This window comes from Delphinus delphis, chromosome 5, assembly GCF_949987515.2.
Source record: "Delphinus delphis chromosome 5, mDelDel1.2, whole genome shotgun sequence".
Lineage (NCBI taxonomy): Eukaryota > Metazoa > Chordata > Mammalia > Artiodactyla > Delphinidae > Delphinus > Delphinus delphis.
Genome location: NC_082687.1, coordinates 33,613,672 through 33,685,760, shown reverse-complemented (window position 1 = coordinate 33,685,760; position 72,089 = coordinate 33,613,672). Strand labels below are relative to the sequence as shown.

The 72,089-nt window shown below is 36.9% G+C and overlaps 3 protein-coding genes across 4 annotated transcripts; 2 read left to right on the top strand and 1 right to left on the bottom strand.

Annotated features, from left to right (window-relative positions):
* The first annotated feature begins 8,951 nt into the window (after positions 1 to 8,951).
* On the top strand, positions 8,952 to 16,837 carry FGA (fibrinogen alpha chain). Its single transcript, XM_060012176.1, has 6 exons — positions 8,952 to 9,084; positions 10,975 to 11,100; positions 11,903 to 12,086; positions 13,181 to 13,326; positions 13,914 to 15,174; positions 15,923 to 16,837. The coding sequence occupies exons 1-6, from the start codon at positions 9,031 to 9,033 to the stop codon at positions 16,630 to 16,632; spliced, it is 2,481 nt and encodes an 826-aa protein (XP_059868159.1). The 5' UTR covers positions 8,952 to 9,030; the 3' UTR covers positions 16,633 to 16,837.
* A 22,791-nt stretch (positions 16,838 to 39,628) lies between these two features.
* FGB (fibrinogen beta chain) lies at positions 39,629 to 47,296 on the bottom strand. Its single transcript, XM_060012175.1, has 8 exons — positions 47,162 to 47,296; positions 44,332 to 44,523; positions 43,669 to 43,852; positions 42,500 to 42,727; positions 41,853 to 41,966; positions 41,390 to 41,515; positions 40,896 to 41,181; positions 39,629 to 40,288 (listed from the first exon to the last, which is right to left on the bottom strand). The coding sequence occupies exons 1-8, from the start codon at positions 47,264 to 47,266 to the stop codon at positions 40,057 to 40,059; spliced, it is 1,467 nt and encodes a 488-aa protein (XP_059868158.1). The 5' UTR covers positions 47,267 to 47,296; the 3' UTR covers positions 39,629 to 40,056.
* Positions 47,297 to 54,803: 7,507 nt separating this feature from the next.
* On the top strand, positions 54,804 to 71,346 carry PLRG1 (pleiotropic regulator 1). Of its 2 annotated transcripts, XM_060012174.1 has the most exons (16): positions 54,817 to 54,917; positions 56,310 to 56,416; positions 56,710 to 56,781; positions 57,449 to 57,591; positions 58,290 to 58,343; positions 59,205 to 59,298; positions 59,514 to 59,595; positions 61,023 to 61,124; positions 61,868 to 61,960; positions 64,015 to 64,164; positions 64,254 to 64,355; positions 64,853 to 64,955; positions 65,678 to 65,786; positions 66,801 to 66,940; positions 67,419 to 67,612; positions 68,186 to 71,346. In XM_060012174.1, the coding sequence occupies exons 4-16, from the start codon at positions 57,462 to 57,464 to the stop codon at positions 68,243 to 68,245; spliced, it is 1,413 nt and encodes a 470-aa protein (XP_059868157.1). In that variant the 5' UTR covers positions 54,817 to 54,917; positions 56,310 to 56,416; positions 56,710 to 56,781; positions 57,449 to 57,461; the 3' UTR covers positions 68,246 to 71,346. The 2 variants fall into 2 exon arrangements, with proteins under 2 accessions (XP_059868155.1, XP_059868157.1); XM_060012172.1 differs by lacking the exon at positions 56,710 to 56,781 and having other exon boundaries at positions 54,804 to 54,917; positions 68,186 to 71,343.
* The last annotated feature ends 743 nt before the right edge of the window (positions 71,347 to 72,089 follow it).

Sequence of the window (72,089 nt, the reverse complement as noted above, 5' to 3'; positions counted from 1 at the left end):
GCATTATTTGTATGTATTTGTTTTCCCCAATCGATTTATAAAATTTAATAAAAATACTAAACAAAATAAATATAAACAAGTCCAAAAGTTTCTTATTTTTCCCATGATCACTTTTCCAATGCTTCTTCTGAAATATCATTATGACATTCTTTCATAAACATTTTGGAGGCCCCTGTTTTTGAGTGTCCAGAGTACATATATGGTCTGCATGCTGGGTAATTCAGGATTGATTAGTGGGAAGGGGCTTCTAACTTTCTCCTTCAATACCTCTGCATTGTTTGATTTGTTATAATGAGTACGTTGTTAGTTTTGTAGTTAATTTAAAACCCAATTAGGTAGAGATAAAAAGGTGAATTTCAAATTTTTACTTCTTTAGTTATTAATATTCAATGGTGAACATTGAAGGGTTGTAGCTTAAGAAATGAAGCAAGATATGTACTTCCACACTCAATTGGATCATGTCTCCACAAATAAAATAGAAATGAAAGGATTATCTTGACAAATCAACTTTTAAAAATTTACTTTTAAGTGAAACAAAGAGTTTGGAGCCTCCTAGCGACAGATTACTTTTCGGCACAGCTCAAATCACAGATAACTAATACCCAACCCTTCCCTTCACTTCCTGGGCACGCAAAACTCAGGTCACTGCAAAATAGGACGGCTAAGTACAAAACAGATGTGCATGGTCACACACTTTGAAAAACCCACAGAAGAAAGTTTCCAAAAATAAGGGTACTGGTACAGATGCACCTATACTATGACTTCAGGTCATGAACTACAGGGCAGAGTTCTTTAATCAGCAGACAGGAACAGTCATTTATTGGACAACATCAAGATTTTTAAATATACCTCTGAAGTGCTATAGCTTTTTTTCAATTCTTTGTTATGTTTAGTAGTTTGGTTTTAAAGATCATGTTTCAGATTTGTGGGTAGGCTGAAAGTGAGTGGGAAGTGAAAACATGTAAGTATAGACAGCATATCTGAGAACTTACAAGGTCTAAAGTTCTTAACTCTGAAGAGTATAAACTAAGCCAAGTTATACATAGTAGGTATCTTTGTAGATATAAATTCAGGTGATTGGAGTGAAAAACAAAATACACATTTAACCCTGGGGAAAATTAATCTACTGAAGATTTCTCATCAGTTTGATGTAGCTCAAAAAGAATGGGGAAAAAAAGAGTTAAAGATAGTAAGATGGGTTAAAGTAGATGGAAAATACCAAGTTGATGATAAAGAGACCAAGAGTGTGGGAAAAACTGTTTCATATACCTTTCCCGTGTGTGTGTGTGTGTGTGTGTGTGTGTGTGTGAGTGTGTGTCCCCCAGAGACAGAAGTTAAATTAGTCATACTTCTGGCACACCATTCACATCCATATGTGCTGGGCCACTCTGATTCTTCCCTTTAATCCCTTAATAATCAACCATTGTAATAGATTTGATGCATGTTTATTTGTACATATTCTTATAAATCATGGGTTGTTTGTGCTATGTATTTTTAAATTATATAAATGGCATCGTGCATCAGTATTTCTCAGAATGCTGATCCACAAATTTTTTGTTAGTCAGCATTATAAGTAAAAAAATTGAGAATTAACAGGTAGAAACATTTTTCCTATATTGTGTATGTGATGATTGTATTTATTCAAATGTAATTATATGTCTTTGGAATCTAATAATAAAAAAATTGGCCTATATTTTTTCTTTTTTACATTTTATTTTACTAGAAATTATTTTTATTGCATTTTATAAGCTAATAGGTCTGTGACTGATTAGAAATTTAATAAAACTGGTCGTTTAGAACAAACACTTTGAGAAACACTACTAAGGTCTTCATTGTATTTATTACTTTTTCCATTCAGCACCATTAAGATCTACCCACAATCTGAGTATTTTGTAACTTCCTGTGATCTCCTTTTGAACTGAAGACTTAAAAAGTGAATATAATTTGGTTCCAAAGCTTGTGCTTTTTAAAACTGTATTTTTAATTAACATCTAAGTTCATTTCATTATGGTCAAAGAACATAATTTTGATGATATTGATTCTTGAGAGACAGTTCAAAAATTACTTTGGGACATAGGAATTATCAGAGAATTAATTGGCCCCATAAAATATACATAAATCATAACCACTCTCCAATAATGATCTGCATCCAATAAGAGTATTAATATATTTTTTTCCTTTAAGAAGGAAAATGAACTAAAGGTAGATAGTGATTGGCCTTGTAAACATGAGCTTTGGCCCAAATGGCCTTGTAGCCATGGCCCGTTATGAGCATCGATAATAGGTTTGACCACTGACTTGTAGAACACACCTTTGTTGCAGGTTTGAAAGCCTTTTGGGAAGGCTAGCTGGTGAAATTTCAAGCTCTTGTTCATCTCAGTTTCATTGGGAAATATTTGAAAGTCCAAATGGATAAATTCAGGTCATGACAGTTAATCAGATCTTCAATTGGCTCAAAACTGTCTTTTCCAAATCCCAAATCCAGTATTCTTGACCCTCTCTCCCATTTCCCAGATCTTCACCCAGGTTTGCTTCTGCTGTTAACTTAAAAGCATGAAGTAACCTGAGGTAGATGGGAATCCTTCCTAAATAAATCTGAATGTTGACTCTCCCTAAATAAACAGAGTAGGGCAGATTCCATTCTGTGATGAAAGTGGCCTCAGGGACAAATAGGTAAAGTGTGACTTTTAGAAAAAAAATCATCTAACATTTAAGAGACCTTGGACTGGAAATGTTTTCCTTCCTAAATCGCTCTTTTTATATCACAAAGCTGTGGGAAGGGTCAAATGAGATTACATGTGAAATTTCTCCAGAGACAAAAACAAAACTGAATTGTTTTTTGCTGTTAAGATTGGTATTGCTGCATGAGATTTGAATCTAATGTCAGTTAAGTTGGGAAACATCATTTTAAAACTTTAATTTTTGGCTTTTATATTTTAATAAATTTTAAATTTCAGAATACATTTTAATTTGCAGAAAAGAAGATACAGAGAGTTCCCTACCCCTGTCACCCAGTTTCTCTAATGTTAACATCTGACATTACCATGGCTCATTTGTCAAAACTTAAGAAACCAACCCCAGTAGTCACTCTTTTCTAACTTCCATGCTTTATACAGATTTCATCAGTTTTTGCACTAATGTCCTTTTTCTGTTCCAGGATCCCATCCAGGATACATTACATTTAGTTGTCATATTTCCTTAGTCAGCTTTGGTAAAAATTTCTTAGTCTTTCCCTGTTGTTCATGAACTTGACTGTTTAGAGTATATTCTGGTGGACTGGTCAAGTATGTGTAAAATGTCCCTCACTTTGGGTTTCTGCTCTGTTATGCTCAATAACTTTTTGTTGAATTTTATCTAAGCAAAATTTTACCAAAATGCCTTCTTTAAATTGCCTTGGTTTTACTATAGAATGGTCTGTTAAAAATAGGTTTCAAGAAGAATCACAGAGAATTAAATGGATCTTGATAATTAAATTACCCCATAATTTTCATATAATTCCTTGCTGTGGAAAGTCTAAATACCTCACAGATACTATTTCCCCAGATCTCAATGCATCCCTATTTAAATAAATACCAACTGATAGATCATGTTTGCTAACCTTTAATAGAAGAACCGCAATGAAATCGGCAGTGTGCCAAATTAAATGGATTTAAGCTGTATGATGGTGGAATGGATTCATGTTGTTGATATTAATACATCACTTGATTATTCATCTGCATAATGGTTTTACATTTCAAAAAAGGATTTATACTTTAATACACATTCAACAAAGAATTTGATAATTCCAGTAAAATTTAGTAAAGCACATAAGTAAAATTGATCTATCTTGAAAAATGAATTATTTAATTGATAATGCAGTTAAAAAACAAAGGAAGTAAAGCGGTGGCAAAAACTCAGGGACGTCACCTTCACCTCTCTTTCTCTCATACACACTCATCACACATACATACATACATCACACACACACATAAAGACTTAGTGGAAACTTGATTAAAAGTGCTTAAGTAGGGGCTTCCCTGGTGGCGCAGTGGTTGAGAGTCTGCCTGTCGATGCAGGGGACACGGGTTCGTGCCCAGGTCCGGAAAGATCCCACGTGCTGCGGAGCTGCTGGGCCCGTGAGCCATGGCCGCTGAGCCTGCGCGTCCGGAGCCTGTGCTCCGCAACGGGAGAGGCCACAACAGTGAGAGGCCCGCGTACCGCAAAAAAAAAAAAAAAAAGTGCTTAAGTAAAAGACCATGAAAATCATGCATAAAAACAAAATAGAGGATGATCATTCTATTGTTGGAACATTACAGAATTTAATTCCAAAAATGTTAAAAAATTATTCAATTAAAAGGCTACTCGTCCTGGAACAGTTTAATTACAAGAAATAAAGTAGATTTCTTTCCTGAATAAAGAGATTAAAGAGAAATGCAGTGTGATAGAATCAGGAACCATCAAGAAAAACTCTTTTATTCCTTCCTCATTTTCATAAGTGTAGTTCAGAATTATTTCTGTGTATTTAAGGAAATTCCCAACTTCTTTCTACAGCTATAACTTCCAGGAAAACCATCTGCAGTCAGAGTACTGATGAGTTCTGAAAGTAAAAGTCCCATTAGTTCCTCTCAGATCAATCATCATACTATCCCATTCACCTTTCACAGTAAGCAGATTGGTTAAAAACAAATTTCTGTAATACTCTTGAAATGCAGGAGACAAGGAGAGAAAATAATATACACAAAGCTAAGGAGCCTTGCCAGTGTTTTCCAGTAAATCCTTTATAGATCTGTCACTGCTGTCCAAACTTGAGGCAGAGGCCCTGAAAGAGTAGTATACGTGCCAGAACCTCCTATATATTTATAATTCAGGCATTTCAAAATTTAGAAATTAATTCTGGTACTTTCCAGTTGTACACTTAATATTATTTTAACAAAATATTTCCTGTCAAGGTACCATTATCTTCTTGTTATTAGGAGAATAATAAATTTATAGATTCATACAGATTTTTATGCTAAAAGACTTACAATTAGTATTTTTTCAAAAGCATCTTTCATTGTTAGGCTTGAATTAAATCTGATAATTTAAGGAACATTTTACACAAAATGTGACAGAAAACAATGCAGAAACAATATTTCAGCCTCTACTCTGTGCTCTAAAAGTACTTTGAACTTACCTCATGGAATTTTGTTCATTGTTTTATATCAGATTAAACCATATGAAATTGCAGACATTCATCATTTTGATCTACAAAAATGGCAATTTTATATGGTTTAACTTCTTAGCTGCACATGTATTTATTTGCTCCCCAATTGTAAGCAACTTGAATGTACAAGTCTATACATTATTTGCCTTTCTATCTCAAGAACACGGCATGCAAGACTGACAAATAGTAGACATACAATAAATGTTTGTTATAGTCAAATGAATGAATAAGTGAACTGTCCTCAGAATTCAGTACATTTAAAATAAATTGGTAAAGAAAGGGATGTTCTTTTACTTTCCTGGGATGTAGCTCCCCAGAAGGACAAATACCCCATTCAAAAGAAAGCTGAGGATTGTTTTATTTTATTTTGTTTTGCATGTATTTTATTGTTTTTGGTTTTTTTTTTTTTTTTTTGCGGTATGTGGGCCTCTCACTGTTGTGGCCTCTCCCGTTGCGGAGCTCAGGCTCCGGGCGCGCAGGCTCAGCGGCCATGGCTCACGGGCCCAGCCGTTCCGCGGCATGTGGGATCCTCCCGGACCGGGGCACGAACCCGTGTCCCCTGCATCGGCAGGCGGACTCTCAACCACTGCGCCACCAGGGAAGCCCTATTTTGCTTGTATTTTAAAGTTATGCTTACACAGTGGCAAATATTTAAATGACTGGATCTGTATTTTACTCTCATGTATAAGTGTTGGTGTGCAGATACAGTTTAAAAGTGAAACCTAATTACAGCTATACAATTTCTATTCTTTTTACATACATTATACATCATACAAATAAAATCTATTCCAGTGCTGCCTGATGTGATGGCATAACAAATATGTGAATCCCTGAGTTTAAATACTTATAATTTGTGAGAAATTATATTAATTTCAAAGGATAAATGAATGAAACATTCCTCTCATTAGAGCTAAGGAAAATAGGATATAGTCATCTGTGGGAAAAATGCAATACACAGTGGTTTTGGTCTAAGAAACTGGAAATTTCTTAATTTTTTCCCACTTTTACACTTGTAAAGTTATCCTTATTGTCACATGCTTTTAAACAATGATACTCCTATATATTGTACAACACAGGAATATAGCCAATATTTTATAATAAGTGTAAATGAACTATAATCTTTAAAAATTGTGAATCACTATGTTGTATACCTGAAACTTATATAATATTGTTCATCAACTATACCTCAATAAAAAAATGATATTCCTTGCATTATTTGTTGCCTATTCACCTGCATGGCTTTCTGTCTAAACAAAACCTACTTCTCCATAGCTGATAATAAGGCTTGCTTGTGATGTAAAGAGCCCAGCCTGGTGCTCATTCCTGCAGTGCCGGGCCCAAAGAGAGCCCCAAAGGTGCCTGGTTAGGGAATTGTGGCACTGGAGAGATAACATAGGAACTTTTTATTTAGGGACATTGGAACATTCTAGGAGCCATTTCTGGAGCTTGTAATGTGTATGTCGAACATGTTACATAGTGTCACATTTTATGTAATCCTCACAACACTTCAAGATAAATATTGTCATCTCTACACTGCAAGATAATTATTGTCATCTCCATCTTACAGACAAACAAGCTGGTTCAGAGAATTTTATTTGTCCATGTCAGTCAGCTGGTATGCAGATCTCACTCTCTAGAAAGCCCACTGTCCTTCCACCACACTGGGCTGCCACTGTTACAGCCTTCCATCACTCCAACAAATACTTACTGGTACTTACCCTATGCCTGGCATTGTACTAGACAGTGTGCCTCGGCTTCAGGAAACTTAGTGTGGAAGAGACAAAAAATAAACAAATAACTTTCCCATATATACTGTCCAGTAGTGATAAAGTAAAATGAGTGAAAACCAACTCAGGTTGGGTGGTCAAAGGAAGCATTTCTGAAGAGGTGCTATCTGAGCAGAGCCCTGGATGAAGTAAGGGAGTGAGACACGCAGATACTTGAAGGAGCCATGGAACAGCAAGGATGGTGCCACAGGTGGTACCTTGGAAAAGCCCAGACATGGCACCAGAGTGCTGGCATTCAGTCACACTGGTTTCTGTTAACTTACTTTCAATCAGATTATGTCCAGCCAAGTCAACTGAAACTCACCAGATTACTGTCTGGGAACTTCTTCCATATACCATGTTTACCCCTAAGAAAGGCACTTCTTGTGGGCAGAGGAAAACATCTGGGGAAGTCAGTCTCGGATCCTATACATTCCTGGCATTTCGCTAGTTCAACCACTGTGGACAAGTGTAACCCAGCTTTCCATGGAGTCATTGCCCTTCATAACCTGGATAAGACTCTAGGGTTCTCTCTGAGCCCTGAAGCTGCTTCAAAAAAGCCACATCAGAGGTGAGCTTGATCAGACAAAGATCCTTCCATGGAGCAAGCAGTGTAGGAGGGTGCTGCCTTGTACCAGGGCTCTCACCCATTTACAGCAAGCTTCACATGCCCGCAGAGCCTGAGACAGGGCTCAATTTCACAACAGTGGAACCCGCTCATGCTTTCTTGCTCAATGAAGCCCCACACCTTTTGGGGAGAATATAAAGACCATTAAAACATGTCAGTTCTCAAGTTTATGATCTAGTGGAAGAGATGGACAATGTTCCTGCAGTAATAAATGTCATGAGTGGTACATGGTCTAAGGAAATATGAAAGAACAAGAGATTGCTTTCAATTGGAGACATGAAATCAGGTACTATGTAAAGTGTCCAACAAAGTCCCCAGCACTTAGTAAACACTCGATAAATTTTGGCTGTTATACTATGATCAGGATTGGCTTCACATAGGAAAGCAACATTTGAGACAAGGTAGGATTGGCAGTCATATTACAGGATGCCCAGTTAAATATGCATTTCAGATAAACAACAGCAACACATTTTTAGTATGAATACGTCTGAATATTGCATGGGACAAACTGACACTAAAATATATTTGCTGTTTATCTGACGTTCAAATTTAACTAGGCATCCTGGTTTTTTATTTGCTAAATCTGACAACTCTTAGACAAGAAAATTTGATATGGAGATGAAAATCGGGGAAAATAAATTAGCATGTCCAAAGGTACAGAAACTGGAAAGAAATAATAATTGTTATTGGAGAACATAAAGTGCCATGAAAATACTATTTCCTTCCAGTTTCTGTACCTTTGGATATGTGGCAATCTGAGGGCTTTACAAGGATTAACTCATTTATTCTTCATAAAAACATGTGTGATAGGTTATTACTATCCCCACTTTAAAAATGAGGAATCTGGGGTATAAAGAAGTAAAGTAATTTGTCCAAAAGCGGAGCTGGGAAATGGTGTAGCTGGAAGTATGAACCTAGAATGGTTGGCTCCAGGGGCTGCTTGTTTTAACCATTCTGGATAGAGGAAGCTTATCGAAGGCCTTCAGGATCAGCTCATCACCACAGTCAGTCAAAAGTCAGATCAACCAACCATAATTCCTGCATAAAGTGAAATCTCAGTTGTTAGATCTCTGCTGGTGGGCTACAGCTAGCCTGCCTCCACCACCCTCTATATTCTTTCAAGTACTCGAGTAGAGATAGGTCCTCCCATGTTCCCCTTTGCATTCCCAAAGTCACCCTGTTCCTGGAATGTGGGATCTTCCACGAACTGGGCTACCTTTGCAACAGCTTATCTGAAGCAAACAAGCTTAGGGAATTGAGCAAGAACTTCTGGGACACCAACTTTACAGAAGGAGCAAGGGATGCAGGGTGCATGTTGACTGTGTCAACGGGACAAAGATAATGATTAATCAGACCTCCTGCAGACTTAAATGGGATGGAAACTCGGCGTGGAGGCTGTCCTCCTTTCTTTCAGCTGGAGTGCTCCTCTTGAGCCAGCCCCACCCACGGCAGAGATGGATTCTGTGAGGGTCCTCTTCCTGGTCCTGAGTGTGATGGGCGCAGTTCAGGTATGGCCTTCTTTATTTCCTCTTCTCTTTCTCTCTGGTGTTTATTCCACAAAGAGCTTGCAGGTCTGAGTCAGCCATGTGTACGTCCTCACACACTGTTAGCTTTATAAGCTGTAGCCAGTGGAGGCAAGTCCCTAGATGGGCTTGACACCTCAAGAATACAGGGTAATATCACCCTCAGAGGGAGACTTAGTGGGACCAAAGTGTAAAAATTCACAGGGGAATCTTCGACACCTATAGCTTGGTCTTACATTGGATTTTTTCAAAGAGAAGAAATTTTTGCCATCTTTGTTGCTGTAAAGCCTTGGGATTGCTAGTTAACAGAACAGATCATTCTTATGATAAGAGTTTTTAACCTAGTTATTATTTTATTGCTATTTGTCCATAATAAGCAGAACAGTGGTTTAATGTAGCTTTTCTGAAAGGTTGTTTTTGTGTTTCTTTAAGACAAATAAAAAGCAAATTAGTTATTTTTGAAAACATATTACATAGCAAAATTGGAAGAGATTAATTGATAGGCAATACGTTTTTTGGAGGCAATTGTATTCTTTTAAGATAATTACAAATATTGCAATAATTCCTAAAGTTTGACTCCAGAGACCTATGCAAAAGAAGAGAAACTTCATTCAACAAGATTTTTCAACTTCTATCTTATAAAAACATGGTAAATATGTTCCAAAATCTCAGTTACTTCCAGACTGTGAATTATTCTGTTTTATTTCTTTTCCTTTATTGCTCATAAACCCTAATACCAGAGCAGAAGAAACTAAAGAGTGTTTCTAACATAATTTTCTCCCTTATACAAATAATAAGTAAACATTTTTATGGGAAACAAGACTAACATCATTTGTTAAGGTTATACTTTGCATAATGCATGTTTCATTTATTTCTCCCTTATTGGTATAAATATTTAATTTTTGCCTGTTTTTACACTTTTTCCAATGTATGTTTGAATTTATGATTTTATTTCTTAGATGAAAAGATTGTACTTGTTCACTTAAATAAGTTGTTCTTGATTGCTTGAGTTAATATTACTATTATTGGGGTATTTTTTTGAATGAGACAGAAAATGTTAACTAATTATAAGAATAAACTACTGAGATTGATAGTCATAAAAATCCTTGTAACTTGGTGGTACAAAATAAAAATAGCTAAAACCTAAAACCAAGATTGATTTCTTAGGATATAACATCTTGTTGGAAGAATATCTATATATCCTATTTCACGTGATCACAACAGAAATTTTTCTCTAAAATCTGTATTTCTAATTATAAGGTGTTCCAAAAAAAGTATCTTTCATGGACCTTTTTATATTTTTTTGCTCTCAGTGTTCTTTTTTTCATTTCAAATAAAAATAAATTATTATGTGAGTAACCCAAAAAAAGCATTTCTAAGTCTGAATTGGCTACATTTGTGTCCTTGTATATACTTGCTCAAATTATAGACCCATAAGGTCATTGTGGTAGATACTTGAAGGAGAGACAGACCTTAAGCTAAGATGGTGTAGGTTTTTTCCTACTAAAACAGGAGTTAGAGGAGAAAGAACTGAGTTTTTCCATTATTTTTCTATCTCCAGACATGAATGAAAATGTAAAGGCAGTGTTTAACTAAGCTTGTTGATTCAAATAATTTTCCTTTTATAATGGATCCTTTAAAGCTCCTAACATTTATTAAATGCTTGTTTAGTGTAGAACACAGTTGAGATTTGTACACTCAACTCCTTTAACCTCACAATTCCACGAAATAGGCATTAGGATTTTCATTCCAAATATAAGAAACCTGAAACTTGCAGAGCCCCTTGGATCCCTTGCTTGGGATTTACAGGCATGCCAGCATCTCCTCCTTATCTGCTTAAAGACCTCTCTTTTGTGTGTTTATGAATCCTTAAAGGCGGCAGATCCCAGTGAAGGTGAATTTCTCGCTGAAGGAGGAGCTGTGCGTGGCCCAAGGCTCGTGGAAAAACAGCAGTCTGCCTGCAAAGAGTCGGATTGGCCCTTCTGCTCTGATGAAGACTGGGTGAGCCGTGGGCACAGGGAGTGGAGCAGGACGGTCCTTTGCTGTGCTGCTGGCAGCTCACACAGGCTGACACTTTAGGTCACAAAAAACTTGTCCAGTGGGAAATAATCTAATAGCTCCTTACATATCAAATTAAAGAAGACAGATGGAAAGGAACTTAGTCCTGAGAGCACTGTTTATATTACCTCTGAGACTCTGGGTCATTGGTGGGATTAACAGATTGGATTTTAGTTGTACGTTCAGGCAAATACTAGGAACCTGAGTATTACGACCTCTGGGTTTCATGGGTTCTAATTTATGGTTAAGTGGACCCCCATTCCAGAATTTCTTTAAGATCTCTGACTAGCCCTCTTAAACTACGTTTAGGTCAAGAGATGATCTGAAGAGACTGGGGAGGGGAGCAGTGGGGGCTCATAGAAACCTTGAAATTTATACTGGATCAGAGGGATAGACTCTTTTATTAATTTTATTTTTTAAAATTTTATTTTAAAGTATAGTTGATTTACAATGTGTTAATTTCTAGTGTATAGCAAAGTGACTCAGTTATATATATATATATATATATATATATATATATATATTCTTTTTCATATCCTTTTCCATTACGGTTTATCCCAGGATATTGAATGTAGTTCCCTGGGCTATACAGTAGGACCCTGCTGTTTATCCATCCTACATATACTAGTTTGCATCTGCTAATCCCAAACTCCCAATCCTCCCCCCGACCCTCACTCCTGCTTGGCACCCATATGTCTGTTTCCAAGAGATAGACTCTTAATGTAATTTTTCCTCTTCATTCCAGAACTACAAATGCCCTTCTGGCTGCAGGATGAAAGGATTGATTGATGAAGTCAATCAAGATTTTACAAACAGAATAAATAAACTAAAAAATTCACTATTTGATTATCAGAAGAACAATAAGGACTCTAACACATTGACCAGGAACATAATCGATATTTTGAGAGGGGATTTTGCCAATTCTAAGAGTAAGTATTACAGTTAGTGCTTTGACTTTATAGCACACAACCAAAACAACAAAAATCAGAAGTAGATATGATGTCTCCTTATTACAACTGTGATTTTATTCCAAAGTACTTTATGCAGAAAAATATACCTTTATGATATCCCGGAATTTTAAGGAAGGGGCTTGTTTTTGTTATTTATATCATGTAAAGGAGATTGGTTTAGAATTGCTTTAAGGTCACAAAGTAAGTCAGCATTTTGGACCAAAGACTAGAATTTAAGTGTGTTCTTTTTTAAGAGTATACATGGAAAATAAGATGAGCCCAAACTTTTGAGTAGATACTTCTGTTTCTGTCTAACAAAGGAGGAAACTGAGAGGTCAGGGGACTTTCTCAAAGGCCAAAGGCACAAAGCTATCATGTGGTGGGGCTGGGAGTGCAACCCACAGACTCCACCTAGCTTATTATGAAGTGTTTTGCTTTGTTTTGTTTTGTTTAATTTAAAATATAGAGCCATGTTGTCTCTTTCTCATAGGTCTAGGACTAAGTTTCATTAGGACTAGGAAACTCTGGACTCACTCTGGACATGGGCAGTGAGTTTAGTAAGGCCTCAGCTCCTGAAACCTTGCCTTGACTCTTCATATCCTTGGGAGGCACATGGCTAATTTAAAGTTGATGGTGCAAGAGCAACTGGCAAGTGCATGATCTTGTTGACCTAAAAAAAGCTTAGGAACAATTTCAAATCTATAACTGTGAAGAAAACCTTTTCAGTAAGAAAATCCAAGAATATATTCACGTCCCTTGATTAAGGATATAATGAAATAATTGGAATGTAATCAAACTGATTATTTTATCTCAATTATGCCTTTAAAATTTCAGAGTTCTTGTCTTCTGCATTTATTTGGATTACTAATAAGGCATCTTAAGTGATATCCATGGATGACTGAAGGATATTGTCCAAATATCAAACGCCTAATAGATTTAGAAATCCCAAATTAAATGTCCAAACTATTATAGAAGTAAAATGGGGAATATCCATAAGCAAATTTCCTTCTTTTGCTGGCTATTACAAGCAAATCACTCAGCAGCTACTTCAGTACCCATATTTGCTATTTCAGACAATGAAAATACATTTAGCCAAGTGTCAGAAGATCTGAGAAGCAGAATTGAGATCCTGAAGCGCAAAGTTATAGAACAAGTACAGCATATCCACCTTCTGCAGAAAAATGTCAGGGATCAGCTGATAGATATGAAACGGCTGGAGGTGAGTAATTATGTGGCTCTGACCCCAGATTTCTTTGTTTTTGAATAGCAGGGAAAGGAAGGCAATAGTCATTCATTAAATGCCTACTCTATGTAAAGCAATGTGTTATAGCCATCATCTACCTACAAAGTAAGTATTATTTTCCCCACTCTACAGATGAAGAAAAAAATCTCAGTGCTAGTAAGTAAAATTTCCAAGGGCACGTAAAATGGTAAAGTTCAAAAGCAAAAACTCAGTCCTTGTGTCTTATTCCAGCCCCTGCTTGTCCCTGACATCACTGTGTCTCTGAGTCTTCAGCCTCAGTCTCACAGAGGATCACATCATCAGTGTCTCCTTTCAGAGGGAATAGCACTTTGCTCTTGATCTATTCTAAGATAAATCCAGATGCTCCTATTGCTTATCCTGACCAGCCTTAGAATACCCAACCTCTCTTTCACTGAGGATACTACATAAATGAAGTATTGGTTGGTAGGTCTCCAAGTCAAAGAAATGAAACCAGTTTCCAAAAATTAAATTAACTACTAAGAACTCAATAGACCTAGTTTATTATAGCTACCTTTTTTCTTTATCTTCCCCTCCCCCTCTAGGTGGACATTGATATTAAGATCCGATCTTGCAAAGGGTCATGCAGTAGGGCTTTAGAACGTAAAGTAGATCTGGAGGACTATAAAGATCAGCAGAAGAAACTTGAACAGGTTACTGCCATAGACTTACTTCCCTCTAGAGACAGTCAATATTTACCACTGATAAAAATGAGGCCAGTTCCAGGCCTGATTCCCAGAGAGTTCAAGAGCCAGCTTCAGGAGGCCCCTCCAGAGTGGAAGGCACTGCTGGAAACGCAGCAGATGAAAATGGAGTTAGAGAGGTTTGGTGGAGATGGGCAAGCCAGAGGAGACTCTGCATCTCATGGAACAGGATCAGCATCAGAAAGCCCCAGGAGGCCTGCAACTAGTAGTATTGGAAATGTGAACCCTGGGATCTATGGACCTGGAGGTTCTGGCACGTGGAACACTGGCCATCCTGATCCCGGAAGCGCTGGCACTTGGAACATTGGACGCCCTGAGCCCGGAAGTGCTGGCACGTGGAACACTGGCCATCCTGATCCCGGAAGTGCTGGCACTTGGAACACTGGACGCCCTGAGCCTGGAGGTGTTGGCACTTGGAGCTCTGGAAGTTCTGTGTCTACAAGTTTTAGGACAGATAGCTCAGGGCATGGGAGCATCAGGCCTTCCAACCCAGACTGGGGCACATTTGAAGAGGTGTCAGGAAATGTAAGTCCAGGGACAAAGAAAGAGCTTCACACAGGTAAACTGGTCACTACTAAAGGAGATAAAGAGCTTCTGATTGGTAATGAGAAGACCTCTGGTTACACAGCCACCACTCATCGTTCATGCTCTAAAATCGTCACAAGGACTATTACACATGCCGATGGTCGCACAGAAACGACCAAAGAAGTGGTAAACTCCGAAGATGGCTCTGACTGTACTGACACAGATTTAGACTTGCAGTTGTCTGGCAGGGGTAACCTAGATGATTTCTTTCATAGGCACAATGATGGTTTTTTCTCCTCTACGTTTAAAGAGCTTGACAGTAAGATCCATTCTGGGGGCTCAGGCTTAGGGGATATCAGCTCTCACCACCTCGGCCTACCTGAGGTCTCTTCCAGTAGTAAAACTTCAAGTCATGGCAGAGAGTTTGCAAGCAGTAGCATGACTATCAACAGAGGAGGCTCCACGTTTGAAAGCAAGGGCTATAAAATGGCAGATGAGGCTGGAAGTGAAGAGGATCTTGGCTTCAAAGGAGCACATGCCACCAAGAGAGGCCATGCTAAAACTCGCCCTGCCAGAGGTATCCGCACTTCTCCTTTGGGGAAGCCTTCCGTGACCTTCTAGACTAAGTTCATTACTCCTACAATATGTCTCCCATAGCACCTTTTACTTCTTTCTTAGCCCTCTATCATGCTTTATTGAAATTACAGGATTTTGCTTATTTTTTTGTGCTAGACTGTAAGTTCCATGGGGGCAGGGACTTTGTCTATCATGTTCATCTCTGTATTCCCAAATGCCTAGCAGTGTGGAGTCAGCACTCAATAAATACATGTTAAATGAATGAATGAATGAATCCCTCTGGAACTCAATTTAAAATTTGTTTAACCAAATTCTTTTACCATTCAAAATGTGTGCCATTGGAAATTGTCACTCAACTGATTAATCATATTTTTAGTGTGTGTCTCAGTTGACATTGAGATCAGGTTAGAAACAAGTGATATTAGTATTAAATGATGCTTAGATATCTTTGCTGGTTACTTGCCATTAATCAGGATGTGCAAGTGAAGTTCCAAATTCATTGAGAAAAATCCCCCTTGCAATGTGTATGTATAAATGCTACTTACTTGCATAAGTTCCATCCCAGTGTAAGCACATCCTTTCTCTATAAAGGGAAGGAAGGAAGGAAGGAAGGAAGGAAGGAAGGAAGGAAGGAAGGAAGGGAGGGAGGGAAAGAAAGCCAGTATCTGCCTTCATTTAATCTGGGCCATTTAACTTTGTAAAGTTAAATGAGAGTAAGTTCTTCCAACCAGCTTAATTTTTTTTTTTAGACTGTTATGATGCCCTCCAAACACATCCTTCAGGTGCCCAAAGTGGCATTTTCAATATCAAGCTACCGGGATCCAGTAAGATTTTTTCTGTTTATTGTGATCAAGAGACCGGTTTGGGAGGATGGCTTTTGATCCAGCAAAGAATGGATGGCTCACTGAATTTTAACCGGACCTGGCAAGACTACAAGAAAGGTTTCGGCAGCCTAAATGACAAGGGAGAAGGAGAATTCTGGCTAGGCAACGAATACCTCCACTTACTAACCCTGAGAGGCTCCATCCTTCGGGTTGAACTAGAAGACTGGGCTGGGAAAGGGGCTTATGCAGAATATCACTGGAGGGTAGGCTCTGAGGCAGAAGGCTATGCCCTGCAGGTCTCCTCCTATGAGGGCACGGCAGGTGATGCTCTGATTGAGGGTTCTGTAGAGGAAGGGACAGAGTACACTTCTCATGCTGGCATGCGCTTCAGCACCTTCGACAGGGATGCAGACAAGTGGGAAGACAATTGTGCCGAAGTCTACGGAGGAGGCTGGTGGTACAACAACTGCCAAGCAGCCAATCTCAATGGCATCTACTACCCCGGGGGCTCCTATGACCCCAGGGACAACAGTCCCTATGAGATTGAGAACGGAGTGGTCTGGGTCCCCTTCAGAGGTGCGGATTATTCCCTCAGGGCTGTTCGCATGAAAATCCGGCCTTTTGGGACACAATAGGCTGAAGGAGTGGCAGTGAGAGCACTCTGTTTTTGTGTTTAGTGAAGAGGAGAAAATATTAAGGAGGCGATAGGAGTCGAGATTCTTTACAGCCTACTAAAAATTCTCGGGTGCTATTTTATTATTCTTTGTACTGTAGCTAAATGTAACTGAGACATATTAGTGCTTTAAAAAATAAAGATATATGAACTTTAAAGCTTTAAAATAGCTCTGTGGGTTTTAAAATTTTTATTAAAATGCACCAAGGGACATTCGGTACATCAGGAAGGGGGTGTTGAGTGGAAGGTCCTCTCTGCAACACTTAAGGGTGGAGTTCTGAGAACGTCTCCATTTCCCACACCACCCAAAGTCATCATTGTAAAGTAAAAAAGTAATTTCATCCATTCTACCTGAATGGTTTTAAGCCAATATCTTAAGTTGCGAATCATTGAACTGAACACTGGCTGGACTTTGTATAGGAATTTACATGTTACTAAGTACATTCATCTCTTCTGTTGGCAAGCAAATCCAGCAAGGCAGGAGAAGCATTCTTTCCTAACAGAAATAGAGATCTATCTACTTCTTAAGTCTTCCAATGAAGACCATAATGCACATAGAATTTTTTCCCTAGAGTCTAACCAATTTCTTTCAGAAAAATACACGAAAAAAAAGCATTTAAAATCTTTTAAATATTTACAAGTAGTCCAAAAACATTGAACTTACACATTAATAAAAAATCCCCACAGCATTCATTTGACTTCATTTTTCACCAATCATAAAGTATATCCTGTGATGTAATACCTGTTATTAAAGTAAGACATTCACTTGAAACCATCTCACTAAATATGATCTATGCCATATCCATAAATTCAACATGTTTACATTGGTCAGTATTTTATATGATCTAAAAATAGATCATCTTTGATCTTGGTGAACTTAGCTCCTGGCCCCAATTTTTAACTCACATTTTCTTCTAGTGAGAACCACTTGCCACTTACCCTTGGAAATGTATGAAAATATTCCAAGCATATTGGGATCCCAGTACATTGCCCTCACTTGCACAGTTTCTATCCTAATGTAAATGCATCCTTTCTCCTAGGAAGGAAACAAGGGGAAGGAGGGAAGGAAGGAAGGAAGGAACGAAGGAAGGAAGGAAGAGAGGGAGAAGAAGAAGGAGGTAGGGAGGAGGGGAGAGAAGAAGGAAAGACACCAGGGCTCTTGTCCAGTGCCTGGGGAGCAGAAAAAAGGTGAGTAAAAGAACTTGCAAATGAGTCACATATGAAGCCCCAGTATCCTTGCATTTCCTTATGTGCTGTTGAAAACCCTTCATACAAATAAGTGACGTCCCCTACAACTTTGTATAACTGGATATGAACTTCTTCAAAATTAAAAGGATTTTCATTCATTTCAGACATTAGAGTGCCATAGTATTTCTCGGCCTACCACCTTTACACCCACACATCTGCCTCCACAGAATTGGAGTTGGAAGTATTTTATTTTCCAGAATATCACACTATTAGGGACAGAATTGGGTCCCAAAATGAAATCAACTTTGATTGTGAAGGGCCATTCATTTCTCATTTATTTTGAAGGCTTTGAGTTTATTAGCAAAGAATAAGCAACCTCTTAACTTAATAAACAATAGCCAATATTAGCAGAATCATAATTGGAGATACAGTTTAGTCGTGAGAAGAGACACCAAACATCTCTTTTTCCACTTTATCTTATCTTTAACCTATTGCCCTATTTCCCTAATTCCTGAAATTAAATACTAATTCAGCCTCTCTGACTCTCATTCACTTAGAAGCCCACTTTAACTTAGCTTTCACTCGGTTACCACTCTCTTGACATTGCTCTCTTAAAAGTCAACAGGAATTTTGGAGTTCTAAATTTAAGGTCCTATATTCAAGTCCCTTCTGCCTGATTTTTTTCAAACATCTGCCACTATTGTCTCCATCTACCTCTTCAAGCTATATTTCTCTCGTGCTTTCTAGTATGCCCTGCCCTTCTGTTTCACCTTTCTCAGTCTTTGCAACTGGCAATTCCTTCTCAGATCATTCCTTAAATGTAGGAGTTTCTCACTGCAATAACATTAGTACTCATTTTTATTAGTTGGGATTAAGTTTGACACAAGTGGCTTAAATAAGATGGAAAACTCTACAAGAATATGTTCCCATGGTCTTTAGGAAGGCTGAATCATAATAAATAACTTCCATCCTCAAGTTTACATCATGTCCCAAACATTCTGTCCTGCGCAATCTGGAAGAGGAGAGACAGAAGAGAAAGGAGTGCCTTGCCTCTTTTAAGAAACTTTCTAGGACATTCCATAGAGCACATCCTCTATGTCCCATAAGTCACACAGGCCAAGCTGCTGAAGAAGTCAAGACACCTTGCCTGTTCTCTTAGACACAAGATTAAAATTAGGAGGAGACGGAGGATAGAGGTTGAGGGAAGCAATTAGCAGTCCATCTTTTCTCACTCTGCAAGTGAGTATATTTTCTCCTTGGATGATTTGACAATCACTACAGATCCAATTACCATCAATAGGCTGATGATAACAATCTAAAACTTCAGCCCTGACCTTCAGATCCATATTTTCAACTCATACTGAACACATCCAGTTAGATATTTCTCATTAATCTAAGATTAACTAATTACCTTCCCATCAAAACCTATTGTATCTCTCTATTTCTTATCCTAGTCAGGGGCCTCATTAGCTCTCCTATTTCCTAATCTAGAAAACTTGGGCTCCTTCTCAGCTTCTATTCTTCCTTTAAATCAACTATTTGATCTACTCCCAAACCATCTCCTACTCTAAAATTGGCCATTCTTACAACACTGTTATGTTCTTATGTTATCTTGTGTTAATCTTTTCTCATTTGAGCTGTTTAACAGTCTCTTAACCTCTCACTTTACTACCATTCTTTACTTTTTTATTGAAGTACAGTCAATTTACACAATGCTGTGTTAGTATCAGGTGTACAGCAAAGTGATTGAGATAGATATATATGCGTATATATATATATTCCTTTTCATATTCTTTTCCATCATCGGTTATTAGAAGACATTGAATATAGTTCCTTGTGCTATACAATAGGACCTTGTAGTTTATCTATTTTATACAGAGTAGTGTGTATATGTTAATCCCAAACTCCTAATTTATCTCTTCCCCCTCATCCTCTTTGGTAATCATAACTTTGTTTTCTATGTCTGTCTATTTCTGTTTTGTAAATAAGTTCATTTGTATCATTTTTTTAGATTCCACATATAAGCAATAACATATAATATTTGTCTTTCTCCATCTCACTTGCTTCATTTAGTATGTTAATCTCTAGGTCCACCCATGTTGCTGCAAATGGCATTATTTAATTATTTTTTTATGGCTGAGTAATATTCCATTGTATATATATATATATATATATATATATATACCACATCTTCTTTATCTATTCATCTGTTGATGGACATTTAGGTTGCTTCCATGTCTTGGCTATTGTAAATAGTGCTATTATGAACACTGGGGTGCATGTATCTTTTTGAGTTAGTTTCCTCTAGATATATGCCCAGGAGTGGGATTGCTAGGTCATATGGTAACACTATATTTAGTTTTTTAAGGAACCTCCATACTGTTCTCCATAACAGTTGCACCAATTTACATTCCCACCAACAGCGTGGGAGGGTTCCCTTTTCTCCACACTCTCTCCAGCATTTATTATTTTTAGACTTTTTAATAATGGCCATTCTGACTGGTGTGAGGTGATATCTCATTGTAGTTTTGATTTGCATTTCTCTGGTAATTAGCGATATAGAACATCTTTTCATTTGCCTATTGGCCATTTGTATGTCTTCTTTGGAGAAATGTCTGTTTAGGTTTTCTGCCCATTTTTTTGGATTGGATTGTTTGTTATTTTGATATTAAGCTGTATGAGCTGTTTATATATTTTGGAGGTTAATCTCTTGTTGATAGCATAGCTTGCAAATATTTTCTCCCAATCTGTATGTTGTCTTTCACCACCATTCTTTTGCTCATTCCTCCTCTACAAATTACCTTAAAAAATAGATCCAAACAGGTCTTTCTCCTGCTTAAGGACTTATCACAAGGTTGGGTTAAAAGGTTTTATTTTTGCATACAAGCTGTTTCGCAAATTGATCTCCTTAGGTCTCTACAATCATTCACTTTACACTTCAATTACATTGAATTTCTCACTGGTATTGGAATACCAGCTCCTTTAAAGATTCTGTGTCTTTCCCTATGCTTCCTAGAAGCCTCCCCTTCATCGCTTAAAATACAGCTCAGCAATGTTCCTTCTGTCACCCTTTCCTTAATGCCTACTACAGAACATAGGACCAGGAATTGTTCTCTGAACCCTCATAGTTTTTGTGCACATCTCAAAAATAACACAGTCCATCTATAACTCTGCCATATTTGTTTATGTTATTATGGCACCAGATTGTGGATTCCTTTAAGCCAGTGCTCATTTCTAGTGTCTCCTGCCATGAACAAGAATGACTCAACGAGCTAAGCTGGTAGGAACCAAGATGGCAGAGTAGAAGGACATGCTCTCACTCCCTCTTGTGAGAACACCAGAATCACAACTAGCTGCTAGAAAATCATCGACACGAAAACACTGGAACTCACCAAAAAAATACCCCACATCCAAAGACAAAGGAGAAGCCACAGTGAGATGGTAGGAGGGGTGCAATCACAGTAAAATCGAATCCCATAACTCCTGGGTGGGTGGCTCACAGACTGGAGAACACTTATACCACAGAAATCCACCCACTGGAGTGAAGGTTCTGAGCCCCATGTCAGGCTTCACAACCTGGGGGTCCAGCAATGGAAGGAGGAATTCCTAGAGAATCACACATTGAAGCCTAGTGGGATTTGATTGCAGGACTTTGACAGAACTGGGGAAAACAGAGACTGCACTCTTGGAGGGCACACACAAAGTTGTGTGTGCATCAGGATCCAGGGGAAAGAGCAGTGACCCCAGGGGAGACTGAACCAGACCTACCTACTAGTGTTGGAGGGTCTCCTGCAGAAGCGGGGGTAGCTGTAGCTCACCATGAGGACAAGGACACAGGCAGCAGAAGTTCTGGGAAGTACTCCTTGGCGTGAGCCTTCCCAGAGTCCGTCATTAGCCCCACCAAAGAGCCCAGGTAGGCTCTGGTGTTGGGTTGTCTCAGGCCAAACAACCAACAGGGAGGGAACCCAGCCCCACCTATCAGTAGTCAAGTGAATTAAAGTTTTACTGAGCTCTGGCCACCAAAGCAACAGTCAGCTCTATCCTCCACCAGTCCCTCTCATCAGGAAACTTGCACAAGCCTCTTAGATAGCCTCATCCACCAGGGGGCAGACAGCAGAAGCAAGAACTACAGTCCTGCAGTCTGTGAAACAAAAACCACATTCACAGAGAGATAGAAAAGATGAAAAGGCAGAGGGCTATGTACCAGATGAAGGAACTAGATAAAACCCCAGAAAAACAACTAAATGAAGTGGAGATAGGCAACCCTCCAGAAAAAGGAATTCAGAATAATGATAGTGAAGATGTTCCAAAACCTCAGAAAAGAATGGAGGCAAAGATTGAGAAGATGCAAGAAATGTTTAACAAAGACCTAGGAGAATTAAAAAACAAACAAACGGAGATGAACAATAAAATAACTGAAATGAAAAATACACTAGAAGGAATCAATAGCAGAATAACTCAAGGAGAAGAACGGATAAGTGACCTGGAAGACAGAATGGTGGAATTCACTGCTGGGGAACAGAATAAAGAAGAAACAATGAAAAGAAATGAAGACAGCCTAAGAGACCTTTGGGACAACATTAAATGCAACAACATTCACATTGTAGGGGTCCCAGAAGGAGAAGAGAGAGAGAGAGGAAATATTTGAAGAGATTATAGTTGAAAACTTCCCTAACATGGGAAAGGAAATACCCACCCAAGTCCAAGAAGCACAGGGAGTCCCACAGAGGATAAACCAAAGGAGAAACATGCCGAGACACATAGTAATCAAATTGGCAAAAATTAAAGACAAAGAACAATTATTGAAAGCAGCAAGGGAAAAATGACAAATAACATACAAGGGAACTCCCATAAGGTTAACAGCTGATTTCTCAGCACAAAGGAAACAATAGCAAAGATCAATAAAACTAAGAGCTGGTTCTTTGAGAAGATAAACAAAATTGATAAACCATTAGCCAGACTCATCAAGAAAAAGAGAGAAAGGACTCAAAGCAATAAAATTAGAAATGAAAAAGGAGCAGTTACAACAGACACCCCAGAAATACAAAGTATCCTAAGAGACTACTAAAGGCAACTTTATGCAAATAAAATGTACAAGCTGGAAGAAATGGACAAATTCGTAGAAACGTATAACCTTCCAATACTGAACCAGGAAGAAAGAGAAAATGTGAAGAGACCAATCACAAGTAATGAAATTGAAACTGTGATGGAAAATCTTCCAAAAAACAAAATTACAGGACCAGATGGCTTCACAGGTGAATTCTATCAAACATTTAGAGAAGACCTAACACCCATCCTTCTCAACTCTTCCAAAAAATTGCAGAGGAAGGAACAATCCCAAACTCATTCTATGAGGCCACCATCACCCTGATACCAAAACCAGACAAAGATATTACAGAAAAAGAAAATTATAGACCAATATCACTGATGAATATAGCTGCAAAAATCCTCAACAAAGTACTAGCAAACAGAATCCAACAACACTTTAAAAGGATCATACACTATGATCAAGTGGGATTTATCCCAGGGATGCAAGGATTCTTCAATATACACAAATCAATCAATGTGATACACCATATTAACAAATTGAAGAATAAAAACCATATGATCATCTCAATAGATGCAGAAAAGGCTTTTGACATAATTCAACACCCATTTATGATAAAAACTCTCCAGAAACTGGACATAGAGGGAACCTACCTCAACATACTAAAGGCCATATATGACAAACCCACAGCAAAAATCATTCTCAATGGTGAAAAACTGAAAGCATCTTCTGTAAGATCAGGAACAACACAAGGTTGTCCACTCTGACTACTATTATTCAACAGAGTTCTGGAAATCATAGCCATGGCAATCAGAGAAGAAAAAGTAATAAAAGGAATATAAATTAGAAAAGAAGAAGTAAAACTGTCACTGTTTGCAAATGACATGTTACTATACATAGAGAATCCTAAAACTGCCACCAGAAAACTACTAGAGCTAATCAATGAACTTGGTAAAGTTCCAGGATACAAAATTAATGGACAGAAATCTCTTGCATTCCTATACACTAATGATGAAATATCTGAAAGAGAAATTAAGGAAACAATGCCATTTACCATTGCAACAAAAAGAATAAAATACCTAGGAATAAACCTACCTAGGGAGACAAAAGACCTGTATGTAGAAAACTATAAGACACTGATGAAAGAAATTAAAGATGATACCAAAAGATGGAGCAATATACCATGTTCTTGGATTGGAAGAATCAATATTGTGAAAATGACTATAATACCCAAAGCAGTCTACAGATTCAATGCAATCATTATCAAATTACCAATGGCCTTTTTTATGGGACTAGAACAAAAAATTTTAAAATTTGCATGGAGACACAAATGACCCCGAATAGCCAAAGCAGTCTTGAGGGAAAAAAATGGAGCTGGAAGAATCAGACTCCCTGACTTCAAACTATACTACAAAGCTACAGTAATCAGGACAATATGGTACTGGCACAAAACCAGAAATATAGATCAATGGAACAGGATACAAAGCCCAGAGATAAACCCATACACCTATAGTCAACTAATCTATGACAAAGGAGGCAAGGATATACGATGGAGAAAAGACAGTCTCTTCAATAAGTTGTGAGGGGAAAACTGGACAGCTACATGTAAAAGAATGAAATTAGAACACTCCCTAACACCATAAATAAAAATAAACTCAAAATGGGTTCAAGACCTAAATGTAAGACCGGACACTATAAAACTATTAGAGGAAAACATAGGAAGAACACTCTATGACATAAATCACAGGAAGATCTTTTTTGATCCACCTCCTACAGTAACAGAAATTTAAAAAAAAAACAAAAAAAACAAAAAACAAATGGGACCTAATGAAACTTCAAAGCTTTTGCACAGCAAAAGAAACCATAAACAAGATGAAAAGATAACCGTCACAATGGGAGAAAATATTTGCAAACTATCAACGGACAAAGGATTAATCTCCAAAATATATAAACAGCTCATGCAGCTCAATATTAAAGAAACAAAAATCCAATCCAAAAATGGGCAGAAGATCTAAATAGACATTTCTCCAAAGAAGACATACAGAAGGCCAAGAAGCACATGAAAAGCTGCTCAACATCACTAATTATTAGAGAAATGCAAATCAAAACTACAATGAGGTATCTTCTCACACCAGTTAGAATGGGCATCATCAGAAAACCTAAAAGCAACAAATGCTGGAGAGGGAATGGAGAAAAGGGAACCCTCTTGCACTATTGGTTGGCGTGTAAATTGATACAGGCACTATAGAGAACAGTATGGAGGTTCCTTAAAAAACTAAAAATAGGATTACCATATGATCCAGCAATCCCACCACTGGGCATATACCCAGAGAAAACCATATTTCAAAAAGACACATGCACCCCAATGTTCATTGCAGCACTATTTACAATAGCCAGGTCATGGAAGCAACCTAAATGCCCATTGACAGACGAATGGATGAAGAAGTGTACGTATATACAATAGAATATTACTCAGCCATAGAAAGGAACAAAATTGTGTCATTTGTTGAGACGTGGATGGATCTAGAGACTGTCATACAGGGTGAAGTAAGTCAGAAAGAGAAAAACAAATATCGTATATTAACACATGTATGTGGAACCTAGAAAATGGTACAGATGAACCAGTTTGCAGGGCAGAAGTTGAGACACAGATGTAGAGAACAAACGTATGGACACCAAGGGTGGAAAGCTGCAGGAGAGTGGGGATGGTGGTGTGATGAATTGGGCGATTGGGATTGACATATATACACTGATGTGTATAAAATTGATGACTAATAAGAATCTGCTGTATAAAAAAATAAAATAAAATTCAAAAAAGGGGCTTCCCTGGTGGCGCAGTGTTTGAGAGTCCGTCTGCTGATGCAGGGGACGCGGGTTCGTGACCGAGTCTGGGAAGATCCCATGTGCCGCGGAGCGGCTAAGCCCGTGAGCCATGGCCGCTGAGCCTGTGCGTCCGGAGCCTGTGCTCCGAAACGGGAGAGGCCACAAGAGTGAGAGGCCCACGTGCAGGGAAAAAAAAAAAAAATTCAAAAAAGAAAAAAATGTCTCACCTACTCCATGATTGCACAGATGCTTTTTTTTTTTTAAACAACTTTTGTGGAGTATAATTGCTTTCCAATGATGTGTTAGTTTCTGCTTTATAACAAAGTGAATCAGTTATACATATACATATGTTCCCATATCTCTTCCCTCTTGCATCTACCTCCCTCCCACCCTCCCTAGCCCACCACTCTGAGCACTGAGCTGATCTCCTGTGCTATGTGGATGCTTCCCACTAGCTATCTATTTTACGTTTGGAAGGGTATATATGTCCATGCCGCTCTCTCACTTTGTCACAGCTTACCTTTCCCTCTCCACATCCTCAGGTCCATTCTCTAGTAGGTCTGTGTCTTTATTCCCTTCTTGCCCCTAGGTTCCTCAGGAGCAAGTTTTTTTTTTTTTTTTAGAGTCCATATATATGTGTTAGCATACGGTATTTTTTTTTTCTCTTTCTGACTTACTTCACTCTATATGACAGACTCTAGGTCCATCCACCTCACTACAAATAACTCAATTTCGTTTCTTTTTATAGCTCAGTAATATACCATTGAAGATATGTGCTACATCTTCTTTATCCATTCATGTGTTGATGGACGCTTAGGTTGTTTCCATGTTCTGGCTATTTTAAATAGAGCTTCAATGAACATTTTGGTACATGACTCTTTTTGAATTATGGTTTTCTCAGGGTATATGCCCAGTAGGGGGGTTGCTGGGTCATATGGTAGTTCTATTTTTAGATTTTTAAGGAACCTCCATACTGTTCTTCATAGTGGCTGTATCAATTTACATTCCCACCAACAGTGCAAGAGGGTGCCCTTTTCTCCACACCCTCTGCAGCATTTATTGTTTGTAGATTTTTTGATGATGGATATTCTGACCAGTGTGAGATGATATCTCATTGTAGTTTTGATTTGCATTTCTCTAATGATTAATGATGTTGAGCATTCTTTCATGTGTTTGTTGGCAATCTGTATATCTTCTTTGGAGAAATGTCTATTTAGGTCTTCTGCCCATTTTTGGATTGGGTTTTTTTTTTGATATATAGCTGCATGAGTTGCTTGTATGTTTTGGAGATTAATCCTTTGTCAGTTGCTTCATTTGCAAATATTTTCTCCCATTCTGAGGGTTGTCTTTTGGTCTTGTTTATGGTTTCCTTTGTTCTGCAAAAGGTTTTAAGTTTCATTAGTTGCCATTTGTTTATTTTTTTTCCCTTTTCTCTAGGAGGTGGGTCAAAAAGGATCTTACTGTGATTTATGTCATAGAGTGTTCTGCCTATGTTTTCCTCTAAGAGTTTTACACTATCTGGCCTTACATTTAGGTCTTTAATTCGTTTTGAGTTTATTTTCGTGTATGGTATTAGGGAGTGTTCTAATTTCATTCTTTTACATGTACCTGTCAAGTTTTCCCAGCACCACTTATTGAAGAGGCTGTCTTTTCCCCACTGTATATTCTTGCCTCCTTTATCAAAGATAAGGTGACCATAGGTGCGTGGGTTTATCTCTTGTCTTTCTATCCTGTTCCATTGATCTATATTTCTGTTTTTGTGCCAGTACCATACTGTCTTGATTACTGTAGCTTTGTACTGTAGCTTTGTAGTATAGTCTGAAGTCAGGGAGCCTGACTCCTCCAGATCTTTTTCCTTTCTCAAGATTGCTTTGGGTATTCAGGGTCTTTTGTTTTTCCATATAAATTGTGAAATTTCTAGTTGTAGTTTTGTGAAAAAATGCCAGTGGTAGTTTGATAGGGATTGCATTGAATCTGTAGATTGCTTTGTGTAGTATAGTCATTTTAACAATGTTGATTCTTCAAATCCAAGAACATGGTATATCTCTCCATCTATTTGTATTATCTTTAATTGTTTTCATCAGTGTCTTATAATTTTCTGCATACATATATTTTTTCTCCTTATGTAGGTTTATTCCTAGATATTTTATTCTATTTATTGCAATGGTAAATGGGAGTGTTTTCTTAATTTCACTTTCAGATAATTCATCATTAGTTTATAGGAACACTATAGATTTCTGTGCATTAATTTTTTGTCCCACTACTTTATCAAATTCATTGAGTAGCTCTAGTAGTTTTTCAGCTCTAGTAGTTCTGGTAGCATCTTTAGGATTCTCTATGTATAGTATCATGTCATATGCAAACAGTGACAGCTTTACTTCTTCTTTTTGGGTTTGAATTCCTTTTATTTCTTTTTCTTCTCTGATTGCTGTGGCTAAAACTTCCAAAACTATGTTGAATAATAGTGGTGAGAGTGGACAGCCTTGTCTTGTTCCTGATCTTAGTGGAAATGGTTTCAGTTTTTCACCATTGAGGACAATGTTGGCTGTGATTTTGCCATATATGGCCTTTATTATGTTGAGGAAAGTTCCCTGTATGCCTACTTTCTGAAGGGTTTTTATCATAAATGGGTGTTGAATTTTATCAAAAGCTTTCTCTGTATCTATTGAGATGATCATATGGTTTTTCTCCTGCAGTTTGTTAATATGGTGTATCACATTGATTGATTGGCATATATTGAAGATTCCTTGCATTCCTGGGGTAAACCCCACTTGATCATGGTGTATGATCCATTTAATGTGCTGTTGGATTCTGTTTGCTAGTATTTTGTTGAGGATTTTTGCATCTACGTTCATCAGTGATATTGGCCTGTAGTTTTCTTTCTTTGTGACATCTTTGTCAGGTTTTGGTATCAGGGTGATGGTGGCCTCGTAGAATGAGTTTTGGAGTGTTCCTCCCTCTGCTATATTTTGGAAGAGTTTCAGAAGGATAGGTGTTATCTCTTCTCTAAATGTTTGATAGAATTCACCTGTGAAGCCATCTGGTCCTGGGCTTTTATTTGTTTGAAGATTTTTAATCACAGTTTCCATTTCAGTGCTTGTGATTGGTCTATTCATATTTTCTATTTCTTCCTGGTTTAGTCTCGGAAGGTTGTGCATTTCTAAGAATTTGTCCATTTCTTCCAGGTTGTCCATTTTATTGGCATAGTGTTGCTTGTAATAATCTCTCATGATCCTTTGTATTTCTGCAGTGTCAGTTGTTACTTCTCCTTTTTCATTTTTAATTCTATTGATTTGCATCTTCTCCCTCTTTCTCTTGATGAGTCTGGCTAATGGTTTATCAATTTTGTTTATCTTCTTAAAGAACCTGCTTTTAGTTTTATTGATCTTGCTATTATTTCCGTCATTTCTTTTTCATTTATTTCTGATATGATCTTTATGATTTCTTTCCTTCCACTGTCTCTGGGGTTTTTTTGTTCTTCTTTCTCTAATTGCTTTAGGTGTAAGGTTAGGTTGTTTCTTTGAGGTGTTTTTTACGGTAGGGTTGTATTGCTATAAACTTCCCTCTTAGAACTGCTTTTGCTGCTTCCCATAGGTTTGGGGTCTTTGTGTTTTCATTGTCATTTGTTTCTAGGTATTTTTTGTTTTCCTCTTTGATTTCTTCAGTGATCTCTTGGTTATTTAGTAGTGTGTTGCTTAGCCTCTATGTGTTTGTATTTCTTACAGATATTTTCCTGTAATTGATATCTAGTCTCATAGCATTGTGGTCAGAAAGCGTACTTGATACGATTTCAATTTTCTTAAATTTACCAAGGCTTGATTTGTGACCCAAGATATGATCTATCCTGGAGAATGTTCCATGAACACTTGGGAATAATGTGTATTCTGTTGTTTTTGGATGGAATGTCCTATAAATATCAATTAAGTCCATTTTGTTTAAAGTATCATTTAAAGCTTGTGTGTCCTTATTCATTTTCATTTTGGATGATCTGTTCATTGGTGAATGTGGGGTGTTAAAGTGCCCTACTATGATTGTGTTACTGTCGATTTCTCCTTTTGTGGCTGTTAGTATTTGCCTTATAATTTGAGGTGCTCCTATGTTGTTATATCTTCTTCTTGGATTGAAGAAGATGTTTACAATTGTTATATCTTCTTCTTGGATTGATCCCTTGATCATTATGTAGTGTCCTTCCTTGTCTCTTCTATTAGTCTTTGTTTTAAAGTCTATTTTGTCTGATATGAGAATTGCTAATCCAGCTTTCTTTTGGTTTCCATTTGCATGGAATATCTTTTTCCATCCACTCACTTTCAGTATGTATGTCTCCCTAGGTCTGAAGTGGGTCTCTTGTAGACAGCATATAGATGGGTCTTGTTTTTGTGTCCATTCTGCAAGCCTGTGTCTTTTGGTTGGAGCATTTATTCCATTCACGTTTAAGTTAAGTATCGATATGTATGTTCCTATGACCACTTTCTTATTTATTTTGGATTTGTTTTTGTAAGTCCTTTTCTTCTCTTGTGTTTCCCACTTAGAGAAGTTATTTAGCATTTGTTGTAGATCTCGTTTGGTGGTGCTGACTTCTCTTAGCTTTTGCTTGTCTGTAAAGCTTTTGATTTCTTCATCGAATCTGAATGAGATCCTTGCTGGGTAGAGTAATCTTGGTTGTAGGTTTTTCTCCTTCATCACTTTAAATATGTCCTGCCACTCCATTCTGGCTTGCAGAGTTTCTGCTGATAGATCAGCTATTAACCTTATGGGGATTTCCTCGTGTGTTATTTGTTGTTTTTCCCTTGCTGCTTTTAATATTTTTTCTTTGTATTTAATTTTTGATACTTTGATTAATATGTGTTGGCATGTTCCTCCTTGGATTTATCCTGTATGGGACTCTCTGTTCTTCCTGGACTTGATTAACGATTTCCTTTCCCATATTAGGGAAGTTTTCAACTATAATCTCTTCAAATATTTTCTCAGTCCTTTTCTTTTTCTCTTCTTCTTCTGGGACCCTGATACCTCGAATGTTCCTGTGTTTAATGTTGTCTCAGAGGTCTCTGAGACTGTCCTCAATTCTTTTAATTCTTTTTTCTTTATTCTGCTCTGCAGTAGTTATTTCCATTATTTTATCTTCCAGGTCACTTATCCGTTCTTCTGCCTCAGTTATTCTGCTATTGATCCCTTCTAGAGAATTTTTAATTTCATTTATTGTGTTGTTCATCACTGTTTGTTTGCTCTTTATTTCTTCTAGGTCGTGGTTAAACGTTTCTTGTATTTTCTCTATTCTATTTCCAAGATTTTGGATCATCTTTACTATCATTATTCTGAATTCTTTTTCAGGTAGACTGCCTATTTCCTCTTCGTTTGTTAGGTCTGGTGGAGTTTTTCCTTGCTGCTTCATCTGCTGTGTGATCTTCTGTCTCCTCATTTTGCTTAACTTACTGTGTTTGCAGTCTCCTTTTCTCTGGCTGCAGGTTCACAGTTCCTGTTGTTTTTGCTGTCTGTCCCCAGTGGCTAAGGTTGGTTCAGTGGGTTGTGTAGGCTTCCTGGTGGAGGAGACTAGTGCCTGTGTTCTCATGGATGAGGATGGACCTTTTCTTTCTGGTGGGCAGGTGCACATCTGGTGGTGTGTTTTGGGGTGTCTGTGGCCTTCTTATGATGTTAGGCAGCCTCTCTGCTAATGGTTGGGGTTGTGTTCCTGTCTTGCTAGCTGTTGGCATAGGGCATCCAGCACTGTAGCTTGCTGGTCGTTGAGTGAATCTGGGTCTTGGCGTAGAGGTGGGGATATCTGGGAGATTTTCACCATTTGATATTATGTGGAGCTGGGAGATCTCTTGTGGACTTGTGTCCTGAACTTGGCTCTCCCACCTCAGAGGCACAGCCCTGACCCCTGGCTGGAGCACCAAGAGTGTTTCATCCACATGCTTCAGAATAAAAGAGAGAAAAAAAAGAAAAAAAGAAGATAAAATAAAATAAAGTTATTAAAATAAAAAATAATAATTAAGAAAGAAATTTTCTTAAAGTAATAAAGAAAAAGAAAGGAGAAAATGGACAGATGGAACCCTAGGACAAATGGTAAAAGCAAAGCTATACAGACAAAATCACACACAGAAGCATACACCTACACACTCACAAGAAGAGAAAAAGGCAAAAAAAATTATATAGCGTTGCTCCCAAAGTCCACCTCCTCAATTTGGGATGATTCGTTGTCTATTCAGGTATTCCACAGATGCAGGGTACATCAAGTTGATTGTGGAGATTTAATCTGCTGTTCCTGAGGCTGCTGGGAGAGATTTCCCTTTATTTTCTTTGTTCCTACAGCTCCGGGGGTTCAGCTTTGGATTTGGCCCCTCCTTTGCATGTAGGTCGCCTGAGGGCGTCTGTTCTTAGCTCAGACAAGACAGGGTTAAAGGAGAAGCTGATTCGGGGGCTCTGGCTCACTCAGCCCCGTGGGGAGGGGGGGATTACGGATGTAGCGCCTGTGACGGCAGCAGCCGGCGTGACGTTGCACCAGCCTGAGGCGTGCCGTGTGTTCTCCCGGGGAAGTTGTCCCTGGATCACGGGACCCTGGCAGTGGCAGGCTGAACAGGCTCCCGGGAGGGGAGGCACAGACGGGTTTTTAAAGTTTCTTTAAATAGTTTTATTGTTTTTTTTCTTTTACATTTAAATATTTCATTAACCTAGAATTCATTTTAATATGTTATGAAGAAGGTCAACTTTTGTTTTCTAGCCAGTTATGCTGAGGTCATTTATTAAACCATTCTTTGCCAGGGTAAATGAAATGCCAACTTTATTAAAAGTCTTTTTGGATCTATATACAGACTCTCTCCAGTGCTTACACTGCCTTGGTCATCTTTAAAGTATAGCTTTTGGATGAAGTATTCTCCCTCTTACCCTTCACTTTTTTTCTTTCTGTCTAGAAATATTCTAATTTCAATTTTTTCTTCTTTTGTTTGTTCTAGGGGCTATTTAGAAAAGCCTTTCTTAGTTTCCAATTAGTTACTTTTTTAAGGGGTTCGGGTGAGTTATCTTTTTTTTCTATAACCCTGACCTGATGTGGAATTGGTGAGTCATCTTTTACTTATTAATTTCCAAGTATTTCATCAACTATTTAATTTAACCAATTTTTTCATTCTGTTTTAGAATTAAGATATTCTTTGTGGACAAGTACATGATGAATTTTTGTGATTGTTTCATAGGCAAAGAGAATTATATTTTTACATTTATAGATTACAAAATTTTATGTTACCAAGTTTGTTGATAATATTTAAATATTCTGTACCTTTTTTATTTTATATAATTGATGTATCATATTTTAAAATATGTGCATGTATGCATGAACATATATTTATATACACATACATGTTTTTTTAAAAATTATTATTTATTTATTTATTTATGGATGTGTTGGATCTTTGTTTCTGTGCAAGGGCTTTCTCTAGTTGTGGCGAGCGGGGGCCACTCTTCATCGCGGTGTGCAGGCATCTCACTGTTGCAGCCTCTCTTGTTGCAGAGCACAGACTCCAGACGCGCAGGCTCAGTAGTTGTGGCTCACGGGCCTAGTTGCTCCATGGCATGTGGGATCTTCCCAGACCAGGGTTCGAACCCATGTCCCCTGCATTGGCAGGCAGATTCTCAACCACTGCGCCACATACATGCTTTTATGTGTGTTCCGTGTGGATATAGTAAGGTCTCACTCAGTGTTTTGTGTATGTGTTTTTTCTTTTCCTGTTCTAGAAATTTTGTTTTGTGTGATTGGCTCTTTTATTATCTAGTGCATGAAAGTTTATGACTATTATATCTTCTCCATGGATTATACTTTTTAGTCATTATATAATGTGCCTCTTTTACTTGTTTCATCCTTTTAGAATTGAATTTCCCCTTGTTAAATATTAGTATTACCATTACTCCTAGTTTGTTTTTTATTGCATTTACCTAGGTATCTTTACAAGCCATTTTATTTTTAACATTATCACTTTATTCAAAAAGCTTTCCTAAAATAATAAATACATTTTAAAACAATTTTAAGTTAATTTTTTAAATTTTATTATTGTTTCCTCTTTCTTTAATTTTTTGCATGTTGTTCCTTTATTTCCAAACTTTCTCTATCACTCAATGTAGAAGATTTTATTACAGTTGATGAATTTTTTAAAAACAGTTCTATTTTACATTGACTTTTTAAATTATTTTGTTTCCTCTTTCCTTAACTTCTGCTACTTACTCGTGGTGTTACTGCTCCTCCCACCACCCACCCACCCAAACCCCTTCTTAATCTGCAAGTTCTGTTTAGATTACCCATTTCAAAATAACCCCTAGTTGAATGAATGAATCAATAAATTAATAAAATAGATATGAACCTGAAAGTTTTGCCAGGAAAGTACATGGTTTTTAAATATGTCTGCTACAGAGGAAAATGCTGAATTAGGGAGTTTGTTCCTGAGTAAGAAATGTAAAAAATATTCAGCTGTATCTTAATTTTATACCCAGATAGATCCATCTTCATCTGTTAGCCTGTAGCCACCTTGATGCTCTCTTTAGCGTGCAGTGGTGCATGAGAAACCTCTTGATTACTCTTTCCTTAAGTGCAGAGACTGTATTGTTTTCCCTACTACTTCACTCAAGGTATGGCACAAAGTAATGACCCAATAAAATATTTGTGAATTAAGAAATTTAAGGGTTAAAAGGAACTTTAAAGGTCTTCCATTTCAAGCTCCTACTGAATGCATAAATCCCTTCTGTATCTATTGATGTCATATTTCATTTTTATTAAAAGAAATTATTTACATTTTGATTCATGTATTCTATTTACATATTTATTTTTAGTGTCTGGAAACCTTTTAGAATAAAGTATTACATTTCCAGAAAATATTATAAGAATATTTTTAATTGATAATTACTAGAGTTCCTTTAATGAAGGTGAGGACATGCTATAAATTGATTTTTTGATGAGAAAATAGTAGCTTAGGGAGGTTAAATAATGTGATGATAAGAAACACATCTGGGGATGAAGCTCACAACAGTGTTCTTACAGGCTCTAACCACTTCAGTTGCCCACATAATTTATTCTAAGTTCTAGGATAATGATACTGTAGTTTATAGATAAACATGAGCGTATTGCAAATAGCATTTAATTTTAATTACTTTTCCAGTAGTATTACTGATCTAATTATACTGTCATGTGTTCCCCTTATAAACAACAAAATACATTTCCAAGTTAGCCAACACTAGGGGTGCAGCTGGTGAATCAAAACAAGAGCCATCCATCCAAGTTCATTATTTATCTCAAATCATGTCTAGAAAAGCCTGAAAGAAAATGATACCATATTAATATAAGTACATGCAGGATGCAAAAATCATAAGCTAAGTATTTGTTATACTTGAACAAAGTAATACCATTTTTGCTGAAACAACTTGAGAAGTAGCAACATTTAGATTTTGGTGAATATTATACAAATTGCTTGTAGCTAATGAAATTTACATAGAAAGCATTCTGGAGCTATCATATTTATTTATTTATGCATTTATTAATTCACCTATATCTTCTTTTTAATTGACTCTCAGATACTTTATAAATCTCATTTATGAAGAAAAATCTATAATTAATTGAGGCTGGGGGTGCCAGGGCCTTAAACATCATAGAAGGGAGTAAGTAGTATGGTGAGGAATTTGCACCCAGGGAAGAGATTCATGTTCTCATATGAGAGTTAGACATTTTGTCTTCCATTTCCACTTGTAAAAGCAACACTTCAAAACCACAGAGGCAAGGAAATTTAAGGTAACCTGCCAGGATTGAGCTGAGAAATGCTTAGCTATTAAACAGTGGTCTGCCTCTTCATCAGCTCATTGCTGAAGGTGGCTCTGTTGATTGCAACAGAGCACTCTGGAAAATATTTGCTAAATCCACCTTTGGCTCTATCTGCAATAGATCTATGACCTCAGGGTCATATGCCTACATAGGCTGTTGCAAAACTGCATTAAAAGTATCTCCTTTTAAAAAAAAAAAAAAAGTATCTCCTTTTGAGAGATAAAGCAAATGTAACAAACAGTTGGTGAATCTCGGTGAAATGCATAGAGGTATTCATTAAACTATTCTTACAATTTCTTTGTAAGACTGAAACTTTTCAAACAAAAAGTTGTTGGGGAAATAAATATAATTCAGTCAAAAGACAAAACCAAAAAACATATCACCTGTTGGTCACATCTTGGTTGGGAGGAGAGAAAGGGGTACAATGGTTAATATTCATACCAGTTAAGACTATTTGCATAAGCATATGACTCTCCCAGTGTAATCACCTAGGAAATAAAATAGTTGAGTAAATAGTGAGTAATATCATGCTCCTGATTGCTATCCTACATACATAATGAATGGTTAAGAATTCATATAAAAGATGATTCTCCTAATAGAAAATTGGGGCTAGGACCTGAAAGGAAACTCTCAAAACAAGATACACAAATGATCACTAAACATTTTAAAATCCCTTAGTTCCACCAGTAATTAAAGATATGAAAATTAAAGCAATTGTCAATATTTTAATCATAACTTTCAGCATTCATGAAGGAGAAGAAAAATAAAAATACAAACACCTCTAATTCTGTGTGTTACATGTAAATCAATGCAATCTTTATGGAGAGTTATTTGGTAATATATTTATTTTAAAAACTTTTAGAATGCCAGAATCCTTTATTTCCTCTAGAAATTCTGCTTCTAGGAATTTATTCTAGAAAGAAATAGATAAAAACCTATATTATAGATAATACAGATTATGTATATATGCAAAAAAGTTATGCATAAGGATGCTAATTGCAGTATTGTCTTTATTAGGACTAGGTCAGAAAAATCTAAATGTCTAATGAGAGACACTTGCTTAAAAAAGAGTATGGGCTTCCCTGGTGGTGCAGTGGTTGAGAGTCCACCTGCCGATGCAGGGGACACGGGTTCGTGCCCAGGTCCGGGAAGATCCCACATGCCGCGGAGCGGCTAGGCCTGTGAGCCATGGCCGCTGAGCCTGCGCGTCCGGAGCCTGTGCTTCGCAATGGGAGAGGCCACAACAGTGAGAGGCCCGCGAACCGCCCCCACACAAAAAAAAAAAAAAAAAAAAGAAGAGTACATGGCACACAATGGAATATTATATGGTCATTAAAAATCATATAGAAAATAACACTATAGAAGAATATTAAGTAACATGGAAAATTTTCTGTGCCACAATGTGAAATATTCAAGTTCTAAAATGCACACAGGATAAAAAGAAAAACATCTACTGAGATATTAGCTGCTTCCCTCTTAGTGCTGAAATTATAAATTGTTCTACATTTCTCTGTATTTCCCAAAACGTCTACACATAATATGTACTACTTTCGTTATTTAAAACCACAATTAATGTTAAAATAAACAGAAGTTATTCCATTTGCTAGGTTTAGGCATAATTATGCACCAACACATTGTGACTTGGTGCAGAGCTGAGTGACAGTGGGAGCATCAAGCAGGGAGCATCAGATCACATGGCACAGTGGGGGAATGCATGGTGTTCAGATCACAGCTTCAGCTCTATGTACAAATGGTAGGTAGCATCTTTCATTTGTTTCTACACCTCAGAAAAACTAAAAGTCCAACTAAAGAATCAGCTGAGACTGACAGATACCAGAAAAGAAATAGTGGTTCTAGCTGCTAAATCCAAGTTGAGCCTTAAAGATAGTCAGTGGTCACAGTATGAAGTCACAGTAATTTCAAAGATGACCTCTTGCTCTAAATATTACCTCACAGTCACCGCTTGCGTGGGAAGAGTGCTAGATAAGAAAGATGGGAGTCTCAGGTGAATGCAAATGTAGCCTGAATCACTCGTTCCGAAATCCAGCTGGTGATCAGAATTTCTTGGGGACATTTATTAAAAATATATATTCTTAGGATCTTCCCATGTAGAGGCTCTGATGTAATAAACCTGGGTTGACTCCAGGAACTCTCTTTTCTAAATAAGCTCTGCAGGTTTAGATGATTGCTGTGTGTAATGGTTGAACAGAAATGTCAGTTCAACTACTGTGGCTCGTGGTATGCTAGATAATCTACGTTTTTGCCCCATGTGTTTTCACCTTAAAAAACAAGGCTTCGGTTAACATTGGTTACTTGTTTTCCTTGGTTCCTAAATGCAGAGGAATGGGAAGTTTACATCCCAAGTGCATATATCCTTTATAGTTTGTTCCATACGTTCAGTCTTAATTGTATAATAAATATATTATAGTTCTCATGCCATAGTGTGGGATTATTAATTTTCAACTCATCTTTTTATTATCTTCATAAAAGTCATGAGTTAACCTTTTTAGATACTGTTTTATATATTCTAACTAGGGGACACTACCTTTTGATTGTATTTGAAATTGTGAAGCTTGAATGGGCAAAATCAGATAGGTAACATTTCTTACCAACTGATACCTTAAGAAGGCTTACTTCCTTCTAGATAGATATTACATATTACCCAGGTGTGGTCTCTGTGTTTCTGCTACTTGTACATTAACTAAGAAATTGACCATCGGATTATCTACTTTAGTGGGTTTTAATCTGTGGTTTTACTTTAAACTCTAGGATTCTTTTAGTCCTCTCTGAGTACATAAGGGGGTTGAGCAAAGATCTGAGGGATATTGCCCTTAAATTGGGCCCCTGCCACCTCCTCATCCTTTATTTCGTGGGCTTTTGATACACTCAGGCTTGCTGCAAAATTTCTAATTTCCAGTATCTTGCATATTGAGTTTCTATGTGTGCCTTTATTGGAAAATGGGTTTTACCTAAAAAAGGGCTATCCAAGATCTTGATAATCATTGGGTTTAGTCATAGAATATTTATAAATTTATGAAAATCTGACTTTCTGACATGCAGATGATTCTGGAATCAAAGATGAGTAAGAGCTCATTATCAAAGAAGGAGAAAGATGTGTAGAACAGACAAATTGCATTTAAAGCGAAGCTTGAAATGGACAGCAATTTTGTCAGATGGTGTTGGAGGAAAGATGTTGTTTACAATGGGAGCACAATATAAAAGGGCCTGACCTTTCCGGGAATGGTGAAAAATTCACTGTGACAAAAGTGCAGATGTATAGTGAAGGGGGACAGGGGCAGGAGACAGTGCTGGGACGAAGTAACAAGCCATTTTCACTCCCAGCTAAGAAATCTGGATTTTAACACTTAGATAACAACGAGCTAACATTAAGCAGGAAAGTAAATTGGTCAGAATTTTCTGTTTTTAGGATGGTATATGTGATGGCAGAGTAACAGACAAATTGAATATAGGTGGGACAGAACCTACGGCAGGGAAACCAGGTAAAAGTTGAAGTTGGCTATGATGAGGAATTAAGGGAGTGATGGTATTTCCATGATAGAAAAGAATAACCTTTGGTTAGATGCAAAGGTTAAGAAGATGAGCATCAGGACAATGTTTCCATGAAAATCAGTGGCAATGATGCTACAAGAGGGAAGGAGGACTAAGGGTCAGATGGTTGCATAGGGCAGATGGAGAATACAGAGTAAAAGAAAGTTGAGTTGATATACTCATTTGCTGAGGAGAAGTAGAAAGAAGAGATATTCACTTCTACTTCAGTTCTGGTGTGACCATGTGAAAAACAAAAACCCAGTTGAGGCCAATAGGCCGAATTTCCAGAGGCAACAGGCAAATGCTGCTTCCTCCCTTGCTGTTTCCCTCAAAAAACAAATGGTGAAGACTTGACCGTGACTGTCCTCTTGGGATCTCTGATCCGCAAGTCTAGTTCCCTGCAGAGCAGTGGATTTTCATGGTGCAGAGGGAGATGCTGAAACTTCAGGGGTTCACTGCCACTTCATTAGCCACTTGAGGTTGTGAATGCTTCTCTTTTCTCACAAATTCAAAGCCTAATTCAGTGGCCGTGTGGAGTACAAAATAAGAAAACATTAATTTATTGTAACAGAAACCAGTTTAATGAATAAATCTTTTTGAGTTTTCTGTGACAGATCTTACATAAATAAAGAGAGGTTTAAAAGTGGACTTTTAAACACAGGTTTTTAGCTCACCTCACAGTTTTCCCACAAGGATAGAACATTTATCTTCCTAATTTGAAACTTTTCACAATCCACTGAAATTATGAACACTGACTATCCACAGTCATCCTTTTAGTTACATCTTGGCATACAATAGAAATGATGACTATGAAAGAAAATCATGTGCTGTTTTAAATGTCATTTGCCTAAATAATGTTTCCAAAAAGTCACACTTACTACATTTTGATAGCTTTAGAGGGATATAAGGTATGAAAAAAAATTCTGATGACATGATATATAAAAATGTTGTCACATGGGGAAGAATAATAATCTATGTGTGGAGGACTAGTGCTCTGGGAAGTAGGGCCTGATCTTCATGGACATCTTCTTCATCGAGTACCAGGACCCCTGCCAGTTCATCCACACCACTCCATCGTCTGTGCCGTGCTTTGCCATGTCCCAGGTATAAGGGCCACCCCAGTAGTATCTGCCATTTGGATTGGCCGCATGACATCTATTATACCACCATCCACCACCATCCTCTTTAGAACACTGCTTTCTGGGATCTGTAGTTTTCCTGAAAGGAAATTTGTTTGGGGTTATTAGAACTGCAGTGCCCTCAAGTTAATTCTTTGCAAAGTACGCACAGAGAAGTGCTGGGTGCAATATTCCTTCCCTCTGGTTCTATATGTAAAGTCACAATTACACAGCAAAGGTCTTCTCTGCCCTATAGGAAGAAAGGGAGAGAACTGGGCCTATGTGGCAAATTAATCTATATTTGTTACTTTATCCTGAAATGATAGCTTTCAGATCCCTTAGTGTTACAGATCCCTGGAAAACAAAATGGAGGTTTTGATATACACAGTCCAATTTAGAGACAGGGAAATCTGTCTAAGTACGCACTACTTTGTAACTGTGCTCAAATTCCAGTTGTATCTTTTATGGTTATGTGATTTTGTGTAAATTACTTAATCTCTCTAATTTTCATTTGTAAAATGAGGATAGTAATGGCAACGTTATAGCTGGAGTGCTTTAGAGTGACCCAGAAAGAGCTTAGCACAGTGGCTGGCACACAGGAAGTACCCAAGAAATGAGAGTCACTAATCACATTAGTGATCATTAATGACTCCAAGCAGCTATGTTAGCAGCGGTGCTAAAAGCAGGAGGGAAGAACCAGCACGTACCAGCCATCGTTGTCTCTGTCGTATGTGCTGAAGAACATGCTGTTGTGGATGGTCATAGTCCGGTTTTCTCCCACCAGTTGAGAAGCTCCTTCTATGAGGGCATTGCCAGCTGTGCCCTTGTAGTTGATCAATGAGAGTTGATATTTGTTGGCCTCATTCTGTACAGTGAATCCTTCATAGAGTGCTGTCACCTTATCTCCTTTCCAGTCCTCCATTTCAATAAAAAGCTTTGTGGGTCCCAACCTGGTAAGCTGACTAATTTTGTCATTTCCAAGCCAATACTCACCTAAAGGAAAAATAAAATAAAATCTCACCAAAAATAAAACCTTTAAAAAAAAAACTGGCTTTTCCCCCTCATCATTAGCTTTTATACTTTTTGTAAATTCTTCTTAACCTCCTAAAACTCCTAAAAACAGACTACCAACACTATGTTTTTTAAATGGAGAAAAATAATCTAAAAAAGAATGATTTTATTTTGTACTCCTAGCTTTTACCTGGTACACCACAGTATTTTTTCCCATCTGCATTGGTTGCAATATTTCCAAATCCTTCCTTATATGGATTCCATTTCCTGCCAAAGTCAACACTACCATCTTGACGGTTCTGAATTACTGTCCATCCTTTGGTTGAAAGAAACAAAATAACACACATTACCACTAACAAATAATGTCACTTTGAGGGCAATGTCTGAATTCCTTGCCCATTTAATTCATGCCCATTGATATTTAGTGCTCCAAAATAGATATAATAAGGAAATAGATGTGAGAGGAAAACGCGCAAAATCTTTGGAAACTGCAAGTGCCTTATCTTACCCCAAATTGTGAATCAGAGATATTCTAAAACATCAGATTGAATTCCAAATCAAATGGCTCATTGTTAGCTACGTTAAAGCTAGGTTTTATTTCCTGGCATTAAAATAATTTCAGCATAATAGGTCAAAAGCTATCAAACGCTTACCTCCTCTTTCTGTTTTCATATCACAGTATACTCTATATGGTTTGGTAGAACTGTCAGGCTGAATGAGATACATTTCAGATGTTTCACCTCCATTCCTGATAATTTCCTCACATTCTGCAACCATAAGATAACATTATATTTAGGAATTACAACATCATTACCTTGTCTTTAGTCACTAATTTTGTAAGATAACTGATTACATAGATACTAAGGAACGTTTTATTTTAGACATTTGAGAATATGTTGTAGAAACTGAATCTTCCTTTTACTAAAAATCGAACTCAGTTTCAAGGAATTCTATCTGCCAAGGGGGTGAAAAAGCTCTTCTCTACCTTTTGTGTCCTGTGATATCCATAAACTTCCAGAACTCACGTGATGGAGAAATCTTTACATGTATGTATCCATGATTCCAGCATCTTTTCAAGAAAGCATGTACATTACACCCATGGAGCTACCACCATAATTACACTGCTTCCTACTCATCAAAAACTGGCAAATGTATTAGGCATGCTAGGGATATCTTCATGATGTGCTAAGATGTCATTAGGATCTGTTGGGAAATCCACTGGACTTCTTTTAGTACTCTTATTTTTAGAGAGTGTGAGTTCTTCTGGAACCTACTAGAAATATGTGTCTTAACTAGCTACCTCTGCCAGACACCACAGGAATATTGCAAGTGACAGTACACGGGCTGCGGCAGTATTCCATCTGAGTTGAGACATCCGATTCTAAATTTTGTATTTTGCTTCTCAGATTTTCCAGAATTGAACGGAGCACACGAAGTTTAGTTGGAATATTACTGTTCACAGTCTCATCTATATATAACTGGTGCTTTTCCAGCTGTGAGGAGTACTCATTTATTACATTTTCATTATCTGGAAAAATGAAATTACGTAGGAATGGTTAGCATTTTCTCTCGATAAAAAAACTAAATGTATTCAACCACACAATTGTGATTCTGATTTTCTGAGAATGAACTTATAGACCCCGAATGAACATCGGGCAGTCATGATAGGTAGTTGTACTTAGGGGAAATTATTTTCCCCATGGCATACACAAATTAACATATAGTCTAGCTACTATAATAGTAATTTACCTTAGATTAAGCTAAAAATTATGGCTAATAATAAATACAATAAGTTGTTTATTACTTTGGTGAGGAAAAGAGGAGAAAGCAGGACTTAGGCTTTCCATCTCAGAAGTTCAACATCTTATGGAGTAGATACACTGATTTATTTATTCATCTTACTTAAGTACAGCAGAGACTTGAAATACACAAGAGAAATGCCATGATTCCTTTGAAAAATGTCCAAACTTGGGTTTGCTACTCCCTGAAACACCTATGCCATGCTGGCTCACTAGCTGATTCCTAACCACCAAGACAATAGCACTCAAAGTTCACATCTCAGGATTCAAAGGGTAAGATCATTATCTTCAATTCAATTGAGTATATCCTGGACACAGTTATATTCAAAACCTCAAATGTTAAATCTATAAATGCTAAATTTTTACTCTGTGAATATACTGTCTTCGGAGTCACAAGTTTTTTTTATAGACTAAAAATAAGGACTCACAGTGAAATTTTTCATAGAGAATCATCCTTGCTGATGCCAGACTGGGAATAAGAGCTGCATAGTGCTTGTCAGACAAGTTGCAGGTGAAGATGCCTAAGTGAGGACCTTGGGGTAATCAGGCTCATACTGAACTACTCGAACTCATCTAGAAACATGGATCTTCTCAGAATTGTGCATTCCCATGGCACTCTGACAGTTTCAATTTTATAACAGAATCAAACAGGAAACACAAGAACATCTACCTTTTACTTGCTTCTGCCTCTCTTTCCAAATGTTTCTTAGCACAGTTATATACTGAAAGGTGGAAGAAGCGGTCTGGGAAACAGACTCTATATTAGTCATTAACTCTTCTACATTCTTTCTGGTTAGTCTTTCCTCTTTTACCAAAGTATCTTGCAACTGACATCCTGTAGGACACAACACTCCCTGCAAACAAAGAACATAGCCAACATTAGATGAAGGATTGGGGTTATGGATATTTGTGAAAATAGCACATAGTGAAAATTCAATGATATCATTCACCAATATAAAAACTTGCAATTTGATTTTCTTTCTGTGAGACCAGAAATTCTAGGTTCATCATTATATTCCTCTGAAGATTAAAAATAATCTTTACCACAGAACAAAGGTAATTAGGCTATGAAAATGTTACCATCTGAACAGACAAAGTGGGCAAAGCACAAAGGAGATGATGTTTCATGATGTTTCATGTGTCCTAATTTGTAATCTTGGGCCCAGACCAAAGAAAATTAGAAAGGCACCCTTAGCTCAGGGCCCAATAAGTTTATGTTTTGTATTTACATCCAAAAGAAACAAACAAAATAAAAATGATGGTAATGTGGGTCAACACAACATCAGGAAGACATGATGAATACAGGCCTTCTTCGCATGGCAGGCCCACCCACCAGGTCTGGGTCAGCGTGCAGGCAGCCGTCAGCATCAGGGGGTTTTCTCTCCACTTTCTTCTGGCGGTTAGCTGTTTTGGCTGGACGAGCCTTATAGCCATCTCCGCTGATGGGAGGGGGGACGGGTCTCAGGCTGGGAGGCTCTTCCCTCTTCTTGTCATAGGGTCGATGACCACGGGCATCCAAACGAAACTTCAGGGAACCAGGCAGAAATAAAATGTAGAGTGTTATAGGAGATTTTAGATGCAGCTATTCCAACACCCTCATTCTATAACTTAGGTTATCAAATGACTGAGGATTTGCTTAAGATCCATCAACTAGCTAGTTGTTGTTCGTAAATCAATAGGTTCCTTAGGTCTCTTCAGTAACAGTAGAAAGAAAAACAGTGCAAAAAGCTATTGTGCCTGGGGTAGTTTTTAAAAGGAGACTTTAAAAAATGTTGCATTAGATAATGAAAGGTAATGACCTCAGATTCCTGAAACCTATAAGTTGGAAGACACAAAATAGTAAGAAATCTATACCGTCAGGAGGAATAAATGTTCTCAAGGCACTGGATTACTAAATTCCTGTAATTATTGTTAATTATTTTTTTACTTTCAATTTTTATGAATTGATGATTAATTTGGCTAACTCCTATATAATAATATTTAAGAGGTAATACAGATTTATTAAAAGCGAAATTTACTTAGGATTTATTTGTAATAAGACAACCATTGGCTCTAACACGTTTGAAGAGGAATAAGGCATTCTGGAGCCAGACTGCTTGGTTTCAAGTCTTGACCCCCACCACTTACTAGCTATAAAGATCTTCGGCAAGTTACTTCATCTGTAAAATAGGGATGATAAAAGTATCTGCCGTATAAGATGATTGTTAGGATTAAATGACTTATTGCATATGACACCCTTAGAAGAATACCTGGCACATATTGAGTTATTATTATTATTTTTATTGCAATCACACATAACAGATACTACAGTGTAAGTGGCTTTTCCACTACTAACTTCAACCTTAACTTCTATCAACAAAATTGTTAAATCATTCTCATGAAATTTTCTACTTGATTTCCTTTATCAAATACCATGATTTTCTCATATTTAAAATAATTCTCAAGGTATGTGCATTGCAATTAAAATTATTTGCTAATTGAAAAAATATTACATTAAAAGATAGTGAAGTGGAAAATATGCAATGCAATACAAAAGTGCTGGCTTAGATTAACTATATTATCATCATATGACCTTTGCCAGTACTTTCACCTTTTGGCACTTAATTACAAATTAACAAATGACTAGACTTGCTGCAGAGACTAAGCTCTCTAGCTATTTTGTGGGCCTAGAAGTCATCGAATGACTGTTTGGAATTTCACTGTCATTTATTCAGTAAGTTAGAATAATATTTAACATTTAGTGATAGAACGTTAGGCTTTAAACCCAGGCAAGTTGGATCAAGATTCCCCTGCTTAACTGCTGAAATTAAACTATAGTATATGTTATGTGTGACTGCAAGAAAAATAATAATGTATGAAGATTTGTAGGAAATATACATATTTTGTGTCAAAGACATGGTCCCAGCCAGACAGGAATTTTGTGAAATGTGATTCATCTGTTTACTACAGATCAAATTATAACAGAAGAAAAATATTTCCTTTTTATTTTAGAATATAATTAAAGAGGTAGTGTTGGTGATCTAGCTTTACTAGAGAAAAGTAAATGAAAAAGGTTAAACATCTTAAAAGAAATTATATGAAGTTTATGAAGACCACTTATTGAAATAACTGAAACTAGAAAATCCAATTGGAAGGCTAAACTAGTAAACTGTCTCTGTGTAGATCAGTTGGTGAGCAGGAGTGTAAAAGTGCTTAGCCAAGTACTTTGTAAAAGTTTACTCTTACACATTCTTTACATTTTTCTTACCTAATTCAATTAACCAAATAACTATCTTTTTATATGTATAGTTTGATAATTAAAACACTTAGGTTCCCTTCAAATTCAACAAGTGATCCAAAATGAATCACTTCATTTATGTATTACTGTGTACTTTTATTTCTAGTATGGTGATACTATGCTATACACAAGCAATTTGATCCGGAGTTATCTGATAATAAAATTTTAATTCTTTAAATATTCATTTCTCTAAATGTATTTTTGTATTTTTGACATCTTCAAACCAGTAGGAGTAAATCAGCAAAGATAGTTCTTGAGGAAAAACTCTTCTACAAATGAATAAATTAAATGGAGTGATATATTTGATAACCACTCATAATAACAATAAATAAATTTCTCATTTGAAAAAAACAATTTTTAATCTTCTATTACCATACTTGCTCTATTCTGCTTTTAGATTTAGTTTACAATTTTCATTCATAAATAGCCTGTAATTTCAGGAGCTTTATATTACCCTCCTTCACCAAAGAGCCATCTAGCTACTACAGCTTTTTTCTTTTAAAATGCTGCTCTTCTATTATTTTATAGTCTGGGAAATTTTCAGATATTTGTTCTCAAATTGTAATAACATATTGCTAGAACGCAATGGAAATGATAGTACTCAGGATAGCAACAATCGGAAAAACACATCTTAAATTAGCTCTGACATCTTCTTCCTGGGAAAATAAAGGTGATAAACCAGAAAATGAGAAATTATTATTCTGTTTTTATATAAGAAATACTATGCAACATTCTTTAAATAGAATAGGCCTTAGAGATTAACAATTCAATTTCATAATTAAAATCAATGTTAATTTCATTATAATAAATATTCACATATGATTATGTTTTGGTTATATTTTATATTAATAATATTAGTAAGAATACAATAATATTTAAAAGTCACCTCATCGTAGTCATCAATAGCTTGGCCCTTAATTATAAAAACACACAATAGTAGCAGTAGTAGATGTTTCATGGTTTTAAATTTTTGGAAGTTCCAAGAAACCATCCTTTGCTATAGACTTAACTGAGAGATTTTCAATCCTATATATACCTGAATCCTCTGTTAGCTATGTCTTTCCAAGTGATTACCTTCCTTAGTTAACGTTTAATTTTTTGGTTCACTTGTTGGCTGAACCATTTTATCCCTTAAGCAACATGTTCCCAGCAAGACTTATTTACTTGTCATACAACTGTTCCCTGTTGGCCAAGTTTAGTAACACCGAAGTTCCTTAATTCATTTAATCGGACAATATGATGGGAAATTGGGACATTCCTAAAAGAGCTGTGTATCACATTTCCTGTAAATTAACGTGGATGCTACACAGGCTCCCAAAGAATGTGTGAGGAAAAAAATATTTTTAATCCAAGCACAAAAAAATTCAACCTACTTACAAGGCACCCACTAACATTGTGAACTCACTAGAGGTTTACCATAAGTGTTGTTTTGGGGTAATCCTGCAATTCAGGTTTTAAAAAGGCCATTAAACTCAAGAATAATATTACCATGTGTTCATTTTATCTTTCAGACATTAATCAGAATAACAAAATTATCGATAATATTCATGCCTTATGCTATGATAGACTAACATGAAAAAGAAAATGTAGTCTTTTTTTGCTCTGACCACTTTCCATATTTTGTTCTTTACTAATATGTTAAAATGTTTAAATAATTCTAAACATTATTAAAATAATTAGTAGATTACAGATTCCTAAATCAAAATCATTATTATGGTGATTGGATACATATTTAACATTTTATTTTTATATTATATTTTATATTATTAATATTTATAAAAACAATGTTATTTTAACATTAGTGAAGCCTTCATATATCTATTTCAAATAGAAGCTCAGATACCATTTCCTTTCATAATTTCCTATAAGCTAACAAATGCATCTTTGTCGTCTTTTCATTGTTTTTTGCAATCAGGATTAACAACTCTTACAAGAATCAAAAGCAAAACCAAAGCCAAAACAAAAATCCCAGCAAGTGTGCTCTTTACAGCATTTTCCTGGGTTTTTTTGGTATGCAAAGTGAAACATCTGTTGTTAAATTTTTTAAGTGATTTTCTTAAAAAGATAGCAGGTTATCCAGGTTTGGATCAGGAGAATATGTTTTAAACAATGCTTTGAAGCAGTCTCTTGATAATGGTATCAAACACACTAAATTTCTTTCTTCTCTGGGTAACATAAGTTGCATTCCCAAATCCTTTTAACTCAGATTTATAGAAGCAAAGTGTTGAGTTTAAATTAAGTAAAATAGTTGATTGGATTTTTCCTAATTTATCTCATTCATTAGTACTGGGTAAATACTATACATTATGATTAGCTTAGTTTTAGTTTTTCTTATAAGAATACATACTCTGACTGAGAAAGCAAATATGTGTGTATGCATGTGTCAATTAAAAGAAGATGCAATAATATTTCCCTTCAAAATGTAACTGAGGAAAAGTTTATTTTAATCATCTGGGCAGGGTTTTATTTTAATGATGTCAGGTTCTTGCTGATTTAAAAAGACAGACAATGTTAAGACAACTAAAAATTTTTTTTCTTTTGAGGTAACATTATATTATCTTCATTTTCAAGCACTGACATTACATCAACTAGCAATAGAACCATTATTTAATTCCCAGAAGTTTGTTAATTTTTTGTTTCTTCTAGCATATTATAGTAACTTATACAACATTAACGTGAAAGTTCCCTTGTAAGTCTAACTGTTTTTCTACTCTGACAGGCATTCTTGCCATCACCAACAGGAAGGTGGAAGGAAATCACTAGAATTTATACTCCATGACACCAGACACTAAACATTCATTCCACAAATAGTTCTTGAGGGCCTCCTATGTGACAGGCAGTGTGCTAGAAGCTGGGGATACATTGGTGAATAAAACAGACCATAGTAGGCATTTGATAAAAAATCGTAGAATGAATGGGTGAACAAGCCTTCATTGAAACAGGCTTCAGATTCCAAGATCTGATAATCATTTATCTGCTTTAAGTTTTACAGATGATGAAACAGAGACTCAGAGAGGTTAAGTAAAGTACTCAAGGCATACAAGTAGTAAGTACTGGTAGCAGGACTTGACCCATGTCTGTCTGACCAGACAGTTCATGCTCTGTGCCTGTTAGACCATATTGCCCAACAAAATGCAAACATGATAAAGAATTAACCTGTACCTTTTTGGTTTGCTGTTGTTGTTGTTTTGGTCAGCTCTTTTTCTTGAGACTACAGTGTCTCAGACAGGCACTCCCATCCTTAGCCTTTATTTTCACTTACATTTTCACTGTAATATGTGGGTGTGGGCTGGATATTCATGTCTGTGTGAGAGGCATGGTTGATGCAGTGAATAATAACTATGAGTTTCTTTAATTCTACTTCTTGCTAGATTTTTTATAGAGCTATACTAACATTTTAAAATGCCTAATATTACAAAGTAAATTACCATGTTTTCAAAGAGAAGAAATGCATTTACAGAGATTCTGCTCTCTAAAATACTTAAATTTTTAAAAATGTTGTTGTCATTGGTGGAGGAGAAAGGGAGTACTATTTGTTCAGTTATGTTTTTAGATCAATAGTGCAGGGTTCTTCGAATTAGCTGATCCTCTTATGTAAGTCAAGGGCAGTAAATCAGTGACAGAAAAAAACAGAAATTATCTGTCCTGCCCAGCAGCTCTCTGGCAAGAAGGGCAGACTTGCCAGCACTGATTGTCAAGCATTTGTTGTTGATACTTTTACAATTCAAGTCAGGTCCAGTTATAGCACACAAGTCAATTTGTGTTCATCCAATATTTATAGAACACCTACTTTGTGCTAGAGGCCAAGGATACTTTGGTCGCCAAGATAGACAAAAGCCCTGTCCTCATGAAGCTTTGTGTCTAGAGGGGAAGACAGAAAATAAAAACTACTTATCTGTGCTGAACCTAAGACCCTGTGCTGAACCAGGAAAGGTGAGGCTTTGGGAACAGTAACTTAGGGACCCTAACCTCCTTCCAGGGGAAAAATGACTTGAAAGGAAAAGGCTTTTGGACTTGAAACTTGTGGTTTGAATGACTGTGTGGTTTATATCAGACACCGGCCACATGACAGGTACTTGACAAATATCTGTTGAACTAGTTTGTGAACACAGAATGAGTGAATGATTGAATAAATAAAATGAAATACTGATTCTCTTTGTCTAAGAAGGCATAGGTTTTGAGAACCATATTAAATCATTGTTAGTCTCTGTATGTTTTTTTTGTCTTACCCTGAACCACAGTATGAGAACCACTATCCAAGGGGAAATTAATACTGAAGAGTTGGAAGCCAGCTTGGATCAGAGCTTGATGGGCAAGCCTGAGACTAATGTGACAGTGACAGCCATAACTGGTTAGCATCTGCAATGGGAAAGCACATTGCAGGGAAGAAGGGTAGGGCTAGCTCTGTCTCTTATGGAAAGTCTCCTTCTATTGACTTGGTAGATATCAGTTTGCTTTTCTTACGGAAGCTGATACCATGGCAATAAGGAGAAAAATAGGACATTTTCTCCTTCAACCCAATGCCAATCACAGGAGCTAGAGAAAAGACAGAGATGCTCTTTTGCTTCTGTCACATTAGACTCAAAACCACAAAGGGTGTGACCAACACCAGTTGGAGTGCTGCTCCCTTCTCTTGGAATGACCCCTAAAATGCAGGAGTGGGGCTCCAGCAGTCCTGTTAGTATTGTGATACCCTGACCCTCTAGCCACAGGTGACTGAGTAGGGGCAGATCCCTTACCCAAGCTAGCCCTATCAGCTTCTCTCCCCCAGTTTTATGTTTGCAAAGGAAATAAGCAAAGGAAATAATTAGGTTGATTGGCCTGAGGTCATATTCATGGCAGCATTCTAGAGAGAAAGCCTACCAACTTCAGCAGCAGGAGCCACCAAAACTTCCAAACTTGATCATCTGATTCTTCTGCGAAATCTGAGACACCTGATTGTCCTTTTAAATAGTACCCCCATTATTTTTTGGTAAGTTAATGCAGGGGAGTACTATTTAAAAGGTAAGTTAGGGCTTCCCTGGTGGTGCAGTGGTTAAGAATCCTCCTGCCAATGCAGGGAACACGGGTTTGAGCCCTGGTCCGGGAAGATCCCACATGCCGCAGACCAACTAAGCCTGTGTGCCACAACTACTGAGCCTGAGCTCTAGACCCCGTGAACCACAACTCCTGAAGCCCGGGCGCCTAGAGCCCATGCTCTGCAACAAGAGAAGCCACCGCAATGAGAAGCCCGCGCACCACAACGAAGAGTAGCCCCCGCTCGTCGCAACTAGGGAAAGCCCGCGCACAGCAACAAGAGTCATGTACCACAATGTTCATTGCAGCTCTATTTACAATAGCCAGGATATGGAAGCAACCTAAGTGTCCATCAACATTTGAATGGATAAAGAAGACTTGGTACATATATACAATGGAATATTACTCAGCCATAAAAGGAAACGAAATTGAGTTATTTGTAGTGAGGTGGATGGGCCTAGAGACTGTTATACAGCGTGAAGTAAGTCAGAAAGAGAAAAATAAACACCGTATGCTAACACATATATATATGGAATCTAAAAAAAAAGGTTCTGAAGAACCTAGGGGCAGGACAGGAATAAAGAGGCAGACGTAGAGAATGGACTTGAGGACACAGGGAGGGGGAAGGGTAAGCTGGGACGAAGGGTAACTGAGAGAGTGGCATGGACTTATATATACTAATAAATGTAAGATAGCTAGTGGGAAGCAGCCGCATAGCACAGGGAGATCAGCTCGGTGCTTTGTGACCACCTAGAGGGGTGGGAGGGAGATGCAGGAGGGAGGAGATATGGGGATATATGTATAGCTGATTCACTTTGTTATAAAGCAGAAACTAACACACCATTGTAAAGCAATTATACCCCAATAAAGATGTTAAAACAAAACAAAACAAAAAACAAACAAAAACAACAACAAAACAAAGACCCAACGCAGACAAAAATCAATTAATTAATTAAAAAAAAAACTCTAAAAGGTAAGTTAATTAGTGGCTGAGATAGCTTCTGGGGTTTGCTGAACTATTTCAAAGGGAAAGTTAAGATCAAATGTTTGGGAATCAAACTGAGTTTTTAAAAAAAGCATAAATCACACATCGGAAACAGAAGCTGTATTTTCACACAATGCAATAAAGCACTTAAAGTGATTAAGTATATAGTACCAGTAGTAAAACTCTGTAGAAAATAAAAACGTTTTATTTGGAGTATTTTATAACATTCATTTAAAAAATCTTTCACTATTTAATAAAAATGTCTTAAATTAAATTAATAGTATTTTCTGTAAAATATGCCCAAGATTAGATTAATGACATAACAGATATTTATAATTTTGAGTCTTCTGATCCAAGAATAAGGTATGCATTTTCATTGATTCAAATTTTCTTCTTTATGTCCCTTAAGCTTTTTTCATATGACTTGCATACTTTTCATTTATTGTTATGAGATTTTCCCCCATTATATATTTTAACTGCATACATAAAAGCTATTGATTTTTGAAAGAGAATATAGAGATGTCCTATATTGGTGAGTAAAAAAAAAATTAGCTTAACTAATGAAGGGAGACTTTCCTTAAGATTTGTACTATTGGTTTCACCCAAACAGACTTAATAATATATATTAATAAAGTATTCACCATGTGTGCTTTTGGGAACAAACCTCCTACACTTATGAAGAGCAGCAGTGACCCCTACTGCTCAAATAAGGCAGCTCTAGGTGTCAGCCAGGACAGGGATTCTTTTTTTTTTTTTCCTTTTCTTTTTTTTTTATTGGAGTATAGTCGATTCACAATGTTGTGTTAGTTTCAGGTGTACAACAAAGTGAATATGTTATAAATATACATATAACCACTCTTTTTAAGATTCTTTTCCCATATAGGCCATTACAGAGTATTGAGTAGAGTTCCCTGTACTATACAGTAGGCCCTTATTAGTTATCTATTTTATATATAGTAGCGTGTATATGTCAATCCCAATCTTCCAATTTATCCCTCCCCCTTCCCTGGTAACCATAAATTTATTTTCTACATCTGTAACTCTATTTCTGTTTTGTAGATAAGTTCATCTGTATCTTTTTCAGATTCCATATATAAGCGATATCATACGATATTTGTATTTCTCTGTCTTACTTCACTCAATATGACAATCCATGTTGCTGCAAATGGCATTATTTTGTTTTTTATGGCTGAGTAATATTCCACTGTATACATGTACCACATCTTTATCTATATTGCCATAGATATATTAGAACCTTGCTTATCTTTCTATAATTTTATTGCCCTTTGCTGGTCATGTTCTTTTGTATAGTTATTTCTATCTATAGGTAAGGTATACTCTGATTTATTTTCCCAAGTACATATTTTATAATTATGGCATTTCCTTGCAAGGCCTACCATCAGTGGCCACTGCTATAGAAAATCAATTCGTAAGGCCAAATTTACACTCAAATTCAGAAATGACTGTATTTTCAAATAGAAGGATGGTCTTAATTTTTGTAATGAATTAAAAATTAATTCCTAAATGAGATGATCAATTCACATTGCTATACTTTTGATAGATTTTTCTCCCTCTCAAAGTATACACAACATGCTCTGGTGACAAGATCTGTGGAAACTGACTATGGTTAAAGAACAAGCAGAGTCAGTAAAATGCTTGTCTATTCAAGTTTGCAAATGTCCAGTTCCATCAATTTTCCTTCTTATGTGGAAAAATAGGCACGACTGATCACAAACTGCAGATTTTACCTGGGTATAAAACAAAATGCCAATCCTTTGACACCAGTCTGTATACACACAAAAATGGCTAAAGTCTTCAGTTGTGTTTTTCTTCCACCAGCTTTGACAAACTGTACCCTGGCATTGTTGAAGCCACATTCATCATCAGACAACGAGGAAATGGCCAAGAGTTATGCCATTGTTGGGATATTGAAAAAAAAAAAAAAACTATGCTGGCTGAAAATAAATTTGAGATTTTGCCATATGCTGTTAAAGCCAAAATCTTTTGCAAAATTTCTCAAATTGAAACCATTCCGCAATATTCACTCAACAAGTGTTTCATGGACAGTGTAAGTGGAATTGTTTTTTAGGCACCAAGACTACAAAGATTTCTAAATGCTTCCAGCCAAATTGAGCCAAGTAGCGGAATCAGGCGACAAAAATCACGGAGGCGACCCCCGAAGAAGGCAAGGAGGGGTTAAGAGCCTTCGCGCTCTCCGGACCTTCCCTAGAACTGACTGCTGAGGTTGTCTGAAAAAAAAGTATTAAGATTCCAGAAAACAGAGTGCAAACAACCACAGCCCTAAACCAAAATATTTAAGGCTGAGAGTAAGGCAGAAAACGATATTATCTCAAGATTTCTGCAGAAGCGAGTAAAACCTTTACTCCCGCGATTCCGGCAGCTTTCGCCCCGCAGTCTCGAAGCTCCGCCCCACAGGCGGCCCCCGAGGAGAAAGGCCCGCCCTTTGGCCCCAGACTGCCTGCGGCCCACCAGCGCGCGTGCGCAGAGTCTTACGTCACATCCGGCGCCAGGACGCCCGATTCAGGAAGGGGCCGAGTAGTTGTGGCGGCGGTTTCTGTCCAGTTGGTTGGAGTTTCATCCTTGCTGGAGCGAGTGGGTAGACCGCGGCGTCATGGTCGAGGTAAAGTGACACTTGGGTGCCCAGGGGCCATCTGTTCTGGATTATTTTTCTTTGGCGGCGGGCGTGAGGGATCGAGGGTGCTGGGAGTCAGGGGAGAGTAGCGGCTGCGAGGGGAGGCTGTTTGGCCGAGGCCGGGTAGTCTCTTAAGGTTTTTAGGGAGGCAGAGAAGCCGGATGAGAGCACAAGTTGGAGGTTCTGTCTGGGCGGGAAGCCTGAGATAATTCCTCCAGTTTTCATTTGGCCCTTGGGCGCTTGAGCTGGGCACAGTCCTCTGAGGCGGAGTTTCTGTCGATGTTCGACCATTGGTACTCGCTGCCTGCTGGGTCGAGTCGGTGATTCTGTGTCTTACAAAACTGGCGGTCTTCTCTGGTCTTCATTTTTTGTCTTACTAAAGCTCTTCCCCGGGAAAACCTGCCATTCTTGAATTTTTGCATTTTCCGCTAGCTTGAACAACTATTAGCAAGCCTTGTTCGTTTTATCTCAAAATTCTTGACTCTTGTCCAGGCCCACTGCCATCACCTGAATTCAGACCACATCATCTTCCACCAACGCTGATGCATTAGCTCTTTGGTGGTCTCCTTGCTTCTGTTTCTGTCACCCTTCCCCCACCCCCAGTAAATTGATCAATTTAAAACGTAGGATGTTCGAGCTTTTCTTGCTTAAGACCCTTTAGTGGGCCTATGTATCTAGAGCAAAAATGCAGACCGTTGCAATGGTATAAAAAAAACTTATCTGGATCTTGTCTATCCTTACAACCTCGTCTTGCATCATCAACCCACCCTTTCACCAAACATACACAGCTGTACTGCAGGTTCTGGCATTATTTCGGTTACCAAACGCCTTTGTATTTACATGGGCTTTTCTCTCTGCTTGGATTGTTCTTACCTCTATTTTGTGCAAGGCTAACTCCCTCTCTGCTTAACTGCCACCTCAGAGAGATCTTTCATTACCACCCTAAGGTCTTCCTCTGTCCTCGGTCTCAGCCCCCTGCTTGTTTCCTTCATAGCACTTATTAAAATGTGGAGTTACTTTGTTTGTTTTTATTTGCCTGTTTCCTCTTGAGCACAGGGACCGTGGCTGCCTTTCATCATTCTGTTGTTAGTTTCTAGCACAATACCTGCCACTCAATTAGTAGGAGTTCAGTAAATATTTATTGAGTAAATGACTAATCTCAGGCATCACTCAGCTGGTATACCTGGGGCTCTGGCCCAAGAGGAGCTTCTTCCTCTTCTCTGAACTTGACTCCTATAGCTTGCTACAGATAGCTGTGGTGAGTGGTACAAAGCTTTTTACATATTTAAACATGTAAAGTGTATAACTAATTTCACTTTAATTTAGGTTATGGTATATATAATTTGTAGCTAGATATGTAATTATACTCTTTTGTTCTAGGAGGTACAGAAACATTCTGTGCACACACTTGTGTTCAGGTCATTGAAGAGAACCCATGACATGTTTGTGGCTGATAATGGAAAACCTGTGCCTTTGGATGAAGAGAGGTAGGGATAGTTCCTTTTCAATTGCTAGAATATTTCAACTTATAATATTGGGGGAAGAGAGCAGGGAGAGGGGAAGGTTTAAAGATTAGTAAGTAATACTAACTCATAGGATATCTATTCAGTAATGAGTGGTGTTTGGGCATAATTTAAGCTGAGTTAACTTTATTTTTTTTGGCCTTATCTTTTACAGTAAAAGTCCCATTAATTAATAGCATTTTACAAATACCCAGTAATTAGGAGAGTCCCTTTTAGGCGTTATATTTTATAATCAATCACTTTGTATGTGCTTTCAGCTTCCTGCTGCTCTCAGAGCCTTGCTGAGCTGAAATTGTACCTGGCCAGTACCTCTACTCCCATCTTTTCTCGTTAGTATGATGAAGATTTTTGAGTGGTGGCATATTTTTGGTTCTACATCTCCAGCTCCAGTCTGGGATTGCATTATGTGCAGTGTTCCTTCTTTGTCCTTTACCCTTCTTTAAAAATCTACCTAATTCCTCAAACAAGCATTTATATTTAATTTACCAAGTGGACTATCCTTAAAAGTAGCATAATAAGTGCATTTGTTTCTAAAATGCTGAGTTAAGTACTTGGATTAGTTTGAACTAATCTTTCTAGGTATATCCAGGAAAGGTTACTATAGAAGCTTTTACTGTATTTTTATATTTAGACATTTGAAGGAAAGTATACTGACTTTGAGGTTTTTTTTAAAGGATATATTAGTTTCTATATATTTTTAAATGAGTTAGACCTTTGATAAATCAACATGAAAGTTTTTATATGATTGGTTAACAAACTAAACTATTACTTAATGGATGCTATGTGGTAGATTGTGAACAAAAGTGTGGAAATGCACTTGGAAATTTTTTAAAATATTGTTTAACTTTAAAATCTTAATAGTAACTTTTTCTACATGATTAGGCAAACTTAAGCTACTTAAATACTTGTTTTCTGGATATCTGTGAATATATTTACATTGGTGAATATATTTAAAGTACTCAAAGATACATTTTTATGTTTATAATTTTTAAATAGTCACAAACGAAAAATGGCAATCAAGCTGCGTAATGAGTATGGTCCTGTGTTGCATATGCCTACTTCAAAAGAAAATCTTAAAGAGAAAGGCCCTCAGAATGCATCAGATTCATATGGACACAAACAATATCCTGCCAATCAAGGTGAGTATGGCATTGTCAGAAATGTCAGGATTTATATGTGAATTTTAAAAATAGAAAAATGAAATGTCTTATTAGTGCTTCTTCTGGAAGGACTTATTAGAGCCATACCCTATTTAACAGCTTGATTTCCTCATTGGAGTAGTGAGTGAGATTATTGGTTGGTGGATTTTTCCCTTATAGGAAATTAAAACAGTGGTATAATGATGGCAGAAATTCTTAGGATATGGAGATAGTCATAGTGGAGACTAAAGGAAAAATTCCTAACCTGTGGGGAATTTTTCTTTCATCTATCTGTTTTGGCTATAATTCAGAAAGATGATATTAAGTACTAAAATTGTAGTGAATAAAGATAATCCAAGATTCCACAGGAAAACCATTTGTTTGGAAGATAAACCTGAGTGGATTATTACTTGATAAGATGACCTCTCTACACACCATTGCTATATAGCAAATGTACAAGCTTTCTTGACACCACATCAGCAAATGATCAGAGAACTACCTGTGAACATGGTCTTCAGAAGGCAAAGCAAAAATGATCAACTTACCTTATTTCTGAGGCTTGGGCTTAGTTGGGAAAATTTGAGATATCCAGTTGATAATTTAATATTATTTAATCCATTAAAAGACGTGATACTTGTATATAAGATAATTTTGCCACAGATGAATTTTCTCTCTCTCTCTCTCCCTTTTTTTAATAGGACAAGAAGTTGAATATTTGGTGACAGGTACACATCCATATCCACCAGGACCTGGTAAGTAGCTGTTATATTTGAAAATGTCTTATTGTCACTTATATTTCCATGACTGAGCCAATAATATGATTCCCATTGCCTGTAAAATATAAGATAAGCTCAATAACCAAGCATCCAGGCATAGCTGTTTAGATGATAATTAACTAAGTTTCACATGCATTCATTCAGCAAACATTCTTAACCACTTATTTTTTTTTAGGCACTGTGCTAAGAATTCAAAGACAATAAGACTGCTCCAGGCTAAGACAAGCTTATTACCTGGAAGTTTAGTCGGACACATAAATATCACGAAGCTTATAAAAGTGTTAGTATAGAAGCAGGTATGATAGAAACATATCCTGGGTGTGTTGTATGTGAAGAGGAATTAGCACACAAATGGAGTGGCCAGTATAACAGGGTGGAGGACAAAAAGCTTAGTATATCCAGGTTCTAGTAATTTTAGAGGACGGAATTCACCATATTCAAGTATAGATGAATTGGTGCTTCTTGTTGTAGAAATTTACATTTACCCTTCGAAACATTCTGTTAGTATTTGGGGAACTGCTTAATTTTTATATTTGAAGGTAATATCCCAAGATAATAGAAATTTAACTTTACTATCTTGGGCTATGTTAATATTAAGCTGTTTTGATTAAATATATGAGACAAATTTGAGATATATGTTGTTGGGCAATATTTATTGTAAAAGAATTAGAAACAAAAGACCTACAAAATGTAACAAAAATTTTTGTAATATCACCACCTAGAGATAATCACCATTACCTTTTTGTTATGTTTTCCTCCACTATTTTATTGTAAATGCATGTAAATGGAAGCAAAGATAGATACTAAAAGGAGTTGATTTTTTTTTTATTTCAACAGGGGTTGCTTTAACAGCGGACACTAAGATCCAAAGAATGCCAAGTGAATCAGCTGCACAGTCCTTAGCTGTGGCATTACCTACTTCTCAAGCCAGGTAGGAGATACTATGCTTCTAAATAACAAAGATTTTGAAAGCATGGTTTACTGTTCACATTTTTTCTCATTTTTAAATTTGTTTCTTTGTAGTTACGTATTGTATGACATTTTCCTTTACCAGTGCTTACAAAAACTTAAAATATAGAGTCAGTCCTGCAGAACACCTGACTGGAGACATTAAGTACTTAGAATATGGTGTTTCTTTTGCCTCAGGGTTGATGCAAACCGTAGTGCACCTGCTGGAGGTGAATACCGACACCCTGGGGCTTCTGACCGGTCACAGCCTGCAGGGGCGGTAAGTTGTCTGTGTCAAATCACATCACACTGTAGGTTTCTAACTTTAACATGTTGCCTATTTCCATTTATTCCAAGATTCTTACCTTAAATATTAATAAATGAACATTTTCCTTGGACTTGTTCAAGTAAATAGCGGCCTGAGCTAGTTGCTAATATTTCATAGCCCTAAAATTTAAGTTGCTAGTGGATTGACAGAATAATTTAAAGTTCTGTTAATTCTGTGTCTACTTGCACGTTGGACATAACATTTATTTTGATGAAGATAATGTGATGATGCTCTTTATTACCCACTATTAAAAATGCAAGCATGGTTATTCTGAAGCTTCTATTAGTACGTGTTAGATACGAAAGTGTTTTTTTATTAAACTCTCATTTGGTTTGTACGGTTAGAGTTGAGTGCTATTAGTTGAGTGCTATTATTTCTGTGTATGTGTATCTGCATTTTCTTCTGCGTTTTTTTCCTGTGTATATAAATGTGTATCTTTTACAATCTTACAATCTTTACAGTCTTACAAATGAGCATTTAGAAATATATTATTTGTTTGTAAGTAAATGGCAGCTACTGTTGTTATTGGTGAAAGTAGTTATAGAAAGAATAACTGAAAACATGCAGTTTGCTTTATTATGCTGTTACTTGAAGTGAGTGCAGTCTTTACTTCCTCAGTTTATTATGCAGTTGCTTTGTGAAGTGAATGAATTTGTAGTCCTCCTACCAGGGTCTTTAGCCTCCATTCACAGAATCTGCCCCGGCTTTCTGCCTCCTTAGGATATAACATAGGCTTCTTGAGGGCAGTAACTTTACAAACTTTTTTTGGACGGGTGGATGCTATCAGTATATGGTTATATCAGCTAGTATACCCTTTAAGATAGTATTGAAATACTTTTGTGGGAGATAAATAGAAGGAACTTTCGGTTTCTCCTTTGTAGTATGAAATCAATAATGTTAAAATATGACAAAAGCAACGGTATTAATCCACATATATTTACTTAAATAATAATGGGAGCTTACATTTAGCATTTACTACTCTGTTACAGTCTTCATAATAACTGTATGAGATAGTTGCTGTTATTTCCATTTTACTAATGAGGCACAGAGGTTACATAATTTATACCCAGGGTCATTAGCTAGTAACGGACAGAGTTGGGTTTTGAACCCGTGCACAGTGATATGTGCTCTCAATGTTAAGGTTCTGCCTCTCTGAGATTTTTTAATTGTTTTTTAAAGTTAAAATTAACATACGGAAAATATAGTTCTGATTGGAAGTCTTAGACTCATTTTCTAGGTATGCAGATATTTTTCAGATATCTTTTTTTCTTTACTTAAGGAAAAAAACTTTCATAAATCCCTTTGACTTTCCATTTTTGAATTGATAACATGAAACATTAGGTAAGATATCTTTAATAATTAATCTATTCCATATCTAGGTTGTTATGGACAGTGGCAATGCCAAGAACTCCGCACTGATGGCTAAAAAAGCCCCTACAATGCCGAAACCTCAGTGGCACCCACCGTGGAAACTCTACAGAGTGAGTGAATCTGTATATTATTCCACTACATGAAACATGATCACTGCTTTCCAGTTAAACAAGAGCCGAGGAATGGAATAAGGAGGAAACAGAGTGAATATGAGAGCTGGTAGAGTGATCTGAGGTGGGGTGGAGGGAGGGGCTTAGACAGTATCTTAAAAGATACTTTGGGAAGGAGACTTCATTAAATGGAAGCTATACTTGTATATTGTATAAGATACAGTATACAATATTGATAGAGGCTACTAAATGGAGAGCAGACAAAATAAATTTAGGAAAGTGTTCGAGGTGTTCTATGCGAAGGCCAAAGAGAAAATCCATACATCAGGACATTTCTGTGGCCCTACCAGTTATCTTTTTAATTATAGTAAATTGGAATGATTCAAAATGTACCAAATCTAAAATAAAATGTAAATAGTAGGAAACGTACAGCTAGACAAATTATCATACCTTAGAATAGACTCCCTTTTGGTGTATAGATCTAACAAATCTTAATATATATATGAATTTGGGTAACCACTACCGCAATTTGGATAATAGAAGTTCCATTGATTCAAAAACACCCCTGTGCTGTTTTCTTATAATCATATCCTTTCTCACCCCTGCCAACCATTCATCTTTTTTCGATCACTGTAGTTGTACTTTTCAGTTGTATCATATTTAACATAAGTGTGATGAGTTGAAATTGAATAAACTTTAGCTTCTGTGTAGTGAGCCTGCTCATTCTACCTTTTTAAATACAGGTGATCAGTGGGCATCTTGGCTGGGTTCGATGTATTGCTGTGGAACCTGGAAACCAGTGGTTTGTTACTGGATCTGCTGACAGAACTATAAAGGTAATAAAGAAGGAAGAAAAATGTAAACATGATTTTGTGTTTGCCGTGTAATTTTAATGTTTTATTTCCTCTGGTGGGAATTGCTGTTCTAGTTCTCTGATTTCTTAGACCCGAGTGTGGAGTAAAATTTATTATCTATACCAGTTAAAAGTCCCAAATAGGGCTTCCCTGGTGGTGCATTGGTTAAGAATCCACCTGCCAATGCAGGGGACATCAGTTCAAGCCCTGGTCCGGGAAGATCCCACATGCTGTGGAGCAACTAAGTCTCTGTGCCACAACTACTGAGCCTGCGCTCTAGAGCCCACGAGCCACAACTACTGAGTCCGTGTGCCTAGAGCCCATGCTCTGCAACAAGAGAAGCCACCGCAGCGAGAAGCCCGTGCACCACAATGAAGAGTAGCGCCTGCTCACCACAACTAGAGAAAGCCAGCGTGCAGCAATGAAGATTCAATGCAGCCAAAAATAAATAAATAAATTAAAAAAAAAGTCTCAAATATCTGTTTGAAAAGTGGTATTTAAGCAACAGTTTTTTTTCCAAACAGTACATGCTGACTGTTTACAACTAATTTCTTCATATTTTTTTCTCCTTCTGGTTACAAAATTAAAGCATGCTTATCTATAAAAAATGTGGAAAATGTAAAGGAGTATAAAAGAATATAGACCCAGGGCTTCCCTGGTGGCGCAGTGATTAAGAGTCCGCCTGCCATTGCAGGGGACCTGGGTTCGAGCCCTGGTCTGGGAAGATCCCACATGCCACAGAGCAACTAAGCCCCCGCGCTACAACAAAGAGTAGCTCCCACTCGCTGCAACTAGAGAAAGCCTGCGTGCAGCAATGAAGACCCAACGCAGCCAAAAAGAAAGAAAAAAAAGAAAAAGAATATAGACCCATGCATAATCCTACCACTGTCATATTTGAATTTTCTTTTTAACATTTATTTCTGTGTATGTGTATCTGCATTTTCTTCTGCGTTTTTTTCCTGTGTATATAAATGTGTATCTTTTAAAAATCATGTTTGATATGTAATTTTGTTCCCAGCTTTTTTTCAGTTAATATTGTGTCAAACGCATATTCCTGTCAAAAACTGAACATCTTTTTTTAAAAATTTATTTTAAGTATAGTTGATTTACAATATGTTAATTGCTACTGTACAGCAAAGTGATTCAGTTATGCATATATATACATTCTTTCTCATATTCTTTTCCATTATGGTTTATCACAGGTATTGAATATAGTTCCCTGTGCTATACAGTAGGCCCTTGTTACATATTCATTCTATGTATTATGGTTTGCATCTGCTAATCCCAAACTCCTATCTTTTCCTCTCCTGAACATGTTTTTAAATGGTTCCATAGTATTATGTCATTTAGATATTCTATAATCTATTTTCCTTCTGTTAGGCATTAAAGTTTTTTTAGTTTCCTGATTTTTCACTAACATAAGTAATGCTGTAGTTAATATGTGCCTAAAGCTTTTTCTGTATTTTAAAGTGTTTTGTTATGATAGTTTCCCAGAAAAAAGTATTAAAGGTCAGGCATTCTTGAAGTTGACACCCAAAGTTAAAAATTATTTTCCAAAATGGGTGAATTGATACTTGCAGCATGTGAGAGGATCCTTTTCAGCACATTGCTTGTGTTTTTTAAAAAATATTTACTATTGTGATAAGCAGAAGTGAATATCTAATCTTTCAAAAACTGTGTATAAAATTTATAGTGATGTTGAAGTTTTTGATACCTTTATTTGCTACTTTTAGGTTTTTTTTTTTAAGTTGATGCCATCCTTGACTAATTTAATACCTCAGTATTCATACTTTTACTATCAGTGATATCCTTTATATATTAAGAATATTAACTTTTTGTCATCTGTGCAAATATTTTCCCAGTTTGATCATGCCCTTTAATTCTCTTTTCCCTGATTTTATTTTTGTTGATGGGGTCATTTTGCAAACTTTTATATATTTTTATCTTTCACTTTTTGAAGACAGTTTTAACATCAAGATTCTAAAAATTTGCTTTGGAATAATAAAGAAGAAAAATTAAATATTTTTTGATTGCAGATCTGGGACTTGGCTAGTGGCAAGTTAAAACTGTCATTAACTGGGCACATCAGTACGGTGCGTGGTGTGATAGTGAGCACGAGGAGCCCGTACCTGTTCTCCTGTGGAGAAGACAAACAAGTCAAATGCTGGGATCTTGAGTATAATAAGGTAAGCATGAAGTTAAGGATTGGAGACATTATGGGCCCCTGTTTATCTTCCTAATTGTAGAGATTTTAACTTTCTTTCTTATTTTTTAGGTTATAAGGCACTATCATGGACATCTGAGTGCAGTGTATGGTTTAGATCTGCACCCAACAATCGATGTGCTGGTGACCTGTAGCCGAGACTCAACTGCACGGGTAAATGGAATAGAGCTGATCTGTACATATATTGCATCTTACAGTATGCTTATTTGGTCCTAAAGTCATGTATTTTTTGATAGAGTATTTAAAGATAGTTGCCTTGACCCATCAATGCCCTACCTAGTCTTCATCTTCTGAGTTCTGTGGCCCCACTATGTCTATAATTGGGAGGCCCCGCCCCTGATATGCGACCTCTCACATGCCAGTCTATCACCACAGCTGTGGTCCATTAGCTGTTTCATTCAGTAGCCCCATTATACCCATTCTAGTCAGTAGGTCCCCTGATCTTGTAGCTTTTTTCCCCACTGGCTGCCTCCTGTATACATTCCCCAGCCAGCTTACAGGTGATTATTTCATTTACTCACTTTCTTCATTATATTCAAGGCAGGCACACAAAGTTGTCGAGTAGATTCCCAGGCTTGCATTGATCTAGTTACCTGCCTGAGATATGAATACCTGTTCTCTTTGATGGTATGTCTGTTGTGTTTTGATAGATTTGGGATGTGAGAACTAAAGCCAGTGTACACACGTTATCTGGACATACTAATGCGGTGGCTACAGTGAGGTGTCAAGCTGCGGAACCACAAATTATTACTGGTACGATCGATACTTTTCAAGTTTACAGTATATTCATATCAGAGTGCATTATGATTATATACTTTTCATATTTACTATGACTCTTGCTTTGTGTTGTATATACAGTGTTTCTGTGTGCACTTGAAATTTTTTGTGGTAACATTTCATCCCATTGTTTTTATCTCATACTTTTTACATATCATAGAATCTTTGTATCAGGTAATGTCTGACTAGAAAATAGTGCTATTAGATACAACTAAGCATTGTTTTATAGTATCAGAATTACCGGTCTAGGAAATTAAAGTTAGAAGACAAAATACTCTCAGACTTTTAGAGCTGGTTTGAGTCTTGTTTTGCTTAAAATATGGTTAATATCATTGAATCTTCAAGACTAGAAAATAATTCCTTCCCGTGTGTTTCATTAACTAAATGATTATTAGAGTTTTTTCCTTCCTCTCCACTAGGGGATGACATCATGTATTTGTTTTATTTGTTATTCACATTTGTTCTAGTTACTCAGATGACAGTGCAACAAGCGTTTATTACATTCTTTTAAGAATTAAACTTAAAATCAACCAAATATTTTGGAACTATAGAAAACAATTAGCCAAGGATTAATATGACTTTTATTTCATATATATATGTCTGTGGAGGAATGCTTCCAATTTTATTATATTTAACTTTCACATTCTTTTTTTCTGATTTGTGTGTATCTTGGGGATGTGTGTGTATTCTCCTTACAGGAAGCCATGACACTACAATACGATTATGGGATTTGGTGGCTGGAAAAACAAGAGTCACATTAACAAATCACAAAAAATCAGTCAGGGCTGTGGTTTTACATCCAAGACAGTAAGTATGTTTTCCTAAGTAGCTTCTCTTCTTTCTTCAGTTCTTAGTATAATACAGAAATACCAATATGAATACTACTTTGGTAGTCATTTAGCCACTGTCATTTTTTCACCTGTGCCACATATGAACATGCATTTCTTTTATTTTCCTTGCGTAGTATTTTGCTTCATGGCCTCTATAAGACAAGGAAAGCTTTCTGCATGGTGAAAATGATGTCAAATGAGATAACACGAATAAATCATGGTTAAAAGTTGCATGTCATAATCGAAGCTAATAGTAGCTATATTTAATGTTTTAGACATAAATATTATTAGGCACTGAGCTATACATAGAATAGTTAATTCTTAAGGAGGAAGTTAATATGATCGGAAAAAATAGTAGTAATCATGAACATTATAGTCAGAGTATCCCAAGAGATGGAGCATAATATCACAACCTGTTGTCTATGAAACTATATCACCTGGCACTTTCTGGTCACAAGTCATATCTTGCCTCTCCTCCTCTCTTTCCCACTCTCCCTTACCTTTATTTTCACTCTTGTCCTTCCTCCCTTTCCCTGTCTTCCTCATTCCCTTTATTCCTCCCCCTCCCTTTCTCTCTTCCTCTTGCCTCTATTTCTTCCATTTTCTCCCTTTCTTCTTGTTCTGTCTCTCTCTCCTCTCTCTCTGGCTTTCTCTCTTGCTTTCTTGAAAATAGTTACATCACCCCTTGCCCTTTATGTGAGTTTAGGGGTTTGTATGTTTATTGCTTTAGCTTAGTGTAGAGCATCGGGGAAATGAGAGGAAAATAAAACTTCAACCTAGGACTTAACGTACATTTAAAATAATTTAAAAATCTGATTTAACTTGGAACAAATACCTTGATATTTTTATCTCTTGGTATGATGATAATATTTTGCTAAAACTGCATAGATCCTGACTACACATGCAAAATACAACCATAATCAGATTTTATAAAATCCACCATTGTATTTAACTTGGTTTACTTTATCATTAATTCTTTATCTCATTTCAGTTACACATTTGCGTCTGGTTCTCCAGATAACATAAAACAGTGGAAATTCCCCGATGGAAGTTTCATTCAAAATCTTTCTGGTCACAATGCTATTATTAATACACTGACAGTAAATTCTGATGGAGTGCTTGTATCTGGAGGTAAAATAAGATTTTTATGATAAATATGTTTTAGTCTGTCATTTTTTTCTTTTAGTGAGTAAAATTTCTAAGTCATCACACCTAAGTATTATAGCAGAACTTGCCTGTTCTAACGTTTGTTTGAATGTTCACGTGTGTTCATGCATATTCATAATGCATGTAGCATATTTCATAGTTTAGCTCTCTTTAAGTTACCACATTGATAAATCTAAGTTAGGGGTTTATGCCAGAAATCGCCTAAAGTTTGGTTGTGTGTTCTGGAGTTGAATGTCGTTTTGTGGTGCTTTTTGAGATCTATAATAAATTCTGAATTAAGTACAAATGAAAGTAGACAAACTGATATTAAGAGGAGCTTGAGTGCCTGCATCTTATATATCTTTGTAGTAGTGACTGCAGTTACTACTGTGGTGCTTAATAAACATTTGTCAAGCTGAACTGTTGAGAGGACACCAGGTTTAACTATATCTTTCCCTTTAAGCTGACAATGGCACTATGCATCTTTGGGACTGGAGAACTGGCTACAATTTCCAGAGAGTTCATGCAGCAGTGCAGCCTGGGTCTTTGGACAGTGAGTCAGGAATATTTGCTTGTGCTTTTGATCAGTCTGAAAGTCGGTTATTAACAGCTGAAGCTGATAAAACCATTAAAGTGTACAGAGAGGATGATACAGCGGTAAGATTTCTGTTTCATATACATTGTAAAGTATAATAAAATCAGCCATGCGAATATTGCAAGCGTTTTCTCATTTTAAAGTTACTGAAATTATCAGAAGGGAAAGTAATCTTCATAATATTAAAGTATTTGTCATCTTGAATAGTGTCTGCTCATAGGTTTCTTTATTGGTTTCATTGATGACAGCAAATCAATAGTTTTGATTTTATCTCAACGTTCCTTATTAGAGTTATTGGGAAAATCTTACACTAAGAATCACAGCAAATAAGTTGATTACTATGCAAATTAATTCTAGAATCATAAGCTTTGGTGTTATTAGAATGTCTAAATAGCAATTTTATTTAAAATGAAAAACCGTAAACTGAATTTGTAGCAAATGCATTCATCCTTTATTAGATTCAGATAATGCCAAAAGTTTGTCACTTATCTTAAAATTGTTAAAGAACTGCTAAATACATAATGCCAAGTAATATAATTTTGAATAAGTGCCGTATTTTTGTTAGAAAGGAACCTATTAAATATGAAGCAGGCCAGAAATACTTTGTTTTAACTTACTTACTTTTCTATTTTTAGACAGAAGAAACTCATCCAGTCAGCTGGAAGCCAGAAATTATCAAGAGAAAGAGATTTTAATGTGGCGTTGTCTTCATGGTGGTTCCAGTTTTGTTTGTTTTTTTTTTAGCTTGGTGTTGATGGGCATATCCAGTCATTTGTGCTCTGGCTAGGAATATAAAGCAAAAACTCACATGCTTGAATCATTGCTTTTTCATATTTTACAATGAACTGTCCTCTCCCCATGTTTTTATTTCTAAAATAAACAGTTTGAGATCCTAGGAGGTAAGATGCAGATATCAAGCATATGTGGGTTTGTTGAACATAACTATCCTAAAGATAGAATGATTTATCACTTTTATTAAAACACACTTTTTTTTTTTTAACTTACAGAACTGCTTACTGTAGTAGGACATGTTTTGAGGGGAGCAGTCTTTCTTTTTAATCCTTTAAAAACTGGTGTCTGTGACTGATAATTTGGGATTAAAGGATTTGAAGCGTTAACTTCTGTATGTTTATTCCACATACAGTTTTTGAGTGCATGTTCTGTAAAGTTCTGCACTAGATACTGTTCAGGAAGTAGACAGATGAGATGTGTCTGTCTTTTCAGACAGGGGTCCCCAACCCCTGGGCCACGGACCAGTACAGGTCCGTGGCCTGTTAGGAACCAGGCTGCACAGCAGGAGGTGAGCGGCGGGCAAGCGAGTGAAGCTTCATGTGTATTTACAGCCACTCCCTGTCACTGGCATTACTGCCTGAGCTCCACCTCCTGTCAGATCAGCGGCGGCATTAGATTCTCATAGGAGTGCGAACTCTACCGTGAACTGCGCGTACAAGGGATCTAGGTTGCGCGCTATGAGAATCTAATGCCTGATGATCTGAGGTGGAGCTGAGGGGGAGATGCTAGTACTGGGGAGTGGCTGCAAATACAGTTTATCATTAGCAGAGAGGTTTGACTGCACAGAGACCATAATAAATCAATTGCTTGCAGACTTGTATCAAAACCCTATCAGTGAGTGTCAAGTGAAAACAGGCTCAGGGTTCCCACTGATTCTGCATTATGGTGACTTGTATAATTATTATATATTACAATGTAGTAATAATAGAAATAAAGTACACAATAAATGTAATGCGCTTGAATCATCCCAAAACTATCCTTCTGACCCCATCCCCAGTCCGTGGAAAAATTGTCTTCCTTGAAACTGGTCCCTGGTGCCAAAAATGTTGGAGACCGCTGCTTTAAGACTTCCACTTTAGTAGCTTATTACAGAAATGCTGTTATAGAGGTACCAGCGAAAAGCCAGGACAACACAGAGGAAAAGCCCATTTATTTTCCCTGAGGAGGATTATGGAAGACTTCTTAAGAGTCAGCGGTGTTTGAGCTGAGCCTTGAAAGAGGTCAGAGAAGAAAAAGGGTACTCTAAGATGAGGTGTGAAGTGACAGGCCAGACATGTGAGAGGTGTGTGTCCCAGGAGTACAGAGATGTCTACTGCAGTTGAATGAGAACAGCTGGTGGTGGCAGGGAAAGCTTATGTTTTGAGTTTCAATTGTATTCCACAAGCAGTAGGTTACCAATATAGGTATCAAACCCTGGAGAAATAACTGGAGGTACCAATGGACGTATTTGAAGCTATAGCAAGGGCTGCAGTCTCTTGTGAAGACTTCATAGAAAAGTGTTACTTAGGTTTCTGATGCCTGTGCCTCTTTCTAGCATATACCGAGTTTTACAAACCCTGTCCTTAGGATCCTGATTCCCTATCAGGCAAGAAAATTTGTCACACTTCACTTTCTACAGTTAGAAAACAAAATTACAGGAACAATCAGTTTAAAATTTGTTTCAAATTAAGAAATTATACCATAATTTTGAATAAGCATTTCCAAATATACATAAACCATCTTGCATGCTGTAGGTGGGAGTGTAGTTGTTAACAACCTTTGGGAGGGTAGTTTTCCAGAGTATATTGAAGATGCTTGGAATCTTTGGCTAACTCCTGATTAGAAATGAAATTACTAGGAAACTGCCTAATGGGAATAATCTGACAACTGTACACAGCATACTTATTTCACCTTTGTCTTTAACTAAAACTAGCCCATATGTCCTAACAATAAGGGACTGGTATAATAGATTATGGTATCTTCATGCAGTTTCCATTAAGAGTAAGAAATATCTCTGGAATAATAAGATGTCCAAATTTTACCCTTATATATAAAAGGAAGCTGTGCAAGCTTTTTTTTTTTTTTGGTAGAGTAACTTGTTAATGCTCTAAAAAATACTGGAGAAGTAACACCACATTGTTATCAGTGGCTCTGTGAGAGTGGGATTATGGGAGAACTTTCATGATTGGCTTTATATATTTCTATAATGTTTTAATTTTCTATAAGCATGTATTTTGTAAACTTAAATAAAGAAGAAAACCCCACTAGACTTGCATCCCTGGGAGATTCTAATATGCCTTCTAAAAGAAGAAAAATCATAGAGGTGAATAGTATCCCAAAGCCCAGTCCAAAGGCCAAGGAGAAATTACTAGCACAGGGTGGTGAGAATGATAGCTCCTGTTATCCTGCGTAGCAGAACTTCAACTATTTTGTTTGTTAGACACAAGTATCAAATTCTGAAGAGCATGAAAAAATCCATTTCCCTGCTTCATGCTGTCCTGTATTATGGTGTTCTTGAATCCTCTTGCAAAAAGTTCATCCACCATGTATGGTCATGAACCCCATGAAATTTTAAGCAGAATTTCATGCATGTGCCTTTTTTAAATTTACTTGGCAGAACCCCAACCTAAATTTCTTACTCTGCCTATGCCTTGAGTACACTCAAGCTGTAAAATGATGTTAGAGAAAGACAGCTGTGCTAACTGGACTCATTTCTGGCTTATGAGCACACACCTCAGTTAAGCCATCAGCAGTGACCACACACATTTCCACAGTTACGCCTTCTGCCTCCTGTTAACAAAGGATGAACTACCCACCTAAGAACAACTTTGCTGAGTATGTGTACAATTGTAGCCTTATACTCTCGCTTACTCAAGAACTTTGCTTCCACAACCCCCCCTTTCTTTTCTGCACCATAAATTCCTTCCCTTTTTGCCAAATGATTCTCATCAACAAATATGTTGTATTTAAATAAGTATTTAATATATGTTTTTAAATATGACTGTCTTTAAAAAAAATCGCTAAACGTAATGTTCCCTTCTAGATATGCACCATTTCTCTGTTTCCTTTTATAACCTTCTAACCTCATCTCTGACTCCTCACTTCCCTTTCTCTTAACTGACTAATCCAAAAGTAATGAAAACAAATGTGTTAAACATAAGTCATAAAAAGAGAAGAAACTTTAAAAAATAGTATAAAGTTGATAAATAGTGAAATAAAAATGATGTAGTTAGTATATAAAGCTAAATGTTAAATTTTGGGTGCAAAAATAAAGTAAATAAAAACCAATTAAGGGGCTTCCCTGGTGGCACAGTAGTTGGGAGTCCGCCTGCCGATGCAGGGGACACGGGTTCGTGCCCCGGTCCGGGAAGATCCCAGGTGCCGCGGAGCGGCTGGGCCCGTGAACCATGGCCTGCGCGTCCGGAGCCTGTGCTTAGCAACGGGAGAGGCCACAACAGTGAGAGGCCTGCGTACCGCCAAAAAACCCAAAACAAAACAAAACAAAAAAAACAAGAAACAGAAGAATGATAGATATCCTAATAAAAATTATAAAGGGGAGAGGGGAGACAATTATGTCCAAATCCATGTCATTATATTTAAACAGTCAAATAAAATGGTTAAGTTTTCTTAAATTTATTTTTATAAATTCCTATGATTGCAGAACATGCAAAAAACCCTACATAGATTACCATAGAAGAAATAGAATTGTCAACTACCAAAACCACCTGCATATATCATAAATCTCATGGAGATTCAGAATGAAATTCT

Excerpts from the sequence above, each read along its gene's own strand:
- FGA (XM_060012176.1), top strand. The coding sequence starts at position 9,031 with ATGGATTCTGTGAGGGTCCTCTTCCTGGTCCTGAGTGTGATGGGCGCA. Across the intron at positions 9,085-10,974 it reads GTGTGATGGGCGCAGTTCAG|GCGGCAGATCCCAGTGAAGG; the intron begins GTATGGCCTTCT and ends GAATCCTTAAAG. Across the intron at positions 13,327-13,913 it reads TAGATATGAAACGGCTGGAG|GTGGACATTGATATTAAGAT; the intron begins GTGAGTAATTAT and ends CTCCCCCTCTAG.
- FGB (XM_060012175.1), bottom strand. The coding sequence starts at position 47,266 with ATGGTTTCTTGGAACTTCCAAAAATTTAAAACCATGAAACATCTACTA. Across the intron at positions 43,853-44,331 it reads TGCACGCTGACCCAGACCTG|GGAGTGTTGTGTCCTACAGG; the intron begins GTGGGTGGGCCT and ends CTTTGTTTGCAG. Across the intron at positions 42,728-43,668 it reads GAGGCAGAAGCAAGTAAAAG|ATAATGAAAATGTAATAAAT; the intron begins GTAGATGTTCTT and ends TCATTTTTCCAG.
- PLRG1 (XM_060012172.1), top strand. Across the intron at positions 56,417-57,448 it reads GTGCCTTTGGATGAAGAGAG|TCACAAACGAAAAATGGCAA; the intron begins GTAGGGATAGTT and ends ATTTTTAAATAG. Across the intron at positions 64,956-65,677 it reads GGAACCACAAATTATTACTG|GAAGCCATGACACTACAATA; the intron begins GTACGATCGATA and ends TTCTCCTTACAG.